The sequence below is a fragment of the Amborella trichopoda genome, chromosome 5, assembly GCF_054954075.1.
Source record: "Amborella trichopoda isolate Santa Cruz 75 chromosome 5, AtrichopodaSantaCruz75HAP2 v2.0, whole genome shotgun sequence".
Classification (NCBI taxonomy): domain Eukaryota; kingdom Viridiplantae; phylum Streptophyta; class Magnoliopsida; order Amborellales; family Amborellaceae; genus Amborella; species Amborella trichopoda.
In genome coordinates, this window is record NC_142340.1 from 2621247 (window position 1) to 2693335 (window position 72089).

The 72089-nt window shown below is 35.5% G+C and overlaps 4 protein-coding genes across 12 annotated transcripts; 3 read left to right on the forward strand and 1 right to left on the reverse strand.

Moving 5' to 3' along the window:
* Positions 1-10264: 10264 nt before the first annotated feature.
* Positions 10265-15042, reverse strand: LOC18443334 (target of rapamycin complex 2 subunit AVO2). 3 transcript variants are annotated; one of them, XM_006853527.4, is made up of 2 exons: positions 14078-15011; positions 10265-11432 (listed from the first exon to the last, which is right to left on the reverse strand). In XM_006853527.4, the coding sequence occupies exons 1-2, from the start codon at positions 14651-14653 to the stop codon at positions 10788-10790; spliced, it is 1221 nt and encodes a 406-aa protein (XP_006853589.1). In that variant the 5' UTR covers positions 14654-15011; the 3' UTR covers positions 10265-10787. The 3 variants fall into 3 exon arrangements, with proteins under 3 accessions (XP_006853589.1, XP_088722923.1, XP_088722924.1); XM_088866797.1 differs by lacking the exon at positions 10265-11432 and adding an exon at positions 12779-13368 and having other exon boundaries at positions 14078-15042; XM_088866798.1 differs by lacking the exon at positions 10265-11432 and adding an exon at positions 12779-13126 and having other exon boundaries at positions 14078-15034.
* A 2964-nt stretch (positions 15043-18006) lies between these two features.
* Positions 18007-21274, forward strand: LOC110008042 (uncharacterized). The gene is made up of 2 exons (XM_020673110.2): positions 18007-19079; positions 20827-21274. Exons 1-2 carry the CDS (start codon positions 18507-18509, stop codon positions 21181-21183), a joined length of 930 nt encoding a protein of 309 aa, XP_020528769.2. The 5' UTR covers positions 18007-18506; the 3' UTR covers positions 21184-21274.
* A 24930-nt stretch (positions 21275-46204) lies between these two features.
* On the forward strand, positions 46205-50154 carry LOC18443337 (ankyrin repeat-containing protein At2g01680). Of its 7 annotated transcripts, none has more exons than XM_020672988.2 (3): positions 46230-46794; positions 46906-46958; positions 49172-50154. In XM_020672988.2, the coding sequence occupies exons 1-3, from the start codon at positions 46380-46382 to the stop codon at positions 49883-49885; spliced, it is 1182 nt and encodes a 393-aa protein (XP_020528647.1). In that variant the 5' UTR covers positions 46230-46379; the 3' UTR covers positions 49886-50154. The 7 variants fall into 7 exon arrangements, with proteins under 7 accessions (XP_020528646.1, XP_020528647.1, XP_088722928.1 ...); XM_088866802.1 differs by having other exon boundaries at positions 46236-46794; positions 49112-50154; XM_088866803.1 differs by having other exon boundaries at positions 46236-46794; positions 49146-50154.
* A 15297-nt stretch (positions 50155-65451) lies between these two features.
* LOC18443340 (uncharacterized) lies at positions 65452-71131 on the forward strand. Its single transcript, XM_088867802.1, has 3 exons — positions 65452-65806; positions 65856-66025; positions 70123-71131. Exons 1-3 carry the CDS (start codon positions 65452-65454, stop codon positions 70876-70878), a joined length of 1281 nt encoding a protein of 426 aa, XP_088723928.1. The 3' UTR covers positions 70879-71131.
* Positions 71132-72089: the final 958 nt, after the last annotated feature.

Sequence of the window (72089 nt, forward strand, 5' to 3'; positions counted from 1 at the left end):
ATTTGGTTATTTATGGGGTTTTCCTATACGAATTTTGATATGTCATTATGCTCTATCAACTGCCATATCTCAATCACACTATAGGTCAGTCACTACATCTCTTCACTAATTCTATCTATATCTTTTTGAGCCCCAAATCACTTCTCTTAACCGTTATTATTCTAGGTTGATGTTGCATATGGCCAGCCTATCTAAATCTACTTTTTCTTATTTATTGTCTATTCGAATTACACCTAGGTTCATCAGATAATCCATATCTAATTTTATCTTTTCTTATCTTGCACTCATTCATCTCAACATTTTTCATCTCAGTTATACTAATTGTATCGATTTGTTGTTTTCTGACCATCCAACATTCAGTCTCATAAAAATAAGACTAGTCTTATAGCTATTTGATAGAATTGTCATTTCCATTTCATTGATATATGATGATCACATAAGACTTTAAAAGTATATCTCAACTTCGTCTACCAAGATTAAATTTTATGTTCGACATCTTCCTCAATCTCATCATTCACATGAATTATTGAATAAAAAAATGAACGTTACGTCCATTTTATCTTCGCATAATATATAAATATATTAAAATATATATTTAAACTAGGAAACATGGACGTTACGTCCATTATTAACAATATCAAGGAATTTCATGCGACATGCAATAAGAGATGCAAGAGAGATGAAATTAGAGAAATATTCAAATGTGGGAGAGACATCACATGAGCTTGTATACAGTTTAAAAAGTAAAAAAGTTAAAAGTTGAACAAAGAAAAAGGAAACTTTTTTGAATTTGGAAAAAGTACACATAGAGTGGTGGCTCTAAACAATCCAATTAGAGTCTACCTCAAAACTTTCCAGGTTGTCTTGATGCCCAAATATCCTCAAATTGATCGTCTTGACACCAAGATAAATGGACATCAGAAAAATATATATTTCAAGGTTTGGAAATAGTGCATCTTGTAATACATTTTTGGACCGTCAATTTTCAATATTTTTCAGAATGTCGTGGGCCTTGGCGGTAGTATTGCCGAGCCCCATGGTGAGATCTTTGACTTCACGCTCACCAAAGGGTAGGGGCCCAAATACCCACTGATGTACCACTCTTTATTCACCCAAATTTTTTTTTTTTAATAGTTTCAAGTTTTCATAGATCTGATGGATCTATACTATTTTTGAAGTTTTAAATTTTATAATAAAAGATGACAATATATTTTAAAGCTATCACAAAGATTTCCAAATAATATTAAGCAAATATTACCTAGGCAAATAATATTTGTTGATATCAAACTGAGATTTACGAGTTAGGCTAGTCAGTTGGGAAAAACTTATATTACCTAGGCATAGAAAACTATCCCATAAGGGTTTTAACAGGTACTCTCTTGATGATGTCAGAATATACCCGGATGAGTGAGTTGATGGACTGTGTGGCCCTTGTGTGTGATGGTGGCTTACAGAGATGGGGACCAAAGCCTCATATGCATGTCATCATGCGGCATGCATATATGATAGTCGTTTCGGGAAAGCAAGTCACCTTTCAGGGTGAAGGTCATGCATATGTGAGAGATACTCCTATGCGCCTATAATAATCCTATAAAAAAAAAAAAGAAGAAAAGAAACTTTTAAATAAGTGATGGTTCGTATGAACATGATGGTCCTTAGGGACCAAGGACCATCACTACTTTCAAAAGGTTTTACCTGGTTTAAGCTTTTGCTCTGGCCATGTCCTTTAGTGGACGTAGGCTTTAAGCGTTTAAGATGTAATTTAACTGTTACACCTCATGTGTGAGGTGTGACTTAATAAAAGATTATAATAAGGTATCGTAAGAATTTAAATAGAAGAAGTGATGACTCCCACCCTAGAAAATTTTGAGATCTCTCTCTCTTTAGTCGAAAAGCGATGAGCTCTTTCTCTCTCTAGCCGAATTTTTATCGGAAGCTCCCTCTCAAATATTTTAGGTAAGCGACTTCATTATCTTGAAAAATAATATGTTCTTTTTAAAAATAAAATGAAATAATTATTTCTGCTTATTGTCATGAATTTTAGGCGCGATAAATTTTATGCGCAAGCGACCTCATTATTTTGAAAAATAATCTTCTTAATAAAATTGTAATATTTTATCTATGTTAGAAATTTTAAATGCTGTAAATTCTTAGAAATAAATTTATTTATTTTTCTTGCCTATTGTTAGAAAATTTTAGATACTGTAAAATTATTAGAAATAAATGTGATATTTCTGATTTTGGTAAAATTGTGAGATTTCTTTCTACTGTTTTTGAATATTTAGACATTGTAAAATTCATGTGGAAATGACTGTCTTATTATTTGAAAACTGATATTTTTGCAATTGATTATGGCATTGTCTGTGAAATGTTTATGTGTGAATTGACATCCATAAATTATGATAATTCCATATTCTTGAATTTCTATAAGAGTTTTTCTATACATATCAGATTAGTAATTATGCTAGAATGTCTTTACGAACTGCTACCTTTTTAAATTTGAGCCCAAAATATTTGACTAGTTATTTTTGAAATCTTATTGAAAGTGACTGTTATTAATGGTGTTAGTGAAATTAAGATTAATAATTTTAGTGATATGTTGAGTACATGATATTGTTGCTTTCGAATGTTTAAAGAGATTTAAAAATACTTTAAGTATACAAGTGGACTCATCCGGTTCGCCGGTGAGGTATAAGTGGACCTATCTGGGACTCCGGTAGGGATTAAGTGGACTCATCCGGTACGTCGGTGAGGTATAAGTGGACCTGCAGGGATTAAGTGGACCTATCTGGGATGCCGATAGGGATTAAGTGGACCCATCAGAACGCTGATGGGGTATATAAGTGACCTACTTGGGACGCCAGTAGTATAATTTGCGAAATCTTTTGAATTATGCACTGCCGTTAAAATGTTATATGCATTTCAATTATTCGGATTATAGTTAATTATACATTTTTTAAAGTGAATCTGTTAATGCATTTCTGTTAATAGATCTCTTTTTGAAAATATTGATATCTTTCAATCATGATTATTTTTAGGATTATGATGATCACTTACTCAGTAGCCAAACTCATCAAATTATGGTAAACAATTTTTTCAGGATAACTGCGGTTTCATTTTGAGTGCTCGTTAGGATCAAATTTGGAAGATACTGTAGTTGTGCTTAAACTTGCTTTTGTCACTTTGTAAGAATTTGCCACTGTAAATTTGTCCTATCAAGTGATGTATATAGGTTTTGACTGTCACATCTCAAGAATATCAGTATTGTAAATTCTTGGGGCGTGATAGCGCCATATAAGCTATGGTTGCGTCAAATCTAGAAGGCCTTGATATCTCTCTAGGGGAGAACCTGAAATCTACAAACTTGAATTACAAACTCTTGCCCATTGGCTAGACTTTGGTGACCTACTAATGAGCCCATGTATGGATTGTAGATTATGAGCAACACTGGGTTGGTTTGAGAAAACAAGTATGGACCGTAGTCTAAAGTTGAACGTGAAGTGCCCTAGTGTTTACTTATTTAATTCCAAGTCCATATGGATCATTTTTCAATCTAATGAATTTAATTATATTTTTTTTAATGATATATTATTTTTAGAATTGTTATTTAAATTTTTTTAGATATCTGGATATTTTATTTATCAAATTTAGATTTATAAAGATTGATTTAAATTATTTAAATTGAGTTTTACGAATTTTTAAAAATCATATAATATTTTAATTAATTTGATTATTGCATGGGAGGCCCAATAAGCTATATGGGCCCAACTTGCAATGTGGGTGGGGCCATGAGTGTCACCTAGGGTGGCATACCCTACTCCAAGGACTTTCCTTATTTTGTTGGATCAAGCTTTGACTTGAAGAAAAAGGTTGGTAATGTTTTAGAAAGCCTTTACCTTGAAGAAGCTTTGAATAGATTTTTCAAAAGCATGAGGAGGCTTGTGTATTATTTTGGTAAGCACAATATTATGATGGAAATTATTTTATTTAATTTCTAATCATAGGAAAATGGCTTAGAAAATGGGAGATAAAGGTTCTAGCACGTTTCATATGATGTTGATAGCCCATCTATGAAATGGAGGCTCAAATCTCTCACCCTACAAGTCATTTAAGATCAATGGTGTATATTCAATATCACAAGAAGAGTCAAGCCATGAAAAACCCTAAGAAACACTAATCCTATATTTGCACTATAAATAGAGGACCCCATGCCTACAAATCTCTACACCAAAAATATCTCTCTTATCTCTCTAAATATTATCTCTCTCTTGCTCACTTTAGTAAGCCTAAGGGGTACGCCCCAACTTAGAAGGTTTCTCTCTCTAAAGTAGATCTAAAGGGCAAGCCCCACTTAGATGTTGTTATTTCTCTTATATTATGATATCTTGATCTTAAGGGTTGGGTAGAAGAAGATGTTATTTTTCTTAAACTAGGTTTTATGGATAATAAATAAGTTTGATATTTGTGATCAAGAGGAGTTCAAAAGTTCCATTAAAGGTAAACTTACTTCTTCGGTTGAGATTAAAGGTTTATCGTTGATTCCATGCCATCGGATGATGGTGACTCGGTGTGGGGTGTAATAAGCTTGATTGAAATAATCACCGGTACTCTTTTTTTGTTTCTTGTAATATTTAATTATAAGGAAAATATCTCCTTATCCCCTATTTTTTATTTCTATATGTCATGAGACCTAAGGATTGAAAATCTTACTTCTAAGTAAAAGGCCTCCATCTTTTATATTTTACAATCCCCAGGACCTCTTTGACTATGAATTTTGTACCCAAAGAAACACTAAAATGACACTCTATCCAAATTTTTTTATTTTCCGTTAACGTTCTCTCTCTCAAATCATGGTCTCTCTCAACTTTATCTCTCTTTAAAATCCAAAGTTGCAAAGAAGTTCTCTTTTCTACATCGTCTCTCTCATCTCTCTCAAAAAATTATCTCCCCTCTCTCCATCGACTCTCATTGCAAAGACATAACAAAGTATAAGACTGGCCCTACCAGTTTGGCATAACTTTCTTTGAAGAGAGGGGAATTTTTAGAGAGAGAGGAAAGAGAGACGATATAAAGTGGGGAACTTCTCTGCAACTTTAGGTTTTAGAAAGAGAGAAATTGATTTGAGAGAGAGAAAACGTTAACGGAAAATAAAAAAATTTAGGGAGGGTGTCATTTTAGTTTTGTTTTACGGTAAAAAATTCATGGTCAAACAGGTCTAGGGGTTGTAAGATAGAAAAGATGAAGACCTTTTGCTTACAAGTAATATTTTCTATCCTTGTGTCTCATGAGATATAGAAGTAAAAAATAGGGGATAAAGAGATATTTTCTCTTAATTATATTATCTTTATATTCCAAAGCATAAGAATTGTGGTTATTTTCTTTGTTTAAAGAAAATAGGTTTAGCGACATCAAGGTTTTTAAGATCTTAGGTTTAATAGTTTTATTTTTTTTGAGGCAGGAGTTTATTATAATAAGACTACTTGTAAATGATCTTTGCCAAAAGAAAAGAAAATAGGTGAAAAAAAGACTATATATATATATATATACCCCGGCAAGATCACAATAGTCTTTCTTTCAAAGACAATTTGTTACCAAAGGAAAATTGTTTCATGTGGCAGGGACCGCATTTCCACATTTTTGGTCCCCGAGGTATAAAACTAAATAGGTAGTCCATCTAAAAACAATTGAAACTAACGGTCCAAATGCTTTTATAATAGAATTATTATTTTAAATTTCCAAAATTTATTTGTTTATTCATAGTCATTATCTCCATTTTAAAGATTACATGTCTTTAAAAATTAAGTCTAAAAATCTATCTCAAATATAGATTTTAAGAGGTGACTCATTTCTACAGGAACCCATAAAAAGCCTGTCTATTACCTAATGGTATTTAATATAAAATTATGACCATCACCCCATCCCGACGCATGGCCTTTTTATCTAGGCAATTGGCATATACTATCCAGCAATAAAAACACCGGGCAATGAGGAAACTCCATAAAACATTTGTGCTTCCCCACTATCCAATGTAACCATCAATGAACAACCACATTTTTTGGTTAATACATGCGCTGGAAATTCTGGACAGCTTTTTGAAAGTGAAGCATCCGATATTTCCATTACCAAACATCCCAATTACAAAAAAATTGAGAAATTGCATGAAAACCCAGCTCTCAAACACCAGAAAAATGCGGCGAGGAAATGGACATGAGCAAAAGGAAGAGTATAAATCAATTGCAAACATATTTATGCAATACCATCAAGAGCATACCTTACCGATGAGTGAAAAAAAGGGAAAGTTAAAGAACAAAGTAATAAATTATAAACAAAGTGCATAAATCCAGTTTTGATATGAAATGCTACTCATAAAAATTTTGATTTGATGATGCCAGAGAGGGAGATTTAATATATGAAGTTCAATTGCCGAACGTCAATGTTTGTTCCAAAATCGTTGATGTAACTTTCATTGGTATAGTGGATTTGAGTTTGTCATGCCCGTGGATATAGCCCTTTTGAGGTGAACCTCGTAAATCTCTGTGTTTTTGTTTTATATGTTTCATGCTTTATTTCGCGTACTTTATTTGTCAAAAATCAAACCGTCGGGTTTAGAGCTTCCATGCACAACAAGTGGTAACAGAGCACTACAAGTGATATCAGAGCTTGGTTTTGGGTTTTCCGTATAGCAGTAAAGGTTTGGAATGTAAAGTTGAAGCTAAATAAATTTGATGGCAAATACTATTTTTCAACAAGAATGATAGAGGAATTTATTTGAAAAAAGATGAAGAATTTATGAAGATATCCAATGGATATTAGCATGGTAAGTATGTGATTTTGATATCAAGGTGGAGATTGTTGGATTAGGTGCTATCTAAAATTACCCACATTAGAAAATCTCATATTATGTGGGATTGAGATATTCCCATATTATGTGGGATTGAGATTGCTATTGAAATAGAAATCCAAAAAGGATTAGGACTTTTGGATATATCTCTTGATTTTGAGATATATGTGATATATCTCTTGGTTTTGGGATATATGTAAGATTTATAGGACGTTTTGGGATATATGTAAGATTTATAAGAGGTTTCCTATTTAATATGGATTCTTAATCTTACATATTTGAGATGAAAGTGCGAAGAATTCGTGTGCCCTATTTTTGGGTCACCATATGAGAATAATGGTTCATCTAGAGAGAGGGGGACAGAGCCTCCTATGCATAAGATGCAATTTCCTCTTTGAGAAGAAAACTTCCTATGGAGATAAATATTGTGATGGTGCCTCTTTTAGACTCTCGAAGATTAAGATGCTTGTTTCTTGTAAAAAAGTTGTTCCCATTGAAATTTTGGGTAGTTTTACTTTTAGTCAGAGAGAACGCCAGTTTCTCGTTGCTCTTGTGTCTCTATCTGGTGTCGTCAGTAATAATTGCCAGAAGTAAAGAGAATGAAAGGAGAGTAGTTTAAAAGGGTTTGCTTGACTTGAGATTTTGTTGAGGTTTGTTCTAATGATGTAACTTTCATTAATATAGTGGATTTCAGTTTGTCGTGCTCGTGGATGTAGCCTTTTTGGGGTGAACCACGTAAATCTCTGTGATCTTGTTGTATGCATTTCATGTTTTATTTCTCGTACTTTATTTGCCAAAAATTAACCCGTCGAGTTTAGAGCTTCCGCGCTATAAGAGCACTACAGGGGGAGCGACGAAAGCCGCACAAGATCAAATGGGTTGGTCTAAAGGACCAACTTTAGATTAAAAAGATTGTTAGGTGTTTTGGGTTCAGACAAGTGTTCGCAAGATCGAACCAGCCCTGACAACCGCCCATGGGCCGATTCTGGTTAGATAGGGACCCGGCCCAAAAAAACATTTCAAAACATATGGATTTCATGTAAACAATCCAAAGGTCCAAATTTGGACCGTGATATAATAAAAAACGATGAGGAAATTGATCATTAGGCATAATTTTCTAAACTCAAAATTGAGACCTTTACGTCGCAGCCCTAAATAGTAAAAATCGAGCACCAAATATGCTTATTTCAATCAAATTAGGATTGGGTTCATGTGAGGAACTTCCTGGTCTCCAAAAGGCCCAAATTTTGATTGAAAAATAATACAAATGAGCCCAAAGTCGATCGTTTGGCGGAAACTTTTCAACTCAGATCTAGAATACAGAGTTGCTAAAAGAACTAGTGTGATCTAGCCGAAGTATATAATAAATTTTTTATCTCTTTTTCAATGATTTTTCTTTTCTTCACGGTCTAGATCGCTTACAAGTAGTCATTTTAAAATATAATAACTTCAAATAAAATAAAATAAAAGAATACAATATGATCTCAAGAACTTGAAGCCATTCAAAACATTTCTTTTAATAACAAGAAAAGGCACAACCTATGCTTGGAAATAAAAGACACACTAAATAAATGTAGAAGAAACATAAAAGGGTGCCAGAGATTACCTTAACTGGGGTTAGTACACCCCACGCCGAGTCTCCTGCTTCTGATAGTACTCGGGATCTTTGATCAGTCTCTTGATTTCTCCTTCTTATGACAAAACCCAAACAATACATATCAATCTCAATCTAGAACCACCTACTTAATGCCTCAATGCTTAGGCCTAATTAAAGCCACTTGGCTTGATCCTTATGAGAGATATAAATCAATAAAGTATGGAGAAAACTACTAGCTAGGGATGATCGTTTTGCTGCCCACAAAATCACATAACCAAAACCAAGCTTGAGTTAGAACCCATGAGAGAGATTCAAGCTTAACCTGACCTAACTTGAACATAGGCCCCTTAGTATTGTTTGTGAAAAAGGGAGAGAGAGAGAGAGAGAGAGAGAGAGAGAGAGAGAGAGAGAGAGAGAGAGGTAGGCTAAGTGGGGCATGGTCCATTAGGTGTGTTGGAGAAGGAGAGTAAATTATATGGGGCGTGCCCCTTAGAGAGACTAGAGAGAGATATGCTAGTTTAGAAAGAGAAGATAAAGTAAGTAAGAGGTGTAGAGACAAAGGAGGAGAATGATCATTTTTATTGATTTTTCATGCATTAGAGTTTGCCACAAAATCATAGGAGCAAATCTTGACTGTCGATCTAAAGAGATTTGTGGGGTGAGAGATGTAAATTGTCCATTCCCTAGATCCATCGTCAAGATACTAAGGAAGGTTCTAGAACCATGTTCTCCCCTTTCTAAATCTATTCCCATCAAATAAGTTAAATAAAGAAATTATCTATTTACTTTATCTATTAGTAAATAGTCAATTCTTATTTTTCAAATCAAACCTTCTTGATTAACAAGATATTCTAAAACTCAATATTATTATTCCTTAATGCAAGTGGGTTTCTTTTCAAAATAGAAAGCCAACTAGCATGGGATGCCTCGCACCATATTTAGCAAGAAAAGACAATCTCCTATGGGTGGGGCATGCCACCCTTTGGCGGCCACTCATGTGCCCCACCCAATTGTCCCATGTGATTTAAATAGGCTTCCAATAATTATGGAGGGTCCCACATATTTTAGAAACATAAAAATTGATTTTTAGATATTTCAAACCTTTTAGTTTATTTAAAACTTTAGAAATGAATTTCTCTTTATTTATAAATTCAAATGACAAAATTAAAATATTAGAAGATTCATAAAAATTCAAATAGATATTCAAAAAATCAATAACATAAAATTAGTTAAATTTAATTAATTTTGATGAAAATCGGAACAGAATATGTATAGGATTTAATCAACATATAGGAGCACTCCACCTTCAACTGTGGACCACAATCCACATTATTTTTCTCAAACTGACCTAACAGTTCCCATGACCCACGGTCCACTGTAGAGGCACATGATTGGACTGCTAAAGATAATCAATGGATTAGGGGAATTAATCTCAGTATGTGGATTTTAAGTTCTCCCATAAAGACAAATCATGATCCGTCAGACCATGATGCAATCATGACTCTATAGTGCATAGGGGTAATCTCTCGCACAAGTACATGCTTTACATTCAAAGGTGGATTACCATCTCAGTACGGCTATTTATGTACATGCTGTGTAATGATACAACGATGATATTTTAGTCATGTCTTCATAGACTATTCATTATACACAAAGGTCACACAGTCCATCGGACCTCATCCGAACATACTCCGACCTCATTAATGGTTAACCCACTATACCTTCATCGGTTTCATTACTATGCTCAGGTACCTTGGGTTTTCCTACTCGGCTGACCTATCACGTCAAGCTTAATTCGAGTATCAGCAAATTGCATACGTCGAATATGGTCCACAATAGGACTACACTCCCGCTGAGTTTATAATTCATTTATTTACTTGTTTATACAATCTCTCTTAAAGCCTTTAAATACCACATAAATCCAACAATTGAAGCCTTAAACTCTAAAAATCGAGCACCAAAATTACTTTTTTCGACCAAATTAAAATCAGAATCTTGTGAGTAATTCTCTTCTTTACAAAATGCCCAAATTTTGACTTGAGAAATAATAGAAAACAAGTCCGAATTAAAAATTTTATTTTCTCTCTCTAAATTTGGTGCATGGATGTTTCCTGATTTGTACGTGGTATTATTCGTGTGTTTCGAATTGTGCACAAGGCACTCGTGAGTGTCAATTTTTCCACTGCGGGACTCAACAATGCCCTGGTTCATGACTTGTGGCGGTAATGGCGGAAATAACAGCCATTCCATGCTGGGGAACGTCTCTGTTTTCCTCTGGGATTCTAGCTCTGTTTTCTTCCGGGATTCTAGCACCGTTTTCCAGGGGCAATGCACTGGAATAGAAAATCTTCATCGCACGTTAACGTCGGCAACAACAGCCCATGGACGCGGGGGAATTCTAGCTCTGTTTTCCTCCGGGATCCTAGCACCGTTTTCTTGCGCGATTCTATCTCTGTTTTCCTCAGGGATTCTAGCACCGTTTTCCTGGGGCAATGCACCGGAATAGAAAATCTTCATCACGCACACTAAGACGAGTAGCAAGAGAACTGTGAGCACCCCAAGTGACCAAATGTACCACACCAGCCAACTATGTGCTCCGGTGTGTGGTATTACAACACGGGTTGCAGACATGAAAGCCACCAGCAGCATTGCCAAAGAGCCCCATAATATTCGTCTGGTCCACTTTGCTAGCTCCAAGAACGACGCGGGAACGAATGGTACGATGACAATGTCGATGACGAGAATGCTGAGTGATAGCATCAGTGCCATGGCATTGGCAATCACAAACACCTTGAATGCTGCGGTATGCACCCTGCTGGCAACGATTGCAGCTTGTCCGTCACTTTTGTCACGACTAGGAGGGCTGAGTCCTGCATTGAAGGCTGCTGTGGCTATCAGACCAGCCACCACTGAAGTGGCATTCCTAGATATCTTCAAGAAATCAATCCAATGCTTTTTCTCGTCTTCATCTTGTTGTTGGAGATACTCCGCGAGCTGCAAATATGGTGTGGTGTAAACAATTAGGATATTAGAGAAAATATAACCCTAATTCTATTTACTATATTATAATTTTAGCATTGGAAAACTTTTACATTGATTATCTTGAACATTATGGCTGTGAGAAAATAAAAAAGTATTTTAAGCTTTGAAAATAATATATATTGTAACAATCTATCTAGAGGGTCCATTCCACCCCAAAAACAAATAATTTCAAACGAAGAAACAAGTATTAAAATGAAAAATACGCAAGAGGATTCGGCATGGGTGGGTCCAGTTTATTCATGAAACAACAATGGCCGATCCGAATGAAAAATGGTCCAACTGAATTTCTCGTAAACTCAATCTTCTCTCTACAATAATTTTAGGATTGTATACATTGGGATTATTTGCCTTTGGTATAAGGATGTAACAATTACCTATAACCATCTTACGTGAAATATGATATGTGTCATAAACTTTGAGAAAGTTTTTCTATCTTTGAACTTGATCAATAAAATAAATGCCGCTACCCAATTTTACATCCAATGGTCAAAATTAATTGTAATCAGTTTGTACAAATAGTAATATTATTTGCTTTTCCAATCAATTTTCCCCCCTCTCTCTTCATTAAATATCAGCCGTATTTGGTTTTTTTCTGATATTTTATTATTTTTGCTTGGGCTGGGCAGGCTGAGTCCATCAAACTTCATTAACCTAGCGAGTCCCTGAACACTTTAAGAAACCCGTGATAGGAATATGTACTAGACCGGTGTTCAATCACACGAGCGGGTTTTGGATCCCAGACATGACATGGGCCGGTCGGAGTAAGCTGGAGTAACTTGGAAGAACCGTACATATGTTGGTCAGGCCAAAATTTATTAAAAAAATAAAAATACATAAAATAAATTAAAAAATGGAAATTATGTCTAGACTCTAGAGTAATATTAAATAAAACAACTAAATAAAGCTAAAAAAATAATAAAAAAGTGGATATTGATATAGGAAACCTGTGAACAGGGATATTTTTTAAATAATACATTAGTGCTTTGGAAATAATTTAAAAAGGAGAGAAAATGTAAAAATAAATATTCATAACCCAAAGGCTTTCCAATTTTTATCAAAATGATAGAGAACATAAAAAAAAATTACATTACAAATAAGTTTCTTATTTTTTTGAATTTTTAAGAACTCCTTAGAAACTTGACTGCAAAAAACAGGCTAAAACTTGACAGGATCAACCCGGTTGGGTTGACGAACACTGTACTAGACATCGAGTCCTATTGGTCGTCGTGTTCATTTAATATTATAACATGTAATAATAACCCCATGTAACATGCAATAAATAGGAAAAATTATAGATACGCCCATTTCAACTTTCTCAACATCCTACTTTGATTATTTTTTGTATTATACACGGCCGAAACTTCAATATTTTTTTTTTTTTTTTGTATTTACCCAATGCATTTTGAGATCAAATTACCCCTTTACTCGTTTTTACTTTTAGTCCCGAGACATTTACAGATCCTCTACCCATTTCTCTCCATCTCTTTCTCTCTCTACCCTCCTTCACTCTTTCTCTCTCTATCCTCCCTCACCGTTTGTCTCTTTCTCTCTCAACCGTCTCTCACTCTTTCTCTCTCTACCCTCCTTCACCATACACTGGTCCAATCACCAATCTCACCACCGCCGTCCGTCTTCATTCCTCCTCCCTTCCTCACAGAAACACCACAGCAAAGAAAACATTAATTAGAGAGAAACTTGGAGGGACAAAGAGAGATAACGACGAAGAGGATGAGGGTTGGGAGGTGAAAGAAAATGAGGAGGAAAAAGAGGGCAAAGAGGAGGAGGTTTGGCACATGAGAACAATTGACATGGCGGTGGTTTCCAGCAAGCTCAAGGGCCGCCGCCTCCTCCACCAACTCAACAGCGTCGCCGGAGAAAGAGATGAAACCTACGGGTTTGCCAGAAAAGGGGACGAGAACTGCTTAGTGGGGGATCTTCCCAGAAAATTGGATCAAGACTGTATTTTGGCCGGAAAACTCACATAAATTAGGGATGAGAAGTTCACCATTGTCAAAAAAGGGGAAGAGATTGGAGATTTTGCCGAAAAATTGGATGATTTATGAAGTGTTTGCTCCTCTCTAATCCATGGAAGCGAGCCTTCTATGGAGGCCAAATTTTCCATTGAAAGGAAAAAATGTATTAAAAGAATCTCTTGTGATAGTGGAAATAACAGGAAAAATGGTGGATCCACTTCCATCGAGAGTAGCAGAAGTGCTAAAAACAGTGGATTGGCCACAAATCAGAGTTACAGTGGCCATAAAAATGGTGGATTGATTGAAAATGAGATAAGAAATAGTGGAGAAATAAGCTGCGCCTCCATGTTAGAGATGAGAAGCGGTGGTGGAATTGGGGGAACTACTAATTTTAGTGGAAGAGTCCATTAATTTTGGTGGAGAAGGGAGCTGGCAGCGCAGCTAATTTTGGGTAAATAAAGAAAGAGAGAGAGAGAGAGTTCGGCGGATTGTACTAGCACGAGTAACCAGGACTAGCACGAGTTTTAGTACCACAATTTGTACAAACTTAATTACCAAAAAAAAGTTTTTTGCACAAACTCAGCGGACTCTTAACAAACTTGGCTGAGACAAGAACCAACTTACCTCAGGTCTTCTGGCAACGTTTACCAATTTCTTGACGGTGTTTCCATTGTTATCAGGTTGATTAATCAGATCAGTAAGATTTCTAAACGCCGGAGTCCTGAGAATGTCTCTCAAAGTCTCGAAGCGATGATATTTAGCACATAGAAGCAAAACCGTCTCACCCCTATCTGTCAAAGTTTCAGCAGATCTGGGAGAACGCGACAATATCAATGACAATGCGATGAAGTCCCCATTCATGGCCGCATAATGGAGAGGGGTCCTTCCATCTCTGTCCCTGAGGAAGCAAAGGTTGCTGTGATCGGCATCGAGAAGCACTCTGTACGCATCGAGGTGCCTGTTCGCTACTGCCAGATGCATGGGAGAGAGTCCTTGAAGGTTGATAGCATGAGCCATGTCCGGTCTATGCTGGAGGACCTCCCTCGCAAGGATGGGATCTCCGAATCTCGCAGCAACGTGCAAGGGAGTGTCTCCGGTGCCCCGCACAACTTCATGCAAGATGGACATGTCTTGGTTAATTAGGTCTCGGAGAGCAGCTAAATTGCCAGTTCTGCAGGCCTCATATAACCTCGGGTCCATTGCTCAAAGGAACCGCAAGGGATCTGACCTCTCACTCTTCCTCGGTCTCTGCTCTCCTAATCTCCTCAGTCAGGCTTTGGAATCATTGTTAAATTACTCATTTCCACTGAGAGCTCAACACGGATTTGAATTCTGGTTGTAAACAGATAAAGCTGTCTCTGTTTCGCTCTCTGTGTTCTCTTCTCTCTACTTGTATATAGAAGGGTCATAGGCTAAACAAGTACAGAAATAGGGAATGTAACATGATTTAAACAGCATGAAACAGTATGCTTCATGCAACCTGCAGCATATGTTTTGAACCATAGAGCTTTCGTCAAATCCACTCATGTCGTTCAGATGAAAAACCGTCTATTTCAACGGTGATATGCAATATATGTTTGTATGCTACATGCATTACAATGCCATCCCATGATACGACTCTCTCTTTTTTTTTTAAGTAAGACCTTGAAGGAGATATAAAGAGAATGCGTAGCGTTAGGTAATCACTATGTTGCACCCAACTGCATCTTCTGCAAATAAGGGATTGTATACGATGATAATGTTAAATAGGTCACAATTACTTATAACCATTTGATGTTAAATTTGATCTATTGGATGTGTCAAAAAGTTTGAAAAAAATTCTTTTGAAGTTTGAGTTTGGTCAATAAAATAATTGCAGATACCCAATCGTACATCTATGGGTCAAAATTAATGTGACCACCTTGTACAAAGATAAATGGTCTTATTCTATACTTTTCCATAATATCATAAGTAGGTTCTCTATCTTATATCATAATAAAATAAAGAAAAAGTTTATATAAAGCCGAGGCTCTAGACAATCAAATTAGAGCACACCTCAAAAATTTCACTAGAAGAGGTTATATTGATGCCCAAATATCTTCAAATTGATCATCTCGATATCATCAAGATGCATATATATAAGAAAAGAATGGATTTCAAGTTTTGGAAATCGCAGATCTTTTAATACATTTTTGGACCGTAAATTTTCAAGATTTCAAGTTTTTATAGATCCGATCGAATACACTATTTTGTAAGCTTTAAATCTTATAATTGGAAATAAAAATATAATTTAAAACTATCACAAAAATTTTCAATATTAAAACCACATTTTTAGACACTATTTGAAGGTACCACTTTGATTGTTTAGAGCCTTGGCTCTATACAAACCGCACCCATAAAATAATATCGTAGTTTCTTTCTCTCTATATCTATCTTAGAGGTATTGGGCAATGTTGTAAACAATAAGATATTGGAAACTTCGCAGGCATGGATGATCCTCATCTATTTTACTCCTGGTAACCTGATAACTCCCGCAAGACTTAGTTGTCTGGAGATTCTTTTCGTAATAGTCCTTAAACACATTATAGATTCTTTTTCATAAATATAATCTGTTTTATTTTAATAATAATAATTCAAGTGAGACCTAGTTGACTCGTGAGGCTTGTAATAATAATCAAACATATTATAGATTACTTTCATAATCAATTTTAAGGGAGACCAACCCATGATAGGAATTCATCAGTGCTCGTAAAATATTTAAAGGGAGTGGTTCACTCGTATTAGGTAAAAACCGTGTTAGACCCAACCACATCTTCTAAAATAATAAGGTAGTACAATTAAAAAATATATAAAAAATAATTTTCAAAATATAAGGTAACCGAAATACCCTTAAAAATGATGATGCAATTTAATCATTTTAAATTATTGAAAATAAATTTTTTATATGGTGCGCAATTGCGTTAGGCATATACACCCAAAATTTCAATATAATGAGATTTATAAAAAAAAGTTAAAATTAAAACAGTGCTATGTATTTTGAACCACTCGATGAAGATCTTGCAGTTGGGATTCCACCTATATTGCTATTCATTATAGCTGTTAAGTGTTCGAAAAGTTTATTTATATAGGAAAACGCTAACAAATACCGGCATCTATAATGAATAGGGATATAGGTAGAATCACAGCCGTCAGATCTTCATTACATGGTTCATAATACATATCACTATATAAATTTTAATATTTTTTTTTGAAATCGGATCACAATGAAACTTTTGATGTGCATACTAAAAAATAGTGCGAATAATTAAAAAAATATATAAAAAATATTTTTAAAAATATAAAATAACCGAAATACCCCTGAAAAATGATGGTAGTAATTTGGTCATTTTAAATTATTGAAAATAATTTTTTATATTTTTATATGGTGCGAAATAGTGTATGGTATATACATCGAAAATTTCATCTTAATCATATTTATAAAAAAGTTAAAATTAAAAATAGTGATATATATTTTGAACCACTCGATGAAGATCTGACGGCTGTGATTTCACCTATATTACTATTCATTATAGATATCAAGTATTCGAAAGGTTTATTCATATAGGAAAAAGCTAACAAATACCAGCAGCTATAATTGTGCCGGTATTATAGTATAACCCTTAATAGAGTTCTCCTTACTTGGATTTTTTTTTTTTTTTTACAGACTTTCTCCTTGCTTGATACTTTTTCAAAACATGATTGTATACAATGAGACCATTTATCTTTGGTATAAGGAGGTCTCCATTACTTATTCATTCAATGGTCAGGATTAATTGTGACCTTATTGTACGAAAGATAAATGGTCTCTTTGTATTCAATCCCATTTTTGCAAAAGTATACAATGAGACTATTTACGTTTTGTAATAGGTGGTCACGATCCCTATTGATCTTGACCGTTGGATATGAAATTGGATTGCTACATGTACTCCATTGACCAAGCTCATAGTTTAAAATAAACTTTTTCATACTTTGTGACTCACCAAGCTATCAAATGTCACATCGAATGACCTCTTTATACCAAAGATAAATAATGTCATCGTATACAACCCTGGTTTGAAAAATTATACAATGAGAGCTTAAATTTGGTACAAGATGGTCACAAATGTGAAATTGGGTTGTTGCATCTACTCCATTGGCCAAGCTTGCAATTCAAAAGAAATTTTATCAAACTTGTAACATACCCAAGCTATCATATGTCACATCGGATGGTTTTAAGCAATTGTAACCTCTTTTTACCAAAGATAAATGGTTTCATTAGATACAGTCCCTCGTTTTATTTTATAGAGAGAGAGAATACGGATGATGGTAAGTTTCTTTTAATATGTGGATATCCTCTCTACTTGTATTTTAAGAACTAAAGGGAAAAAAAATCTATATGAAATATGTTATATTCTAAAAACTAAAAGATGAGAAGATCTATATGAAACTAGGGCTTAATGACATACTTCACAACTATATTGAACTTGCACATTTCTAGGACATTGGTGCACAATAGTGAACTGTACCCCATTGGCTCCGGCGGAGACCACCAGCAGATTGGTACTTGTGTTCCATGGTGAAGTTGCGACGCATAGCACGGGACGGTTGGTCTCTTAAAATACGAAGAGACACCATGTGGCAAGCGAGCAAATATGAAAACAATAAATAATCTAAGATACAGAGAGAAATGAAATTATTAATCTAATTGGGTTTTTTCTTATTTTCTCTGGAAACAGGCGAAAACAAAAAAGAACAAAAGAAAACAAAAAGAGAAATGAAAGGGCGTCGAAAATTTTATTTGGCAGATGTCGTTGGAAGCTTTGAATGCACAAGTCGTAGAGACTCGGTTATACAAATTCGCATCGACTCCAGCTGTCTGTCTGACATGAGTCAACATGATTTTTGACATGAGTCAACATGATTTTGGTTCGACTCGTGTCAGGCGCATAGCACTGGAACGGTGTCCTTCTAGGAGTGCGGCTTACTTCAATGATTTACAGTCCATGCCTTAGCCATACCCATATACCAGAAGGGAGAGAGAGAGAGAGAGCGAGCCATGGACCACAGGTTGTTTTATGCATGCGTGCTCGATAATTATGTCGACTTCATGGAGCTAGTTAGGCAGAATGAGCGGATGCTAGACGAGCAAGTAGAAATCACTTTAGACACCCCACTTCATTTGGTGTGCAGGTTCGGGTGTGTGGAAATAGCACGGGAGATCGTTAGGCGAAGACCGTGCATGGCTTTCTCCCTGAACCGCAGACAGCAGTCTCCAATGCACATGGCTGTTGAATATAACCAAGATTACATTGTGAATGCCTTTCTAGGCAATGAACACCGATACCTGTATTGCCAACGTGATGGGCAGGGTCTAGAACCCATCCATCACATGGCCTCGAAGGGGCAAGAGAACATGTTGTTTGCAATCCTCCGGTCCTGGCCGAACTCGGCCGCGAGCCTCACCGATGAAGGCAGGAACGTTCTTCATCTGTGTGTCGTGCATGAACATGGTGACTTTATTATCGATTTGATCCGAGGTTTTGATCGTGTGCGCCAACTCATTCAGCAGCGCGATAATCACGGCGACACTGTTTTGGATCTTGCAAATAACTTGAATATGAGACCTGAGGTAAGAAATGCCATCCACATATTTTGTTAAGCTCGTACTCAGTGTTTGGATGCCATCCCCTCATCAAAGCAGATTGTTTGGATGAACCTAGTGTTTTAAAACGCAGATTGGAAACCAGTGTTTTAAAATGCAGATTGATCAGGTGGATGGTTTGGCCCACAGATCTATGTTGGATCTCTGGGTTAGGTTTTTTTTTTCCAAAAAAGAAAAAAATATATATGAAAAAACGGGTTTTAAGGTGGATACCATCCCATAGCCAGTTGGGTCTCCACCTATTCCCATCTAAACCAGCGATTTGGATTGAAAATCAGCGGGTTTTTAAAACACTGACCTAACCGACGAACTGTGGTGATTTCTCCAAAATTTCCCGGTTCAATGGGGAACTATTTTGCTGAAAATTGGAGTCAATAGAATTTTTTAAAAATTAGGATTTTCCTTTTTTTTTTTTTACAGAGAGAGGGAAAAACTAGGGGCAAATTTCAGCCACTTTTAGAGAGAGATGAAAGGGGGTGGATCTGCAACTCCTAGTCATAGAGAGATGAAAGACGGGTATGGAACTACCTCCTTGAAAAAAAGAGAGAGAGGGATGAAAGGGGGGAGGATCTGGTCCCTTTTTACTTTTAACCGACAAAGGGAAGAGATGAAAAAGGTCCATATCTGCGGTCCTTTATAGAAGGAGAGATTCAACACCCGAGTCGTATATGGGTACTGGTCTCCGCGCCTGGCTGATGCGTGTGTCCCGAGACTCGCATGCTTTTGAACACTGCTTTCATTCACCAATCTAAAATTACCTTACCCGTCACGTTTATTTTTTTAAAAACTGAACTCGGAGATTATATATTTACCTTTGGTATCCAATGAGACTATTTATCTTTGCACTGCAAAGTGGTCACATCAGATAAAATTTGATAATTTAGGTGTCTCATAAAGTTGTTAATATTTTTTCAAATTTGAATTTGGTTAATAAAATAAATGCAGCCACTTAATTTCACACTTAATGGTCAAGATTAATTACGACCACCTCGTAATAAAGTTAACTAGTCTCATTCTATACTTTTCCATAAAATTAATTTAGTTTAATAATTCTCATGGAAAATTTTAAGATTTACGTGAAACATGGGAGGAGATAAATAGCACTCAGCGTTATGAGGTGTATTAATTAATATAAATACATGGAAATTGGGCGAGAATGCCTAGTTTGTAATATCATGATTTTATTGTTTGGATTGAGTGAGTCATGACTAATTAGGCATGACTTGGGATCCAGACCCTATCTATTGTCCTTAATTTTTAGGAAAATTTTGTTTAAAGTTTCAAAACTCCTTACAAAACATCACAAGTAATATTACGAGGTTTATTTTTTCTAATTTTTATTTCACTTAGGATCCTCCTAAGAAATATCTTAAAAAACAAAAACTATGATGGTCCCTATTTTTGGTTCAGATGAATAACATTTAACCTACCCTATACAAGTAAGGGTACTCCCATCATTTGATCTGGTCCTTCAACTTGGGTTAAATTATTGGTCAGGGTTTCTAACACGGAATAAGAGCAATTTTGGTACTCTTGGGTATAAAAATTTAAAATAAATCCTTTATGATTTTGTAAGCAGTTTTGGCTTATTTCAACCTTTTTTAAAAAAAAAAAAGAAAAAAAAAAACAACAATATTTTCGAACACACGTGACCATGAAGATATCTTATTACATTGCCAATTATCAGCCATACGCCATCTTGTGAACTGTGTAGTTGCTGGAAGAACTGCAAAGGTTGGCAAATGACATGGAGGATGATATGGAGCCCGATGAGAGACTGAATGAACCTACTACCACTACGAAGGTTTTTGCATTAACATTTACGATGGTCTTGATGAAGTTCGTCGCTGAAGAAGGGATCTTCGAAATTATCATCGATGATGCCAAGTTAATAGTTGCCGTTGGCTGGGTCATCCTCATCTTTTCCTGTCTGGTTCAGACAGTCAGGGCAATGAATACACTGCTATGGATGTCGAGATATGCACTCAATTTAGGCATTATCCTCATTTTGACGGCCGTCTTTTTGGATTTCAAGAACAACCTACTGACAGATTATGGGATCAGTTCGTAATATATATGGGATGTGGTTCATCTTGCTTGTGGTTTATTGCCATCCCCAGATGGCGAGAATTATAAGGTAATTTGTCAGCATTAGCATTTCATGCATTTTTCTACAATTTCAGTTGATGATCCAGTGATATATAGATATCTAGCTTTCTGGAATTAAGACAAAAAGAAATGATTTAATTACCAAATGCTGTATCTCTTAGGTGCATTTTGATAAATTTCTTGATAACGTACGATCAAAATGGCATTACGGTATGATCAATATGGCCATTAACCAAGACGTACAATCAATTTGTTGAAGAAGATGGAAAGAAAGTTGAGGCGTAAAATTCATTGATTAAGCAGTGCGGTACGGACCCACTCTCCTCAAAGAGTACCGATAGCCTCGTGGCCTCTTGGATATAGTGATATCCAAAATCACCACCATAAAGAAATTCTATGTTATTAGGAATTTAGTATTGATACTGATATTGATATTAATGGTTCCAATCTCTTATTTTTAAGAAACCAAATTCAACAAGAAATAAATTTATTTCCTAATGGTACAAGGATTTTTATTTCTTTTTTCGGTGAAAGACAACTGATTGCAGTTCCTTCATCCCAAGAAGCAATAAATAAATAAATGAATAAATATATATATATATATATATATATATATATATTTGACGAGGCAATTGGCTAGGTAATGCAGTTGAAAATTACCGATTACCGATCACCAATAAACGGCAAAACAATAGTGTTTTAGATAGAGAAATAAAAAACTGAGAAGATATCAGCAAGAAGTAAGTATAAATGTACGTGGAAGTCCGAGTCCGCCATCACGCACCACCAAAGCATAGAAAAAAAAAACACAAAAACACAAAAGGGCTCTCTCTCTACAAAAAACTTTTATTTTATTTCACCAAATGCATCTATTAAAATTGATCATAATAAAATAAAAATAAAAACACACTCATAAAAAAAAATTTAAAACAATTAAGTCCTCAAAACTTTGAGAAGAATAAAAACAAATGAATTCATCTGATCTTTATCTGCATCATTATCCATTGGTTTGGAAAACAACTCGTCCTCGAGATTTAAATTATGCTAAAATGAAATTTCTATTAGTCCCTGCAATTTTTTTCGACCTAAATATTGTAAGCACGATCCTAGGACTTGTGGTTACTGCACTAATCAAACCACAATGTTTGTGTATTACAAATGAGAAACTCTTGAGGAATGGTCATTGTATATCCATATAACTTGTCTATGCTCAGCTCTAAAATATATTAAGGGAGCATATTCAAAATGGGTGCTTCAATGACTAAACTAACTTCACTTATCGATTCTCCTTTAAATCTATTTTTTTCTTCCTTAAGTATCTCCATAAGCTCGATCTCTTCTAGGTTTGGATTGATATCTTGCTTATCCAACCCTCCATTGATGAGAAAGTTCGATATCTGTACTGCCTCAAGGCCAATTTCTTCATTTCATTCTGTTCTTCATCAAATATAGGACTTTCATCAAATATAAGACCTTCATTAAAAATAGGGCTATCCATGACATTAATAAATGATGATTTCAATTGAAGATCCAAACTTACTGGTCTCAATGGAGAATGTTAGATATCCGTACTACCTCAAGGCCAAGTTCTCACATTTCATTTTGTTCTTTATCAAATATAGGACCTTCATCAAATATAAGACCTTCATTAAAAATAGGGTTATACATGACATTAATAAATGATGATTTCAATTGAAAATCCAAACCTATTGGTATTTACCTTCAACTGGATCTTCATCAAATTTAGGTAGATCGCTATCCTGACCATGAAGGTCCCGACGCAGAGTGTAGGCATATAATGGATTACCAAAAACAACGTCCGACTCACTAATATCATCATAGTATATTGGGGGTGGATTTTTCTTCAAGCGCTAGGTTGCTGTAATATAAACAAATGTCAAAACTTGTAACAAGATAGGAAATTATATATTGCTGTGTCCTTTTGAGAAGAGAATATAACAAGATAGGAAACTGTATATTACATGTAACAAGATAGAAAAGTGGACATTACACCATTATATTAACATTATATATATATATATATATATATCAAAGCACCACTACAAAAAATTGTGTGGGGCGCAATTACTTTCTCAAGAGGAATATTTATCAAAGCACCACTACAAACAATTGTGTGGGGCCCAATTACTTTCTCAAGAGTTCCTCTCTCTCTCTAAAGTTTTCTATAGAGTTTACATGTGGGTCATGGAGAATTGAAGGGGTGCCACCATTACTGCCACTTCTCTACTACTAATAATAAAGTTCAGGCATTGCACAACCATTCCCAGACCCTTTTAATTTTGCTTGAGTGAGATGTCAAAGATTACATGTGGGTCATGGAGATCTGAAGGGGTGCCACCATTACTGCCACTTCTCTACTACTAATAATAAAGTTCAGGCATTGCACAACCATTCCCAGACCCTTTTAATTTTGCTTGAGTGAGATGTCAAAGATCTTCCCTTGGGCAGAGAGAGAACCAATGCTCACATTCTTTTTTTCTATTTATTATTATTATTATATGAAAGAGTTGTCTAATATTTTAAACACTGGATGAAAAACATCTAAAATTAGCCCTCCCCTTATCTGGTATTTGAAATGCACAACAATTCTGTTATTTTTAAAATTAGCCTTTTCCCTATCTAGTATTTGAATTGCTGTACAAGAAGGCAACTTAAAAAAAAACGAACTTTACACCGAGGAGGGGGTGGTGCTTGTAATTTCTAGCAAATGACTGTCCATTTGGTAATTGACCCCTCACAAAAATATCATATTATTACAGTATGGGTCTAGTTTTTTCAAACATTATGCACACCCGTTACTTTGATGTTACAAACATTATGCACACCCCCTACTTCGATGTTGCATTGCCGGACAGGGGTGAACCAAACAAAAACTCATTTACCCACCATATATTATGCTCCCACTGGAGGATATTGTGCATTTACTCCCTTGATCATAACCTAGTTACATTGATTTTTTTACTCTAAAATTTTTAGAACAATATAAAAAGTACTTGATGATTATTTTAAAAGAAAATTTTGATGTTTGAGTTTTGTGACACTAATATCTAGCACTTCAAAAATTAGGTGATATCTGTTCAATCTTGAGGCTTTATTTTTTCTAGTACATAGAGAGTTTATTTTGGAAACCTTTCGTTGAAATTATTCTATGGGTCGTAGATATTACATCCCCAAATTTTGAGACCTAAAACGCATTCCTTCCATGTATTTTGCCCAAGGAAGTAAACGTATAATATATTCATGTGGTAGTAGGAAATCCTTTAGATTGATTTATGCTTCGTATAATAGCATTGATTTCCTTCCTGCTCCGCTGTTGATATGATCAGATATGGGGCAATTAAGGGGAAAAAAACGCCCACCTAAAGAATGAAAGTGTGCGTAATTTATTATTTAAAAAAAAATAAAAATATATATAAAAATTCTCAAAAATAATGAATTTGATTTGTAATGTATTTTTAAATGTTCTTTACATTATGGTAAATATTAAAAATTGATTTGATCATTAATACTTACTTTAATATTTTCTCATTTTTTTTAGAAAGTTTTTAAAATAGCCCTTAGAAAATATAAAATGGGTTAAAATTTATTTTTTTCATTAATTTTTAACTTCGTTTGAATGTGTTTTGTTTTAGTCATTTTTGGTTCATGGTGTTACAGTCAAATTATGGGATGGATAATCACAATGTCTGGCTTGGTGGTAGGAGAGGGAAGGAGATTTCTTTCAATTGGAAAGCCATTTATAATTGTAGGCCTATGATCTCAGGATATTTTAAATGGAATGTTGGAAATGGCCGACAGGTTTTGTTTTGGCACCTAAGTGGATTGGAGAGTTCCCACTAAAAATTGCATTCCCTGACCTTTTTCGTGTGGCTACTAAACCAGATTTGCTCATTGAGGATGTTGTAGAAAGAAGAGGATAAAGTTTTTCTTCGAATGTCAATCTTAGATATCGAAGGCTAAATGATGTGGTATTCTCTCAATGGTGTGCTTTGATGGAGTTGCTAAACAAGGTTTATATCTCACATGATGTGGAAGATGAGTTGGTTTGGGAGATTGAGAGTGATGGTATTTTCTAAGTTAAGTCCTGCTACAATTTGTTCTTCCATGATCACTATAGATGGTCCTTTCTTGATATTGTCCAGATATGGAAATGACCTATTCCTCATAAAGTTCAAATTTTTATTTGGTTAGCAGAACAACACAAGATTTTAACTGTAGATAATTTGATGAAGAAAGGCAAAATTCTGCCTAATATTTGTCTGCTTTGTAAACAAGATGGTGAATCTTTTGCACATCTGTTGTTGCACTGTTCATACTCTTCTCGGATTTGGCATTGGCTGTTTGGGGTAGTAGGAATTTTCATGGTAATGCCACAGAGGGTTTCTGAGTTTCTCTATTCATTTTTTACCAAAAATTGGGAGAGTTATTTGGCAGATTGCTGTAGGAATGCTCATGTAGGAAGTGTGAAAAGAGAGGAATAGAATGACCTTTGAAAGTATTACTCTACCCCCCCTCAAGGTGATTAACCTAATCAGACTATCGATATGGTCTTGTTTATCTGTATCTAAGGAAGGTTGGGGTATTACGAAGGTGGACGTCATGGCCAATCTCTCCAGTCTCTTTACTCTTGGGGTAAGGAAGTACAGGCGAACGAGTCTATGGCTTGCTCCCCCTCTTGGTTGCCTTAAGATTAATTTCGATGGTAACTCTATGGGTAATCCAGATACGGCTGGTATTGGGGGAATTATTCGAGACTGTTTTGGGAACTTCCTATGCAGGACTAATTGGGATAGCAACTTCGAACTGAGCAAAAATGTGTGCTTTACATAGAGGGCTGTTGATTTTCAAACACCATAACCTAGGTATCAATTGTATTGTTGAAGGTGACTCTTTAAATACAATTAGATGTTGTAGAAAGGAACAAACGGTTCTTTGGGATCTCCGATCATTATTGCTACAGATTTTGGATATCTCTGCTTCCTTATCTGTTACGTTCTCTCATGTCTTTCGAGAGGCCAATAGGATAGCTGATGCTCTGGCTAAAGAGGGGGTTGGGCTTTATTCTCTAACTATCTCCGATGATGTAATCTCCTTTTAACATTTCAATAAAATTTTGAATCCTGGTTAAAAAAAAAAAAGGGCTATACTCTTAGTGAGGCTCTTATCAAAAGGAGATTGATACCATTGTTCACAAAATGGCCTGATCTAACCGTTAACCGCCTGGTTAGATCGGAATCGGCCAATGGCAGGTTCCGGTTTGGAGCGGTTAAAGTGATCAACCGGTATTTAAAAAAAAATAAAAATATATATAAAAATTCTCAAAAATAATGAATTTGATTTGTAATGTATTTTTAAATGTTCTTTACATTATGGTAAATATTAAAAATTGATTTGATCATTAATACTTACTTTAATATTTTCTCATTTTTTTAGAAAGTTTTTAAAATAGCCCTTAGAAAATATAAAATGGGTTAAAATTTATTTTTTTCATTAATTTTTAACTTCATTTGAATGTGTTTTGTTTTAGTCATTTTTTATATGCTTTTCATATTTTAGTAGATTTTTTTTATATATTTTTTTAATTTTTTTTAACACTTTTTTTACCACTCGAGACTTGCTCGGTTAGAGCGGTTGAATAGGCCGATTTACTACTAGTTACGCCAGTTAGACCGCTTCGAGGCCCATTTCCGATTAACCGTTTCGGTTCGAATTTACAAACATACACTTAAAAAACTCATAGCACTTCGTAAGATATTGATGGTGGCTAATCAAATTTTTAAGAGAGAGAAAGAACCATAACTCCACAGTTGCTAGGATCACATAGCGTGACGCTTGCAAACCGGTAGAAAAAAGTTTGATGTGAAGTTACAAAAAGTATTTTCTTTTTACGAGATAAATAAATAAAAGAGAACGGAAAATATAAACGTCTTTTTTTTGGGAAAAGTTTATATAGAGCGGTGGTTTTAAACAATCAAATTTGAGCTTACTTCAAAAATTTTATTAGAAGAGGTTGTTTGATGGCAAAATATCTTCAAATCGATCATCTTGACATTAAGATGCATGGACATGAGAAAAAAATGGATTTCAAGTTTTGAAAATAATATATTTTGTTATGCGTTTTTAGGCCGTCAATATCTAAGATTTTCAAGTTTTTATAGATTTGTCGATCTACACTATTTTTAAAGCGTTAAATTTTATAAATAAACATAAAAATATATTTTAAGACTATTACAAAGATTTCCAATATTGAAACCACATTTCTCAATACTATTTGAAGGTAGGTTCTAATTCGATTGTTTAGAAACGGCACCCTTTTTTTAGTTGTTTGCCGTTTCCACCTCAAATTAGCGAAAACAGATTTTTGTCTATTTATTGTATCCATATATGACGAGAGCTGATGTTGTATTCATTTGGGAGCATACTATACATGCACTCCCTTGGGCAAAATACTAACTCGGGAGTTTTTTTTTTTTATTATCTGAAAATATCACGATCCAACTAATTATAACTAGATGATAATTATCATCTAGGGTAAAAGGACCGTTTTGCCCATCTAATGGAAAATAAACTAAGCCTCTTCCGTTTTCTTTCTTTCTTTTTTTTTTGAGTTTTTTCTAAAATTTATGAGCATCCCGGTGGCTTTTTTTTCATAAATTTCCATCCTATCTAGCAATAATAATACCGGATAGGACACGTGATAAGCCCCACACACTCCTTAAATACATTATGGTTAAATAAACAAGGAGACGTACACCTCCTGGAGTATACTATAAGTTGACTCCTTTGATAAAAAGACCACCTTAGGACAATTCTTTCAATTTAAAAGTTTTGGAACCAACTAACTATCTCTACATGATAATTTTCAAAAGTGAAATGTGAAATTAGATTCTTTTATTTTTAAAAAATAGATACCTAAAATTACAAGTGATTTGGATTTGTAAAAAAAAAACATCAAAATTTAAATGTGAAATGAGTTCGTGACCATCAAATCGATCTATATTCAATCTGGGCCGTTGGACTCATATATAGTTATGAACTAGTAGGTTAACCACAGCTTTACCTTCATTTATATATATATATATATATATATATATAGGTGGAATACTAATATAGGTGGAATCTCAACCGTTAGATCTTCATCAAGTGGTTAAAAATATAAATCAATATTTTAATTTCAATTTTTATCTATAAATCTGATTAAGATGAAATTTTTAGTGTATATAGTTAACACTATTATGCACCATATAAAAAAATTATTTTTAATAATTTAAAATGTCCAAATTACCCCCATCATTTTCAAGGGTATTTCGATCATTTGTAGTTTGGGAAATATTTTTATATATTTTTTAATTGTGAACCCTATTTTTTAGTACATAGGGCTAAAGTTTTATTATGATCCTATTTCTAAAAAAATTAATATAGTGATATGTATTTTTAACCATATGATGAATATATGACAATTGAGATTCTACTTATATTACTATTCATTATAGCGGCCGGCGTTTGCTCTCTTTTTCATATATATATATATATATATATATATATATATATATATATATATATATATATATATATATATATATATATATATATATATATATATATATATATATATATATGGGAAATTCTGATATTAGTTGACTAGCTTATATGAACATATGAGCTCAATAGCTCAGATTGGATATCGACCGATCTGACAGTCACGACTTCATTTCTTATTTAACTTTTAATTTTTTTTACAAATCCAAATAACTTGAAATTTTATATATGCGTTCTTCAAAAATAGAATAATCTAATAAAAATATCAAAAAATAATTTACAATAAATAAATTGATCAAAATACCTCTAAAACATTTTGAGGGTATTTTGGTCAATTTAATTTTTATAAATTATTTTTTAAATATTTTTATTAGGTACATCTTGATAAGAAGAATGGACACCTAAAATTTTAAGTTATTTGAATTTGTAGAAAATAAAACAAAATTCAAACATAAAATAAAGTCGTGATCGTCAGATCGGTCCAGATTCAATCTGAACTGTCAGGCTCATATGTTCATATTCATATGAGCTAGTGGGTTAATATCAGCACTTTCATATATATATATATATTCATCGCCTTGCCTTCTCTCTATTCAACGATTAATCCACTTACCTTTCTCTCTAAACAATACCTCATTCACTTTAATATTTTTGTCAGTAGAAAAATCAATTCAATTTTGATAATGGGATCTAAATGCAGCAACCATTTTGGCTGAAAATTGTATCTACCGCAGGCATTTATGTCTAGAGAATTCTTGGATTTAATTAGAACAAATTATGTCTTAAAAACCACACCATATTGGATATTTTACGTCGTGTTCTGCAGCAAAGATAACAACAGCGAAATTATATTTCAAGATCATCGAAACAAATTGTTACATATGGTGATTTTCCAAAATTTGAAAATCCTATATCATATGGGATTGAGGGATTGAGATTAGTAATATGAGATATTTCTGTTGGTTCTTGAGATATATATGTATGAATGTTTATTATTTGTTGTGTACTCCTAACATTATATATATAGATGAAAGTTCAAAGAATTTATGTGCCTTATTTCGGTTATCATATAGGAAAGATGGCTTCCTCAAAAGAGAGAGGCATTGCCTCCCCTCAACATCGGTAAGTCCTCAATGGCAAGGCCTCAAAGGATTGAGAGAAGAGACTATTATGGCCTCAAAGGATTGAGAGAATAGAGCTTTTATAGAAGAGATCTTACTATGAAGAGTCTTCCTTTGAGAGAAAAGAGCTTCCTATGAAGAGAAACACCACGAATGTGGCTCCTGTAGATTGAGAGAAGAGAGCTTTCTATGAAGAGGATATGCTTCCTATAGAATGAGAGAAGAGAGCTTCATATGGAGAGAAACACCACGGAAGTGCCAAAGCCACCCTCGGATATGCCAAGGCCTCCTTTTGAGAGAAGAGAGCTAAGTTTCTATGGAGAGAAACATCACAGATGTGCCAAGGCCTCCCTTTGAGCGAAGAGGGCATTGGCAAGGCCTCCTTTTGAGAGAATAGAGCTTCCTATGAAGAGAAAGACCTTCATTTGAAAGGCCTCCCTTTGAGAGAAGAGAGATTTTGATGAAGAAAAACACCATGGATGTTCCTTCTGTAGATTGAGAACAGAGAGAAGAGAGTTTTTTATGGAGAAACTGTAGAAACGAAAAACAATCCACGAAAACTAAAAAGAAAAAACAAACACAAATGAAAGAGACTATCAATCACAACGCAATGATATACGTGGTTCGGCAACATGCCTACGTCCACGGGAGATGAGAACTTCTTTACTGGCAATGGAGAATAGGGTTACAAAAAAGCTCTCTTCCTCACGCCTCTCTGATTACATAGCAGTCTACGTTTTTTCCTTAACCCAAGATAAACCCCCAATCGCAACAATATATATCAAGTTTCAGATAAATGGTACAAATTACCAAAATACCTTTGTACGGATATATATTAAGTCCCAGATATATCAAATCCCATGTACGGATATATCCGAATTTTTTCTCAGGCGTTGGCGCCCTCGAACCCCCACATGGGCTGAGTCTGTCGAGTCAATCTATCAAGACGACTCTTCTAGGCCTCAAGCCCTACAGGCCTTCGGGCTTTTAATGGCCCTCAAGAGTCATCGTTTTTACTCCACCTTGACAAATCTATTTCCTCAGAATACAAGACATCAATCCTCAACAAATTTGCTTTTAGAATAGGGACGTCACAATTACTTACAACCATATGATGTAAAATATGATAGCTTAAGTGTGTCACAAAGTTCGAAAACTTTTTTTTTTTTATTTGAACTTTGAGCATGGTCAATAAAATAAATGCAGCCACCCAATTTCACATCCAATGGTCAAGACTTATTGTAACCACCTTGTAGAAAAAGTAAATGGTCTCATTATATACTTTCCCTTATTTAAAATACAATTATAAATATTTGTTGATACTTTCGTTAGATTTGACTAACTTTTTAAATCATAGTGTAGTAAACTATTTCAAAATACAAGACATCAATCCTCAACAGCAACATCACAGATGTGCCTCCTGTAGATTGAGAGGCTGTTTATTTTTGTAGAGAAACGGTTCCCATATGAATTGAGAGGCTGGAGAGCAGTTTCAATATGAAGATTTTGGGTAGTTTCCCCCTGAGAGGATAGTTTTGAAGTGGTTTCCATATGAAGATTTTGGGTGATTTCCACTTTTTGGTGTAGATGTTGGGCGGTTTCCCTTTTTTGGTGTCAAGGCTCTCCTCTTAGATAGTAGTTTATCTGTGGAATAAAGATGGTCAGTGGAATAAAGATGAGAGGTCGACGATGGTGTCAATTGGGAGACTTGGTCTAAAAGGGTTTACTCGACAACGTTTTGTTGAGGGTTATAGAGATAAACATACTTCAATTATAGAGGTTACTCTATGTCCCAAAATCTTTAATGTAACTTTCGTTGGTATGGTGGATTTCAATTTGTCGAGCTCGTAGATGTAGCCTCTTAGTGTGAACCTATGGTGTGTTTTTCATGCTTTATTTATCGTATTATGTCTTTCATGCTTTGTTTCTCTCTCTTATTCCTATTTTGTTTCTAGCTGGACAAGTACACGATCATGATGGGATTCAACTTTTGAGATTCTGCATCTAAGAAGGTTCTTAAATCCTAATACATATGATTTAAATCAAGTTTAGAGCTGAAATTATTCTTGGATCATTTGATTAATCAATCAAGAAACTTATTGATCAATTTTATGACCAAATTCAAATCAAATAACTATTTGGTTTTGATATGGAAAGACAGCTGTTTATGGCCCTAACTCAGCGAGTCTCAAGGATCACTTTTGGGAGGAACTTGAACTGCACTTGGTGCATCGTGGGTTCCTAATACATATGCCAAAAAGGTTTTTATATTGGTTACAACCCTATACTGGAGCCTGTAAGCTACACCTATAAATTCAGTATAAAAGAGTGATTCGAAGTTGGAAAATCTTTCAATTGACCATCTCGACTTTAAAATGTATGGATATTAAGTCCTCAAAACTTTGAAAAGAATAAAAACAAATGAATTCATCTGATCTTTATCTGCATCATTATCCATTGGTTTGGAAAACAACTCGTCCTCGAGATTTAAATTATGCTAAGATGAAATTTCTATTAGTCCCTGCAATTTTTTTCGACCTAAATATTGTAAGCACGATCCTAGGACTTGTGGGTTACTGCACTAATCAAACCACAATGTTTGTGTATTACAAATGAGAAACTCTTGAGGAATGGTCATTGTATATCAGCTCTAAAATATATTAAGGGAGCATATTCAAAATGGGTGCTTCAATGACTAAACTAACTTCACTTATCGATTCTCCTTTAAATCTATTTTTTTCTTCCTTAAGTATCTCCATAAGCTCGATCTCTTCTAGGTTTGGATTGATATCTTGCTTATCCAACTCTCCATTGATGAGAAAGTTCGATATCTGTACTGCCTCAAGGCCAATTTCTTCATTTCATTCTGTTCTTCATCAAATATAGGACTTTCATCAAATATAAGACCTTCATTAAAAATAGGGCTATCCATGACATTAATAAATGATGATTTCAATTGAAGATCCAAACTTACTGGTCTCAGTGGAGAATGTTAGATATCCGTACTAGCTCAAGGCCAAGTTCTCTCATTTCATTTTGTTCTTTATCAAATATAGGACCTTCATCAAATACAAGACTTCATTAAAAATAGGGTTATACATGACATTAATAAATGATGATTTCAATTGAAAATCCAAACCTACTGGTATTTACCTTCAACTGGATCTTCATCAAATTTAGGTAGATCGCTATCCTGACCATGAAGGTCCCGACGCAGAGTGTAGGCATATAATGGATTACCAAAAACAACGTCCGACTCACTAATATCATCATAGTATATTGGGGGTGGATTTTTCTTCAAGCGCTAGGTTGCTGTAATATAAAAAAATGTCAAAACTTGTAACAAGATAGGAAATTATATATTGCTATGTCCTTTTGAGAAGAGAATATAACAAGATAGGAAACTGTATATTACATGTAACAAGATAGAAAAGTGGACATTACACCATTATATTAACATTATATATATATATATATATATATATATATATCAAAGCACCACTACAAAAAATTGTGTGGGGCGCAATTACTTTCTCAAGAGGAATATGTATCAAAGCACCACTACAAAAAATTGTGTGGGGCCCAATTACTTTCTCAAGAGTTCCTCTCTCTCTCTAAAGTTTTCTATAGAGTTTACATGTGGGTCATGGAGAATTGAAGGGGTGCCACCATTACTGCCACTTCTCTACTACTAATAATAAAGTTCAGGCATTGCACAACCATTCCCAGACCCTTTTAATTTTGCTTGAGTGAGATGTCAAAGATTACATGTGGGTCATGGAGATCTGAAGGGGTGCCACCATTACTGCCACTTCTCTACTACTAATAATAAAGTTCAGGCATTGCACAACCATTCCCAGACCCTTTTAATTTTGCTTGAGTGAGATGTCAAAGATCTTCCCTTGGGCAGAGAGAGAACTAATGCTCACATTCTTTTTTTCTATTTATTATTATTATTATATGAAAGAGTTGTCTAATATTTTAAACACTGGATGAAAAACATCTAAAATTAGCCCTCCTCTTATCTGGTACTTGAAATGCACAACAATTCTGTTATTTTTAAAATTAGCCTTTTCCCTATCTAGTATTTGAATTGCTGTACAAGAAGGCAACTTAAAAAAAAACGAACTTTACACGGAGGAGGGGGTGGTGCTTGTAATTTCGAGCAAATGACTGTCCATTTGGTAATTGACCCCTCACAAAAATAGCATATTATTACAGTATGGGTCTAGTTTTTTCAAACATTATGCACACCCGTTACTTTGATGTTACAAACATTATGCACACCCCCTACTTCGATGTTACATTGCGGGACAGGGGTGAACCAAACAAAAACTCATTTATCCACCATATATTATGCTCCCACTGGAGGATATTGTGCATTTACTCCCTTGATCATAACCTAGGTACATTGATTTTTTTACTCTAAAATTTTTAGAACAATATAAAAAGTACTTGATGATTATTTTAAAAGAAAATTTTGATGTTTGAGTTTTGTGAAACTAATATCTAGCACTTCAAAAATTAGGTGATCTCTGTTCAATCTTGAGGCATTATTTTTTCTAGTACATAGAGAGTTTATTTTGGAAACCTTTTGTTGAGATTATTCTATGGGTCGTAGATATTACATCCCCAAATTTTGAGACCTAAAACGCATTCCTTCCATGTATTTTGCCCAAGGAAGTAAATGTATAATATATTCATGTGGTAGTAGGAAATCCTTTAGATTGATTTATGCTTCGTATAATAGCATTGATTTCCTTCCTGCTCTGCTGTTGATATGATCAGATATGGGGCAATTAAGGGGAAAAAAACGCCCACCTAAAGAACGAAAGTGTGCGTAATTTATGGAAAAAATGGACTCAAAAAAGAGTGTACATATATAGAGAAAAAAAAAAAAAAGAAAAAACCTAAAAAGTAATTTTTCAGTATCTTTCGCCCCCCTCTCTCACTCGGGTTTCATCCAACCACTTCTTTATCCTATGCATGATTAAACCAATTGACTTCGTCTCTTCTAATTCTTTTGTGGGAAGCTTCTCCCATAATATAAAAATAGGGTAGCTTATCAGACCCTCTTTCTCTCACAGGTATTGGGCCATGTTGCAAATAATAAGATATTTGAAACCTGCAAGACTTGGATGACTCTCATCTACTTTATTCCAAACTTGCAGCCTGCCACAATTGATAATTCATTCCAAAGTTGACTTGAAGTCTTTTAATATTCGTTCCTAAACATATCCTAGATTCCTTTTAAGAATCTTTTCAATTATTTTTGGTAGATATAATCTTTTAAAATTAACAGTTCAATTGTGGAGAAAGTTTATATAAGGTTGCTACCTTCCATTATTGAAGTATCATATTCTTTAAAAATCCTCTAAAAGAGTGTTTTGTGATGCTATAGAACCCTCCAATGCATCATCTCAACTTCTAAATATGTGGATATAAAGAAAGAAAGATTTTTAAGTAAGAAAAATAATGTATCTTGTAACAAGTTATCTTGACCGTCTATTTTAAGATCCCCAAATATTTACAGATTGAGCATATATATTGTGCTTCTATAGGAGCATACTGTGTATCTAGTCCCCAAGTCAAAACATATAACTAGGTTGATTTTTTTAGTATAAAACTTTGGGAACCATGTAACACTTACTAGATGATCATTTTTTAAATTAAAAATTTGAAACTTTTAGTTTTGTGACATTTAGATCTAACCCCTTGGAAATTGGACGGTCTCCATTCAATCTCAAGGCATTAGTTTTTTCCTATTGTGCAGAGTGTATTTATGAAATTGTTGTCTATATTATTCCATGAATCATAGAGATTACATCCCAATATTTAAGATCTAAAATGTATCCCTAGTACCTATTTTACCCTAGGTGTTCCATTTAAAAACAGTGGAAACTAACGGTTCAAATATTTTCTTACTAGAATTATTATTTCTAATTTTTAAAGTTTATTTATTTATTCATATTCATGATCTCCATGTTAGAGATTACATGTCCTTAAAATTAAGTCCAAAAACCCATCTAAAATATAAATCTATTAATAGACCTATATTTCTACATATGCAAGCTTGATCGCATAGAGACCATGTCCTAAATAAAATATGCTAAATTGTAGTTTACGTTTCCTCCAAAATAAATATTGAGGATGTTGCTTTCACATATGTTACTACCCAAGATGATATCAAAAGGAGACTTATCATGATTTCAAAAAAAAAAAGAAAAAAAAGATTTTAAAATAAATGAGACTTATAATTGTCATCATTATTGTTGATACCAATAACTAAGATAGGCTACATAAATTCTTATCCACAATTTAATTTATCGAGGGCTATACTTTCAATATTGTTTTTATACCATTTATGCAGAGTGTTTTAAGCTCATGTTGAGTAAAGTGGAAAGGAGTGGGGCTTTCTCAGGATTAAAAATTACAAATTCAGATATCACAGTGTCTCATCTTCAGTATGTGTATGATACACTTGTGTTTCGTGATGCGCAGGCCACGCAGTTGGAAAATATTACCAGATTTTTAGAAATTTGCGAAGTTGTAATGGGGATCAAAGTAAACCTGCACAAGTATTCTTTGGTAACCATTAATTGTGGAGTAAATGTGGCTGAGCCTGGCATGCGTGGCGGATTGTAAAGTGGGATCCTTTCCTATATCTTACTTGGGCCTACCTATTTTTTACTCTAATTTTCCTATTGTGGTTTGGGATAAGGTCATTGAGAGAGTGCAAGTGTAACTTGATTTATGAAAACATAAATACCTATCTCTTAAGGGTAGGGTTATATTATTGTGGTCTTGCCTGACAAATCTCCCAGTATACCAAATGTCTTTGGTCCTGCCTCTGTTGGGAGAAGATTAGAGAAGATGAAGAGAGATATCCTTTGGGGGTCGAGTGAAGAGCATATAAAGTTTCACTTGGTTAGATGAGATCAGGTGTGTACTCCCAAACGAGAAGGGGGCCTCAGGATTCGAAATATTAGAAAATTTAATGAGGCTCTTCTGTGCAAATGGTGGTGGCGCAGTGCACAACTCAAAGATCATCTTTGGTTTATGGTGTTACAGTCAAATTATGGGATGGATAATCACAATGTCTGGCTTGGTGGTAGGAGAGGGAAGGAGATTTCTTTCAATTGGAAAGCCATTTATAATTGTAGGCCTATGATCTCAGGATATTTTAAATGGAATGTTGGAAATGGCCGACAGGTTTTGTTTTGGCACCTAAGTGGATTGGAGAGTTCCCACTAAAAATTGCATTCCCTGACCTTTTTCGTGTGGCTACTAAACCAGATTTGCTCATTGAGGATGTTGTAGAAAGAAGAGGATAAAGTTTTTCTTCGAATGTCAATCTTAGATATCGAAGGCTAAATGATGTGGTATTCTCTCAATGGTGTGCTTTGATGGAGTTGCTAAACAAGGTTTATATCTCACATGATGTGGAAGATGAGTTGGTTTGGGAGATTGAGAGTGATGGTATTTTCTAAGTTAAGTCCTGCTACAATTTGTTCTTCCATGATCACTACAGATGGTCCTTTCCTGATATTGTCCAGATATGGAAATGACCTATTCCTCATAAAGTTCAAATTTTTATTTGGTTAGCGGAACAACACAATATTTTAACTGTAGATAATTTGATGAAGAAAGGTAAAATTCTGCCTAATATTTGTCTGCTTTGTATACAAGATGGTGAATCTTTTGCACATCTGTTGTTGCACTGTTCATACTCTTCTCGGATTTGGCATTGGCTGTTTGGGGTAGTAGGAATTTTCATGGTAATGCCACAGAGGGTTTCTGAGTTTCTCTATTCATTTTTTACCAAAAATTGGGAGAGTTATTTGGCAGATTGCGGTAGGAATGCTCATGTGGGAAGTGTGGAAAGAGAGGAATAGAATGACCTTTGAAATTATTACTCTACCCCCCCTCAAGGTGATTAACCTAATCAGACTATCGATATGGTCTTGTTTATCTGTATCTAAGGAAGGTTGGGGTATTACGAAGGTGGATGTCATGGCCAATCTCTCCAGTCTCTTTACTCTTGGGGTAAGGAAGTACAGGCGAACGAGTCTATGGCTTGCTCCCCCTCTTGGTTGCCTTAAGATTAATTTCGATGGTAACTCTATGGGTAATCCAGATACGGCTGGTATTGGGAGAATTATTTGAGACTGTTTTGGGAACTTCCTATGCAGGACTAATTGGGATAGCAATTTCGAACTGAGCAAAAATGTGTGATTTACTTAGAGGGCTGTTGATTTTCAAACACCATAACCTAGGTATCAATTGTATTGTTGAAGGTGACTCTTTAAATACAATTAGATGTTGTAGAAAGGAACAAACGATTCCTTGGGATCTTCGATCATTATGGCTACAGATTTTGGATATCTCTGCTTCCTTATCTGTTACGTTCTCTTATGTCTTTCGAGAGGCCAATAGGATAGCTGATGCTCTGGCTAAAGAGGGGGTTGGGCTTTATTCTCTAACTATCTCCGATGATGTAATCTCCTTTTAACATTTCAATAAAATTTTGAATCCTGGTTAAAAAAAAAAAGGGCTGTACTCTTAGTGAGGCTCATATCAAAAGGAGAATGATACCATTGTTCACAAAATGGCCTGATCTAACCGTTAACCGCCTGATTAGATCGAAATCGGCCAATGGCCGGTTCCGGTTTGGAGCGGTTAAGGTGATCAACCGGTATTTAAAAAAAAATTAAAAATATATATAAAAATTCTCAAAAACAATGAATTTGATTTGTAATGTATTTTTAAATATTCTTTACATTATGGTAAATATTAAAAATTGATTTGATCATTAATACTTACTTTTATATTTTCTCAATTTTTTTAGAAAGTTTTTAAAATAGCCCTTAGAAAATATAAAATGGGTTAAAATTTATTTTTTTCATTAATTTTTAACTTCGTTTGAATGTGTTTTGTTTTAGTCATTTTTTATATGCTTTTCATATTTTAGTAGATTTTTTTTATATATTTTTTTAATTTGTTTTAACACTTTTTTTACCACTCGAGACTTGCTCGATTAGAGCGGTTGAATAGGCCGATTTACTACTGGTTATGCCAATTAGACCGCTTCGAGGCCCATTTCCGATTAACCGTTTCGGTTCGAATTTACAAACATACACTTAAAAAACTCATAGCACTTCGTAAGATATTGATGGTGGCTAATCAAATTTTTAAGAGAGAGAAAGAACCATAACTCCACAGTTGCTAGGATCACATAGCGTGACGCTTGCAAACCGGTAGAAAAAAGTTTGATGTGAAGTTACAAAGAGTATTTTCTTTTTACGAGATAAATAAATAAAAGAGAACGGAAAATATAAACGTCTTTTTTTTGGGAAAAGTTTATATAGAGCGGTGGTTTTAAACAATCAAATTTGAGCTTACTTCAAAAAATTTTTTAGAAGAGGTTATTTTGATGGCAAAATATCTTCAAATCGATCATCTTGACATTAAGATGCATGGACATGAGAAAAAAATGGATTTCAAGTCTTGAAAATAATATATTTTGTTACGCGTTTTTAGGCCGTCAACATCTAAGATTTTCAAGTTTTTATAGATTTGTCGATCTACACTATTTTTAAAGCGTTAAATTTTATAAATAAACATAAAAATATATTTTAAGACTATTACAAAGATTTCCAATATTGAAACCACATTTCTCAATACTATTTAAAGTTAGGTTCTAATTCAATTGTTTGGAAACCGCACCCTTTTTTTAGTTGTTTGCCGTTTCCACCTCAAATTAGCGAAAACAGATTTTTGTCTATTTATTGTATCCATATATGACGAGAGCTGATGTTGTATTCATTTGGGAGCATACTATACATGCACTCCCTTGGGCAAAATACTAACTCGGGAGTTTTTTTTTTTTATTATCTGAAAATATCACGATCCAACTAATTATAACTAGATGATAATTAGGGTAAATGGACCGTTTTTCCCATCTAATGGAAAATAAACTAAGCCTCTTCCATTTTCTTTCTTTCTTTTTTTTTTAGAGTTTTTTCTAAAATTTATAAGCACCCCGGTGGCTTTTTTTTCATAAATTTCCATCCTATCTACCAATAATAATACCGGATAGGACACGTGATAATCCCCACACACTCCTTAAATACATTATGGTTAAATAAACAAGGAGACGTACACCTCCTGGAGTATACTATAAGTTGACTCCTTTGATAAAAAGACCACCTTAGGACAATTCTTTCAATTTAAAAGTTTTGGAACCAACTAACTATCTCTACATGATAATTTTCATAAGTGAAATGTGAAATTAGATTCTTTTATTTTTAAAAAATAGATGCCTAAAATTACAAGTGATTTGGATTTGTGAAAAAAAAACATCAAAATTTAAATGTGAAATGAGTTCGTGACCATCAAGTCGATCTATATTCAATCTGGGCCGTTGGACTCATATATAGTTATGAACTAGTAGGTTAACCACAGCTTTAGCTTCATTTATATATATATATATATATATATATATATATATATATATATATATATATATATAGGTGGAATACTAATATAGGTGGAATCTCAACCGTTAGATCTTCATCAAGTGGTTAAAAATATAAACCAATATTTTAATTTCAATTTTTATCTATAAATCTGATTAAGATGAAATTTTTAGTGTATATAGTTAACACTATTATGCACCATATAAAAAAATTATTTTTAATAATTTAAAATGTCCAAATTACCCCCATCATTTTCAAGGGTATTTCGGTCATTTGTAGTTTGGGAAATATTTTTATATATTTTTTAATTGTGAACCCTATTTTTTAGTACATATTGCTAAATTTTTATTATGATCCTATTTCTAAAAAAATTAATATAGTGATATGTATTTTTAACCATATGATGAATATATGACAGTTGAGATTCCACTTATATTACTATTCATTATAGCGGCCGACGTTTGCTCTTTTTTACATATATATATATATATATATATATATATATATATATATATATATATATATATATATATATATATATATATATATATATATATATATATATATCTATATATATATATATATATATATATGGGAAATTCTGATATTAGTTGACTAGCTTATATGAACATATGAGCTCAATAGCTCAGATTGGATCTCGACCGATCTGACAGTCACGACTTCATTTCTTATTTAACTTTTAATTTTTTTTATAAATCCTAAGAACTTGAAATTTTATATATGCGTTCTTCAAAAATAGAATAATCTAATAAAAATATCAAAAAATATGTTACAATAAATAAATTGATCAAAATACCTCTAAAACATTTTGAGGGTATTTTGGTCAATTTAATTTTTATAAATTATTTTTTAAATATTTTTATTAGGTACGTCTTGATAAGAAGAATGGACACCTAAAATTTTAAGTTATTTGGATTTGTAGAAAATAAAACAAATATCAAACATAAAATAAAGTCGTGATCGTCAGATCGGTCCAGATTCAATCTGAACTGTCAGGCTCATATGTTCATATTCATATGAGCTAGTGGGTTAATATCAGCACTTTCATATATATATATATATTCATCGCCTTGCCTTCTCTCTATTCAACGATTAATCCACTTACCTTTCTCTCTAAACAATACCTCATTCACTTTAATATTTTTGTCAGTAGAAAAATCAGTTCAATTTTGATAATGGGATCTAAATGCAGCAACCATTTTGGCTGAAAATTGTATCTACCGCAGGCATTTATGTCTAGAGAATTCTTGGATTTAATTAGAACAAATTATGTCTTAAAAACCACACCATATTGGATATTTTACGTCGAGTTCTGCAGCAAAGATAACAACAGCAAAATTATATTTCTAGATCATCGAAACATATTGCTACATATGGTGATTTTCCAAAATTTGAAAATCCTATATTATATGGGATTAAGGGATTGAGATTAGTAATATGGGATATTTCTGTTGGTTCTTGAGATATATATGTATGAATGTTTATTATTTGTTGTGTACTCCTAACATTATATATATAGATGAAAGTTCAAAGAATTTATGTGCCTTATTTCGGTTATCATATAGGAAAGATGGCTTCCTCAAAAGAGAGAGGCATTGCCTCCCCTCAACATCGGTAAGTCCTCAATGGCAAGGCCTCAAAGGATTGAGAGAAGAGACTATTATGGCCTCAAAGGATTGAGAGAATAGAGCTTTTTATAGAAGAGATCTTACTATGAAGAGTCTTCCTTTGAGAGAAAAGAGCTTCCTATGAATAGAAACACCACGAATGTGGCTCCTGTAGATTGAGAGAAGAGAGCTTTCTATGAAGAGGATATGCTTCCTATAGAATGAGAGAAGAGAGCTTCATATGAAGAGAAACACCACGGAAGTGCCAAAGCCACCCTCGGATGTGCCAAGGCCTCCTTTTGAGAGAAGAGAGCTAAGTTTCTATGGAGAGAAACATCACAGATGTGCCAAGGCCTCCCTTTGAGCGAAGAGGGCATTGGCAAGGCCTCCTTTTGAGAGAATAGAGCTTCCTATGAAGAGAAAGACCTTCATTTGAAAGGCCTCCCTTTGAGAGAAGAGAGATTTTGATGAAGAAAAACACCATGGATGTTCCTTCTGTAGATTGAGAACAGAGAGAAGAGAGTTTTTTATGGAGAAACTGTAGAAACGAAAAACAATCCACGAAAACTAAAAAGAAAAAACAAACACAAAAGAAAGAGACCATCAATCACAATGCAATGATATACGTGGTTCGGCAACATGCCTACGTCCACGGGAGATGAGAACTTCTTTACTGGCAATGGAGAATAGGGTTACAAAAAAAGCTCTCTTCCTCACGCCTCTCTGATTACATAGCAGTCTACGTTTTTCCCTTAACCCAAGATAAACCCCCAATCGCAACAATATATATCAAGTTTCAGATAAATGGTACAAATTACCAAAATACCTTTGTACGGATATATATTAAGTCCCAGATATATCAAATCCCATGTACGGATATATCCGAATTTTTTCTCAGGCGCTGCCGCCCTCGAACCCCCACATGGGCTGAGTCTGTCGAGTCAACCTATCAAGACGACTCTTCTAGGCCTCAAGCCCTACGGGCTTTTAATGGCCCTCAAGAGTCATCGTTTTTACTCCACCTTGACAAATCTATTTCCTCAGAATACAAGACATCAATCCTCAACAAATTTGCTTTTAGAATAGGGACGTCACAATTACTTACAACCATATGATGTAAAATATGATAGCTTAAGTGTGTCACAAAGTTCGAAAACTTTTTTTTTTTTATTTGAACTTTGAGCATGGTCAATAAAATAAATGCAGCCACCCAATTTCACATCCAATGGTCAAGACTTATTGTAACCACCTTGTAGAAAAAGTAAATGGTCTCATTATATACTTTCCCTTATTTAAAATACAATTATAAATATTTGTTGATACTTTAGTTAGATTTGACTAACTTTTTCAATCATAGTGTAGTAAACTATTTCAAAATACAAGACATCAATCCTCAACAGCAACATCACAGATGTGCCTCCTGTAGATTGAGAGGCTGTTTATTTTTGTAGAGAAACGGTTCCCATATGAATTGAGAGGCTGGAGAGCAGTTTCAATATGAAGATTTTGGGTAGTTTCCCCCTGAGAGGATAGTTTTGAAGTGGTTTCTATATGAAGATTTTGGGTGATTTCCACTTTTTGGTGTAGATGTTGGGCGGTTTCCCTTTTTTGGTGTCAAGGCTCTCCTCTTAGACAGTGGAATAAAGATGGTCAGTGGAATAGAGATGAGAGGTCGACGATGGTGTCAATTGGGAGACTCGGTCTAAAAGGGTTTACTCGACAACGTTTTGTTGAGGGTTATAGAGGTAAACATACTTCAATTATAGAGGTTACTCTATGTCTCAAAATCTTTAACGTAACTTTCGTTGGTATGGTGGATTTCAATTTGTCAAGCTCGTAGATGTAGCCCTCTTAGGGTGAACCTATGGTGTGTTTTTCATGCTTTATTTATCGTATTATGTCTTCCATGCTTTGTTTCTCTCTCTTATTCCTATTTTGTTTCTAGCTGGACAAGTACACGATCATGATGGGATTCAACTTTTGAGATTCTGCATCTAAGAAGGTTCTTAAATCCTAATACATATGATTTAAATCAAGTTTAGAGCTGAAATTATTCTTGGATCATTTGATTAATCAATCAAGAAACTTATTGATCAATTTTATGACCAAATTCAAATCAAATAACTATTTGGTTTTGATATGGAAAGACAGCTGTTTATGGCCCTAACTCAGCGAGTCTCAAGGATCACTTTTGGGAGGAACTTGAACTGCACTTGGTGCATCGTGGGTTCCTAATACATATGCCGAAAAGGTTTTTATATTGGTCACAACCCTATACTGGAGCCTGTAAGCTACACCTCAAAATTCAGTATAAAAGAGTGATTCGAAGTTGGAAAATCTTTCAATTGACCATCTCGACTTTAAAATGTATGGATATAAAGAAAAAAATTGAAGTCCTAAAAATAGTGCTCTTCTAAATAGTTATTTGGACAGTCTATTTTTAATATTTTCGAGTGTTTATAGAATTGCTCCATCTCTACCATTTTTGAATTTTAAATTTTAGGATAAAATATAACTTTTTAAGCCACCATAAGATTTCTAACACTATAATTATATATTCTTACAAATTTAGAGGTGTGCCTTACTTTTGTAGTATAAGTTAGGCACCTTATGCAAACCTGACCTTCACTTTTATATATATAACATTTGGACCATTAGTTTCTATTGTTTTTAGATGGAACACCTACTTGCATCTATCTTTAAGATGGATGCTTTACACTTTTTGAACCGCATATTTAGAAGTGCGGTCCAGCCCGCATAAAACAATTTTCCTCATAAATATAGCTAAAAAGTATCCTAGGGGTAGAAGGAAAAAATAAAATAAAATTGGGTAATAGGTGATGGACACTTTTCAATAGGGGGTACTAGGAGAAAAACATCCAAACTTGAGGGATTTAGTAATGTTCTTGGTTTTATGCTGCTACATATGCAGGCCTCTTAATAAATCTAGTTTTTAGATGGATTTTAAAACTTAAGTTTTAAGTACATATAATCTGTAACATGGAGATCATGAATATGAAAAAATAAATCAATTGTAAAAACTAGAAATAATAATTCCAATAAGAAAACATTTGAACCGTTGGTTTTCATTGTTTTTAGATGGAGCACCTACTTGCATCCATCTTTTTTAAATGGAGGCTTTACACTTTCTTGGCCGCATATGTAGAAATGCGGTCCATCCCGTATGAAACAATTTTCTTTTAGTAATTCTCCCCAATTGCATTATGCAAGCTGATCAAAAGACACTTCTTTAGTCTAGTTGGCCACAATGAGAGCTATGCGTACGACACTTCAATAGGAGTGAATATAAAAAGAAAAGCTCTTAGTGTGGGCAGATCAAAAAGTCAACTTTTGAATCGCTCAAAGACATCAATTTTATATTTAGGTAGTTTGAAAGTTTACATGTTTCGAATAATCCGAATATTACAATAATTATTTGTTTTGAAAAGATCAGAATTTCTAACAGGGGTAAAATGAGAATAGGAAAACTCAAGGAAGTAGGTTCTCAATAACATAACCTAAATATAGACTATGTAGCAATACTGCATCTTTTCTAAAGTCAGTATGTAATATTTTTTACTTTTTGGAGTACCAGGGGTAAAAGGGTTCAGTAGTTCAACAATAGGCATCGAACTTAAAAATGTAGCACTGCTTTACATCAAGTACTAACATCTCAAGCTCAAATCGGAGTGCTATCATTCATCATTGGAAGATTGTGCGGCAGTGTCGCATGGGGACGAGACCATTTCCCATTTGTGCATAAAATAAAAGCAATTGGTAAACCTGGTGGAACTTGTTCGAGTTTCACAATGTGCCAAATGAACTCATTTTATAGAAGGGGCTGAGGTCATGGTGGTAGGAGCTACACCGTAGTCACTGCATTGTGGTTCTCATTTCCATCAATAACACCACCCTATTAACAAGTTTAAAAAGTTAACTTCTAGTCTATTTGAAAAAATGTGTAGGTCCGTCTTCTCCACTGAATTACCCAAACACCTGCCTGATTATTTTGGGGGCAATGGCTTTGCACCTTTCCACCATTTATCATTTCCACCATTTATCAAGACACTGAAGATGGGACTTGTTCCTCATTTGCTTTTATCCAGTTTAGCTTTTTTTTATTCTCAATTTGCTTTTTTTTATTCTCAATTTGCTTTTCCTTTCTTTCTCTCTCTCTTTCCCTTTTTCTTTTTCTTTTTTGAGACTTCATGGTGGCTCTTTGCTTCTGCTTCACAGTGGCTCTTCTTCTCCTCTCCATCTTTAGATATCTGCCAATATTAACGTGTATATATATACATAGAGAGAGGTCCTTTCAATTCGTATTAACAGGTAGAGATAGAGAGAGATCCCTTGCAATTCTTCCTTGGAACAATGGACCTGAGGTTATATGAGGTCTGTGAGACCGGCAATTTCACGGCCTTCCAAGGATTGATTGAGGAAGACAAGTTCATCTTACGCGAAGTTATGCCTTTGTCTGGTGACACCTGCCTCCATGTAACCGCAAGGTTTGGGCATGCTACGATCGCTGGAGAGATCCTCAATCTCAGGCCAGATATGGCACACGCAGTAAACCACGAAGGTCTCACCCCCATGCACCTAGCTGCAGCCAATGGGTGCAGAGAAGTTTACGAATTGCTTCTTAGGACCAATCCCGGCAAGCTTTGCTTCCTTAGGGACAGAGATGGAAGGACCCCCGTCCATTATGTAGCCATGAATGGGGACTACTCAATGTTCTCAAGCGCAATGGTTCTTTGTCCCCAATCTACCACAAGTTTAACTGATAAGGGTGAGACAGTTTTGCTTCTATGTGCAAAATACAATAAATTTGAGTTCCTGAACGTCTTGATCTCATTCCCCCAAGATAAGGAGTCTGTGATTGATCTAATTCATGTACCAGATAACCATGGGAACACTCTCATTCACTTGGCCAAAGTGGCCGGACAACATGCGGTGAGTGGTCACTTCCTCTACTTAGTTTTATGAGAGAAAATTTCTATAATGGGAGTAATTACATTCTTCACTTGCATTACTTGTCTGGTATTAGAAAATTGCCTGTATTGTTTTTTTTTCCCATTGTGAAGCTTATGTATATACCCCTCGAGCCGTATTTTTTAGGCGTGGCCGCCCTCAGCACTTCTTAGAACATATGATTAAATTACTATTTATTTTTGCAGCCATCCCTACAAAAAAATAGTTAACTTTATTGTGGATGAAAATAGCCCCAATGTATAAAACAACAGTGGTTTCGACTCCTTCACTTTCTCCCTTAAGGCTTTCAAAGTTCTAGAGAGATTCTCTCTAAAACTTAAAATAAAACTTGAAATTTTAGATAGTTTATTTATTGACAATTTTTCAAATAGTTTCTCTATTTAAAACCTTGAAATTTCGAATTCTTAAAGAGAGAATCATTGGTACACGGGGGATTTTTTTTTGCAGTAAAAGGTACTCAATTGCTGGGGGGTGGCTACAAAAATAACTAATTATTGGGTTATTTGTTGTGATTTAAAAAGTGATGAGGAAATGCCAAGAAATTACTGCCAAGGGGGAATACATAGTTTTCTCTTTATCTTTCATATTGGAAGTTGGATTCAAGCGTTGGTCCTTGTATTGCAGCCCTGGACACTAAAACCCACTTGAACAACAATTCCAATATCTAGCTATTCTCACAAGGAAAATCTAGGGGTGTCAAAGAGCTCAACCAAGTTGAGCTTGCGAATGTTCAATCTTGACTTGGATGGGTAGAGGTCCTGATTGACATTAGACATGAGTATGAACTATTTGGCTTGAGCAATACTTGATTATCTTATTTTTTTTGGTAAGTAAGTGGGGAGAAGGTCCCTACATGTTTTTCATTAAATAATAATAAAAAGAGATAGCATCTCATAAATTTACAACTCTTGAGGCAATTGTGCAATATCATGGAGTAAAGAAAAGGAAATACAATTAGGCGGTTTGGTACACCATATGGTAGCGTCTCAAAAAAACTATGGCCTTTTTAACGAGTGTGTCGCAGTCTTACTTGATGGCAAGATCCACTCCAACATGCAAAGCATGAAATTCAACATAATTATTTGATGCAACTCCAAGAAGTTATGTAAATGTAGCAACAAAGGAACCATCTTCACCTCTAATGATCCCACCTCCACCTGCCCTTCTTGGGTTCTGCAGAGAAGCTCTATCAAAGTTATATATATACATTGAGATGGATAGTTATGTAGGGATAAGGAACCTATGGTAGAAATAAAATTCAAGACACTATATTGTGACAATCTACCACGTTGACCACCTAGCCGTGGGCCCAGTCATAGGTAAACTTGTATTGGGCTTGGCTTGACCTCTTTGATTAGACAAGAACTTAAATGAGTCGAGCCAAAGCAAGGTAAGCTCAAACCCATTCATTAGGCGCGCCGACCACAATGCCATGAAAAAAAAGGGTATTCTCAGTCAAAGCAAATAACTTGTAAGAGTTTGAATTACATTAAACATTTTTACATCGTGTGTATGCTACCACATCGTGTAAATGTGCTCAAAGCTCATGACGCATCAAGCTCAATTTGTACAACGTGTAGGGACCCATCCCTACTGAACTTGCCAAAAAACAAAAAGAAAATAAAGACAAAGTTTTAGTGTTGAAAGGCAATATTGTGCTCAAGTGATTTGAAATTTGAGTTCTAATTTTTGGAGGGGCAATTGAGTCCATTACCTCTATAAAACGCCCATGCAAAGGACTTGTTCGCTGGCTCAGAATTAAAAAAAACAAGGGCCTGGGCCACAACATACATCATGTAATCCGAGGGCAACCAAAGGCTAGCACTAGGCAAGGCTTGTGCCAAGCCATGACTAGTTCGGCCCGGTCCAGCTAGCCCTTCTTTCTTCAGTTTTTCTTTTATTTTTATTTGATTCTATTTGGCCAGGGCCCTTTTGGCTGGGTGCCGAGCCTGTACAGGGCCTCTTTGCCCAGGTCTGGGTCGGGCCTAAGCCAGCCCTATGTGGACAAGGGGAGGCTAGAGCCAGGACCCAGACCCAGACCCAGCCTGCTGCTGGCCCTAAGGTGGAGGTAGGGATAAATGGGGGGCTAAGATCTCAATGTCCATGGTCTGCAGAAAAAAATCACACACAATAATTGTTTGTGAGCAGCCCTAATCCCCACACCAAATTTGCAGCTCGTAACGTATATGGAAAGCCGAGCAAATACAGAGGACCAAACGCGACCTCCGAACGACCGGTCAGTAGAGGATCTACAAAGCCAATCTCAGAGAAACCAAAATCAGCCTGAAAATAGAGACAAAGCAGAAAAAGATGGCCATTTTCAAGAACAATGGCTTGAAGGCATAAAGAGCTCTAGGGGTACAACTTCAGTGGTTGCTGCGCTAATAGCCACTGCATCCTTCGCTGCGGGAATTAGCCCTCCTGGTGGCGTTAACAGTGACGGAGCAGCCGCAGGCACAGCTACTAGGGCACACACCGCAGCTTTTAAGGTGTTTGCAGTCGTTAATGGCCTAGCACTTCTTCTCTCTCTCACCATTCTCATACTTGACATTGTCGTCATACCATACCGCCCTGGACCACTTACGAAGCTAGCAGTCATGACGAGACGTATATTGTGGGCAGCGGTCGCTATGTTATTGGTCGCCTTCATGGCCGCAGCATGGATTGTCATGCCGCATGTGGGAGCCCATGGCTGGGTGGCGTGGTGCCTCATGTCATTGGGGTTGCTCGTATTTTTCTTGCTAGTGTTCTGTTTGATCGCGATGACGCGCTTCCTTTCCGACACAACCATTCCTTCTTGCTCTTCTGACACAAGCGAGCCTTCTGGTTTTGCAGTGGTGGCTGAGCTTAACAGACGGAAAGAGTACAGCGCTACGCAGCTGGCATGATGACATGAAGAACATAGTCGTTGTTGTTGTTTCTTTAATTCTATTTGCAGTTACTACAATTTTATATAAGTTCTTGCGAGGCACTCGTATTGTGCAAACTTCTGTGTTCTGCTCAAGTTTAATTTTTACTCAAATTCCAGACTGTAACATGTTTAGAAGTTTTGTTGAGGTTTCCAAGCCTGATACCTTTTCTTGCCCTCACTCTCAATGGCATTCTTCCGTGGATGTAAGTCACGTTTGTGGCTGAACCGCATTAAATCTTTGTGCTATATGTATTGCTGTGTTGCTTTTCATTCCATGTTATATATATATATATATATGAAAAACCAATTACATTCTTTTTCTTTTAATCAAAACAATCGTACAGAGAGAAAAAGAGAATGAAAAAGTGGGAAAAATAAGACGTCAATACATGCCTGATTCAGAGGGCAGAACAAAAAGGATGTCAATGCGTCTACTTCTCTTCTTCCTTGTGGAGAGACATACATATCTCTCTCTTTGGCGATGGGAGATTACAGAGTAAAGCAGCCGAGAGAGAGGGGAATATAAATAATAAAGATAGTGAGAAGAAGAGAAAAAAGAAGTCCATAAAAGCCTCAATTATACCGGTAGAAGAAAATAAAGTCGCACTAATCCAATGTAAAAAAAACAAAAATTGCTTGGAAAGGCAATATTTTACTTGATATTTCGTTCCTGAACCCGCCACTAGTACAATAACGTGTCGTTCTTGGTTTAAGAGCTAAAAATAAATTTATTTTGTTTTAAATAAAAAATTTCAAGTCATATCAAGCCCACTAACAAGGTGTTCTCCGTTCTGTAAGTTTGGTCCCATGTGCGCAGATCTCCACAACCATGATCACAGACGCATACCCATAGAGAGAGAGGGGAAACTCTATGCAGCCAGTCGAGAGAGAGAGATAAGCCTATGTAAGTCTAGAGAGAAGATAGAGAAAGAGAGAGAAATCTATGCACCTATCCTAACCCTAAAGAGAGAGAGGTCTATGCAGTCAAGAAATAGTCTATATATTCATATGGTACGAAGTTGATATTGAGAGAGAGAAGAGAGAGATGGATCGGAGGTTTTATGAGGCCTGCGGAGCAGGAAACCTTGATGCCTTCCAAGAACTAGTGAGAGAAGACGAACTCATACTCAATGGATACAGAAAAATTATAATTGTCGTGAGTGTTTTGTGATTGGAAGGTTCATTTTTTCTCTGATACCACATATACTATTGTTTATTAGAAACAGAAACATGATTATTCAAATAAGAAAAGAAAGAGGCATCACGACTTGGGTTCTTAAACTTCAAGGCAAACAGATGACCAATTCTATGCCCCTTTCCTTTCACTATCCTATTGCATTGGTTATGTATTATACAACCATCACAAGAAAATTGAACATTGTGACCATCATTAAAAAGTTGGCCCACATAAATTAGATTAGCAGTTAATTTAGGAACTAAGAAAAGATTAGGTAAAAACAAAGGTGCACTAGGGAAGACATAGAATGAGAGATAATCAATATCAATAATATCCAATTTCTCCCCATTAGCTGTGAAAATTTGATTAGTATCATAGTATGGTTTAGTAGATGATGGACTTATATGCACTACAGTCATATGATTAGAAGCACCTTAGTCAATAAACCAAATGGGATTCACAGTAGGGGATATGAGAGAGTCCTTACCAGATAAGCTCACAGTAGAGAAAGTAGAAGAGATAGCTGTGGATATTGAGTTTTGTACCAATTACCAAATATCATTTGACATAGATGTTGTCAAGGACCCTATCATTTGGGATTTGAATAGTATTTGTTGGATAGATCTCTCACTTTGAATCTACCATTAATCCCTTTGAAATATACCCAAAAAATTTGCAATAAATACAAAAAAAAAAAAAAAAATCTTCTTATAATAGGATGCTATATGACCATACGTTTTAGATGCATAACGTTGCAGTGAAGATGCAACCTTTTATGTTGTCGTTCCTCTGGCCCGTTGGGCCACAAAGATAGACTCTATGTCATTTCCCTCAATAGTGGTCTATGTTCTAATTCTTGTCTCATCACGAAGTAACTCACCTAGAATAGCATCTATGTTAGGTAATGTTTCGCGATTCAAAATATTGGCTCGAATGACCTCATATTCTAACAACCTTGACTATTATGGTTATGAATAAATAAGGATTTCAAGCCCTAAAACATTGTATATTGTGACTGATTATCAAGATCATCCATTTTTAAGTGTTTACAGATCTACAAGATCTATATCAATTTTTGAGCTGCAAACTTCCCATTAGCTGTGACGTTTCTTCAGTTTCTATAACTGATCATTGTGAAGTTTCTCCATTTTTGTGACTGATTATCCAGTTTCCTCCCATTAGCTGTGAAAATTTATTATAGTATGGGATTCACAGTAGGGGATAGGAGAGAGTCCTTACCAGATAAGCTCACAGTAGAGAAAGTGGAAGAGATAGCTGTGGACATTGAGTTTTGTACCAACTGCCAAATATCATTTAACATAGATGTTGTCTAGGACCCTATCGTTAGGGATGTGAATAGTAGTTGTTAGATGGATCTCTCACTTTGTATCTACCATTAATCCCTTTGAAACATCATTAACAGCTTAGTATGCCATGTAAAAAGGTTTTTTTTGGTTGTCTCAGCATTCCAATAAAATATGCTCAGAACATTTGCAATAATTACAAAAAAAATAAATAAAAAATAAAAAATCTTCTTATAATAGGATGATATATGACCATAGGTTTTAGATGCATAACATTTAAGTGAAGATGAAAACTTTTATGATGTCGTTCCTCTGGCCAGTTGGCCACAAAGATAGACTCTATATCATTTTCCTCAAAGGTGGTCTGTGTTCTAATTCTTGTCTCCTCACGAAGTAACTCACCTAGAATAGCATCTATCTTAGGTAATGTTTCGCGATTCAAAATATTGGCTCAAATGACCTCATATTCTAGCAACCTTGATTATTATGGTTGTGAATAAATAATGATTTCAAGCCCTAAACCATTGTATATTGCGACTGATTATCAAGATCTTCCATTTCAGGTCTACAAGATCTATATCAATTTTTGAGCTGCAAACTTCACGGCCAGTGTTGGAAATTGATTTTAGGGGCATCTAATAACCAAAGTACTTTTGAAACGAGGATTCAAGGTGAGTATTGTTTTGTATTTTTTTCTCATAAAGCCAGGGTATAGAGACTGAATCCCAGTGAAAATCAAAAGAATTGAGCTTCACTAGTTCCCATCCAAACTACAAAATTTGGAAATGCCCAAACCCCATCTACTAAGCATACAAAGATGGCCTCATTAGCAAACCTCTAACTTCCATTTTTATTTTTGATTGCTATATAAGTTATGTTTGTTTCTAATCTATGGAGAAGTACCATGTGGAGCTCACATGCCTCTCATTTTGACACGCCCTGAAAAAGCCGTAGGGGCCCATCTTCCATACCGAATTACCCAAAACAAAAAAAAAGAAAAAGAAAATTGCTAGCCAATGAACCTTTCTTAAGTCGAACTGAATATTAAAAAAGGAAGATGATTTTCGAATAAAGATATATTTAAAAGCTCTTTTAAGAGAAAATACGATAACAAAATTAAAAATGGACAAGAATGAGCAACAGTAATTAAAACATGATCAATAAATCGAACAAGATAACAACAGTAGTGCACAAAGACCAAGAAAATGTAAAATACTCAAAAGTCACCATGAACACAAGCGATAAGTGGAAGAGGCATTTCACTGAGTCCTATACCTGTACATTGATCGGTGGTCCAAATCACACTATTGATAAAATTTAATGATGATAGATCGAGTATAGGTCCTCCTACTACAGCGATCTACTTGATCATGATGGTGGCCATGGCTATGATGTGATTATCACTGTCTTATTCATGGTGTGACGGTGATGGAGGAGAGTAGGTTCCTCTCAGCAGCAATCGTAAAAAACATTACTTATTTTTTTGAAGTTAAAACATAGGAGAATAAATACGGTCCAGAATTCTGTCCGTCCATTCTGATCTTATGTGTTCCATGTACAGAGATTTGAGTGCTCGCCACCGCATTATCTGGTGTAGTAAGCACAAGTACCACGAAAGCCGTAAACGAAAACAACCACAAGATCAACAGGCCCGTCCCATGCACAAGAGTTTGCCCGAATAAGAAGCCCAACAACATGGTGAAAATGGCCCCGGAAAGTATGATCCTCGCCTGTTCTAGCAGTTTTATTGCATGCCCTGGATCAACGGGCATCAAGCCGATGATGATGAGCTTAACGAACACAGAGAATGCGAGAGCCAAAGAGTTGCACAGACTCGACCAGGATGGGGGTGGGGTGCCAACTAAGTTGTCGTCTGTGTAGGAACCTCCAGGAGGTCTGAGCCCCACTTTTAAGGCCACCGTGGCTATCAATGCGGCAACCACTGCAATGGTATTCCTAGAAGCCTTCTCAGACTCGACAGTTTCACTTGCGGGCCTACTTCTCTCAGTTCCACCAACAACTGCACATTTAAGAGCATGCTCTATGGCTTAAGATCTTTTGAACTATAAGCATTTAATATTTTGTGGAGAGCGAAGAAGCCGGTTTCTTGAATGAAGAGCAAATCAGCAATGCTGTTAAATTGGTGACCTAAGTACCGAGGGGTTGGGCTGGCCGAATGCGACCGGTTCCTTGGTCATCTAAGAAAGTTAAATAATTAATAAAAATTGTAAAATAATAAGGAATTTGGTTAAAATAGTGGAAATTAGGGAAAAAAAAAGAAGAAAAAGGTATTAGAAACAAATAAAACTCTTCAAGCCATTAACAATACAATAACTCAAATTTGTAAACAAGACACAAGACAAAAAACTCATTACAAAACTTTTAAAAGCATTAGGTATGGACCTCAATAAAAAATAATTTTTCATTCTCTTATTTTTAGGAAAAATGCAAAAAATAAAAATCAAATTAAAAAAGTTAAAATAAAATTTAATAACAAAAAGTATATTTCTATTCTCTTTCTATATCGATGCTTTTTTTTATTATTATCTATTTCTTAATGGAAGTAGTTTCTATAAAGCTTAGGTTTTATGAAAACAAAATAAAACGTCATCTTCAATCCTCATCCGGGAAGCTCATTAGGCAAATCTTTCGACAATGGCACTAAAATCAATTTCAGGGAGAATCAATTTCAGGGAGCACTGACTATGAAATTTTAAGCTAAAAAAATGTATAGACCTTGCATATACGTAACCCTCATTTTTTAGGGAAAAATAAATGGTCTAGATATTGCTTTACAATATACACTATTTTTAGGGCTTGAAATCCTAATTCATTTTCACAATCATATTGATAAAAGCCGAGATGGCCGACTGGAAGGTTTTCCCAACTCAAAAACTACAATTCTCAGTACGTTTTGAGGTGAGGCTTTACTTATTAGAAAATTGTTTCATGCGGGCTGGTCTGCATTTCACACATGCCGTCGAAAAAGTGTAAAGCAATCATCTTAAAGATGGATGAAACTAGGTGCTCCATCTAAAAACAATGGAAACTAACGATCCAAATGTTTTCTTGCTAGAATTATTATTTTTAGTTTTAAAAATTTATTTTATTATTCATATTAATGATCTTCATGTTAGAGATTACATGCCCTAAAAAATTAAGTCTTAAAATCCGTCTCAAAAATAGATTTATTAAGAGGCCTGCATTTCTACATATGCGGGCTTGGCCGCATAAAAAACGGGTCCTTACTTATTTTGATATGTCTACAGTCCTACTAAACCATTCTCCATTTTTAATATATAAACTTTCCAAGTGAAATTGAAAATAAAAAGTGGAAAAGAACAAATATATCCACACACACAGGTATTTACTACTTCATTTCTTTTTTGCTACAAAATCCGCTGCAAGTTAATTAGATTTTTAAATTCTATATTATTTTATTTTTAATATTTCTAAATTTAGAATAGAATACTACATAAGTATAAAATGATAGAATGTATATACATTCTGTTTTTTAGAAATATTCTAGTTTTAAATATTTTCAATTTCGAACTGAAATTGTGATGTAGCCACGGCCCTAGTAACTGGGCCAAAGAAGGCTCGCAGAACCCAAGAGGGAAAAAAAGGGTAATGTCGTAACAAAAAAAATTTATTAGGGTTATTTATTAAGATTATTTTAATTATTCTTTTTTTTAGGGAGTGCGCAGGGATAATTAGCAGGGTGACTTTACAGTTTATATTGTGCTTATCTTGTATCTATTGAGTTAGTTTGAGGGATATAATTAGGATAAGGGTAAATTTAGAAGAGAGTTTATCTTTATCAACAATAACCAACTTGGGAGGTCTTTTTTTCGGTAAAATATCAGAAGGAAAACGTGCCTATCTAGAAGCCCATGGATATGAGAGAGAGAAAATAGGGAGAGAGAAGCTTTTTATTAGTTATCTTATTTTAGTCTTTTTAAAGGGACATCTCCTTTCATTGTAAATCAGTCTATGAATTGAATAAAAATTGGTCTCTTGAAATATATTGTTTTGGGGGTGGATTCCCTTGTAGACCTCTGAGAGAGGGTATTTTTCTCTTAACCTTCCTTCTTTATATTATCAATTTTCTGGTTTTATTCTCTCCCTGCATCAATTGGTATCAGAACCAGGTTCTGATGGCTTCACAAGAGACATCCATCGATAGATTAAAGGTATTGACTAAGATTAGTTCAAACCCTAGCAGAGAGAGTAGACCAATTCATGTTTGTAGCTGCAAAATTCGATGAGCTTGCATAAAGGTTCACTCAGCTTCTAGATGGAAGGAATCCGGAGACTGGCGTTGGAACTCAAGGCAACAGAGATGAAAGAAGTAGGCATCTTGTTCCTAACCAACCTCGGGTGGATCCAGTTAATAACGAATTCAATGACCGAATTCTTCAGTTGTTGGAAAGAGAAAGAGAACCTAGAATAAAAATTGATATTTCAAAGTTCCATGGTCGATTGCATGCAGATGATTTTCTTGATTGGCTAAATAAAGTAGAGAAAGTATATGAGTACAAAGATATAGTAGATCACAAAAAAGTAAAATTAGTAGCCACAAAATTTTCTGGCCATGCATTAGTTTGGTGGGATGATTTGCAACAGGATCATCTTCGACAAGGCAAGGAAAAGATTAATTCGTGGGAAAAGATGAAGACGAAGATGCGTCCAGAATTTTTACCAGTAAATTATGCCCGAACTTTGTACCAAATGTGTCAAAACCTCAAGCAAGGTAAAAAGTCTGTAAGTGACTATACTGAAGAGCTCTATATTTTGTTATCTAGGGAAAATTTACAAGAGTATGAAGATCAAAAAATAAGTCGTTACTTAAATGGGCTAAATCAAGGCATTCAGAATGAATTGGCCTTCAAAGATGTCTATAAGATATCTGATGCCCATACTTTGGCCCTCAAAGTAAAGGAAATAATCAATCTGGGCCTTAGGAGAAATAGCTCAGTGACAAGAGACTTTACTTCAATACAGGGGGCAGCAAGCTTTAACCTTTAGAAGACCACTTATAGGGCGTGGAAACCAAACTTCTCAGAATTTTCCAACGAAGCCAAACCCTAATATGGGGAGAGGTGGTGTTGGGAGAGGGTTGGGAGCACTTAAAACACTTCGAGATAATACACAAATAGTGTGTTTCAAGTGCCAACAGCCTGGACATATGGCATTCAATTGCCCCTCACGTCAACCCCTTATCAAAGTTAATTTGGCTAAAGAAAATTATGAAGAAGAAGTTGATGAAGGATACACCTGTGAAGGCCAAGGTGATATTGAGACGAGCCATTCTTATGAAGAGGCTGGGCCTTTCAAAGGTGAAGTTGAGGAATAGTATGGAGATGAAGAGGGTGAAGTAGTCTTAGATGTCCAGCGAACTATGTTATCAACCTCAACACTTAATGAGGATGAGAAGTGGCTACGACATAATAATTTTCGAACAATTTGCACATCGGGAGGCAAGTTATGCACAATACTAATTGATGGTAGGAGCAGTGAAAACATTGTATCTAAAGAGATGGTGGCTAAACTTCAATTAAAGGAATATAAACACCCACGCTCATAATACATCCAGTGGTTTAAGAAAAGAGGTGAGGTACCAGTTCTTACTCATTGTTTAATCTCTTTTTCCATTGGTGCTAATTACAAAGATAAAGTGTGGTGTGATGTAACACCTATGGATGCATGCCACATATTACTTGGTAGACCATGGCTTTATAATCATGATATGGTGCATAAAATTAAGCCAAACACTTATTCTTTTGTTAAAGATGGTATTAATATAATACTCCACCCTATGAAGCAACTTCCTACACCCAAATTCACTAAAGAGGAGGATTCAAAATTGCTTAATGTTCAAAAATTAAAACGGGACAGCAAGGATATGGATGTGATTTATGTATTGGTTGTAAAATAAAATTATACACTGACTGCAATTCTTAGGTCTCTTGAACCTCTACTTGATAAGTATAAAGATTTGATGCTTGAAGAATTACCTGATGGTCTTCCTCCAATGAGAAATATTCAGCATCACATTGACTTGGTGCCCGGATCTAGCCTTCCAAATTTGGCCCATTATCGAATGAGCCCCATAGAACATGAGGAGTTGCACAGATAAGTTGTTGCGTTGCTTAAGAAGGGATTGCTTCGAGAAAGCATATCACCATGTGTCGTCATTGCATTACTGACTCCAAAAAGAGATGGGTCATGGAGGATGTACGTGGACAGTCAGGCAATCAATAAAATCACAATCAAGTACCGATTTTCCATACCTAGGCTCGATGATATGTTAGATATGCTTAATGGAGCCAAGGTTTTCCCAAAGATTGATTTAAGGAGTGGGTGCCATCAAATCCGGATTCGACCTGAAGATAAATGGAAACCGCATTCAAAACTCGAGATGGACTATATGAGTGGTTTGTGTTGCCATTCAGCTTTTCTAATGCACCAAGTACATTCATGCGTCTAATGACTGAGGTATTTCGTCCTTTTATTGGTAAATTTGTTGTGGTTTATTTTGATGATATATTGGTTTTTAGCACTAACTCACATGATCATCTTATCCAATTGGAACAAGTTTTTGATGTGCTAAGAAAAAAATCATCTATTGTGAATTTGAAAAAATGCTCATTTATGACAAATAATGTCATCTTTATGGGATATGTTGTTTCATCTGAGGGAATTAAGGTGGATCAAGAAAAAGTAAAAGTCATAGCTAAGTGGCCGATGCCAAAGTCACTCACTAAGGTGCGTTCTTTTCATGGCCTAGCGACCTTTTATCATCGATTTAACAGAAATTTCAGCACTTTAATAGCATTAGTGACTGATTGTATGAGGGCTGGAAAGTTTTCATGGAATCCCGTTGCTGAAAAGAGCTTCACTCTAATTAACCAATAGATGATGCAAGCATCAGTATTTGCCTTACCAGATTTTTCTAAGGTGTTTGAGATTGAAACTGATGCATCAAATGTTGGCATATAGAGGCAGTTCTAAGTCAAGAGGGAACACCAATGGCCTTCTTTAGTGAGAAATTGAATGATGCAAGTAAGAAGTATTCAGTTTATGACCTCAAGTTTTATGCAGTGGTGCAAGCCTTATGCTACTGGAGGCACAACCTGATTCATAGAGAGTTTGTTCTATACTCAGATCATGAAGCACTCCGGTATTTGAGTTCCCATAAAAAGTTGAATGTGCGACATGCTAAGTGGGTGGCCATCTTTCAAGAATACACATTCCTATTAAAGCACAAGGTTGAAACCAAAAATAAGGCAGCTAATACTTTAAGTAGAAGGGTAGTGTTGCTTAGAACTTTATTTATGGAAGTGTTGGGGTTTGAGTGATAAAAGATCAATATCAAGTTGATCCAATTTTCAACAAGGTCCTTGAAAGATGTGTTGATGGGCAAGACCCTATGGGTGAGTATCTCGTGCATGATGGTTATTTATTTAAAGATGTGCGGTTATGTGTACCTGATTGCTCCCTAAGAGAGAAGATAATGATGGAGCTTTATGGTGAGGGCTTGGGTGGACACTTTGGGAATGATAAAACTATGGCTATGGTTGGAGAAGAATATTTTTGGCCACATATACGATGAGATGTTGATCGATTTGTGACCCATTGTCGAACTTGCCAAGTATCTAAAGGTCACACACAAAATACAGGTCTTTATACTCCTCTTCATGTTCCAAATGCCCCATGGGTTGATATTTCTATAGGTTTCGTAATTGGACTTCGACGTACCACATGAGGTATGGACTCTATTTTTGTTGTGGTTGATCGATTTTCCAAAATGGCACATTTTACTCCTTGTAGAAGAACTATGGATGCTACACATATCGCGAATCTCTTTTTCAAAGATATTGTAAGGCTACATGGTGCTCCTAAGTCTATTATATCTAACAGGGATACAAATTTTTTTAAGTCATTTTTTGGTGCTCCTAAGTCTATCAATGGAGCAACCACCGCAACGGTATTCCTAGAAGCCTGCTCAGATTCGCTCAGTTCAGTTCATCTTGCGGAGCTACTTCTCTCAGTTTCACCAACAACTGCACATTCAATACCTTTTGTCGAGAGAGAAGTAGCTGGGTTTCTTGAATAAGCAATGCTGATAAATTGGTGACCCAAGTAGTGAGTGGTTAGACTTACTGAATGGGACCGGTTCATTGGTCACACTAGTCTAAAAAATTATATAATTAATAGAAATTGTAAAATAATGAGGAATTTGGAATAAATAATAAAAATTACAAATAAATAAAATAGAAACAAATATAACTCTTCAAGCCATTAATAATACAATAACTTGAATTTGTAGACAAGAAACATGACAAAAACTCACGACTTCATAACTATAATGTACAGTGAGTTTTAAGGTGGGGCTTTACTTATTATGATAGGTCTACAGACCTACTAGATTATTTTCCATATTTAATGTTTGAACTTTCCAAGTGAAATTCAAAATAGAAAGTAAAAAAAAATATTTCCCACACACACAAAAATATTTCTCACACACACATATATCTATTACTTTGTTTATTTTTAGCAACAAAAACCCTAGCAAGTAAATTATAGATTTTCACTTCTATATTATTTTATTTTTTGTTTTTCTAAATTTAGAATAGAATGGAATACCAAACTATGTAAGTATAAAATGAAATAATGATATATATATATATATATATATATATATATATATATATATATATATATATCTATATATATATATATATATATATATATTCTGCCTTTTAGAAATATTCTATTTTTAAAATTTTTCAGTTTTGAACTGAAATTGATTCACCTGAAAGTCAACAAAAAAATGGAAAATTTATTATTGGAAACCTCAAATCAAGAAAAAATCAACAGGTCTAATCTCAAAATCACAATTCCTTGGTTTAAGACCTAAAATCTTTCCAAATTCGAGTGGTCTGAGCTCAAAGTACTGATTTCTTAGATTAAAGCCTTAATACCTGTGGAATCCAAGCCTAAGATCAGAAAGAGAAACGAAAACAAAAATTTGAACTTTCGATTTCATTTAATTGGGGCTTCACTCCAAAAACCTATACTATAGATCTTCTAGAGTACTTGAAAACGATAAAAAATGTGTGTTTTAGAAAAAGCGATAGGAAACAAGGAAGAATAGATGAAAATGGGGGCATCGGGCATAAAATGGAAAAGGGGAAAGATAAAGAAGAAGTGGTTTAAGTTATTGCACAAAAATAAAAATAAAAATAACCAACTTCTCAAAAATTGGGCAAATACCATTTTTGAGCAAAATATTTCTTTCTCACTGAACTGGGCGATCTACGACAAATCCGCAAGCCGCTGATTTGAGCCATCAATGGACGACTGACATGGTGATTCCGATAAGCATGTCTCATATTTTGCCTGAAAAGAATTGGTAAACACTGCCCCTACACATTACTGGCTTAACAAGAGATGCCGATGGCGATGTTTACCTCATTGTCAAAGTAGCTCTTGCAAGGCTCAAGACACTGCTGCCATGGTTATCGCTGTGCTGACCGACTTCGCGTACAAAATCAAATTCCCGGATCAAGTTAACTGTCATTTCTTGGTGGCCATACTTGAGACACAGATGAAGGAAGTTCTCGCCTCGATCGGTGAGGCTCTTGGCTGCGTTGCGACATGACCAGAGGACGAAACAACATGCCCTCATGGCCATGCAATGGACCGGGTTCTGTCCGTCTCGATCTCTTTGGAAGCACGAGTTTTGTGTTTCATTGCTAAGAAGCTCCATCACAATTCCTTGTTGGTTGTTTTCAAACAGCTATGTGCATTGGGCAAAGCTCTTGGTGGTTACTGCAAAAGCCATGTGCGGTCTCAGCTCAACCATCTTCCTTGCTATGTCCACAAGCCCATACCTGGAAACCAAATGAAGTGGTGTCTCAAAAGTAACTGCTACTCGCGTGTCTAGTATCCATTGATTCTGCTAAACCAGTTCGATGAAGGAACCATTCACTCCAGTTTCGCATACATTAATCAACCTTTGGTCCATCTCTCTCTCTCTCTCTGCATTGCGGAGGTGGAGTGTCAATACATAGGATGCAAGATATAATCTTCCTCAAAGTTCCACTCAGCTACTAAATTCATGAAAATTGACGTTTCAACATATCTAAGAAGTAGAATTGACATTAATTCACTGTGTCTTATATTTTAAGATGAAGACTTAGTCAACTATCGTATTTAAAGAGACTAAGACAAACATCATGGAAGGTTTTATCCTTTATGCGCTTCTCTTGAATCCATCATCCAAAACCAAGCCTTGTTGTAGCTAATGTAAATGCAGTTTATACCCATAAACGTCGGCTTCAACTTGCATATTAGCAAGCGGAGTCAAGCTATAAAAAATTCATAGCCCGTATCCCAAAGCAATGTATGATATGAGCTTTACATTATTCAATGCGACTTATGAATGGAGTTTCTTATTTAAGGTGAGATCAATTATATATGCCCACATCATACTTTATAAGTAAGTGTACCTTTAACTTTTTAAATTAAAATTTTAAAAATTATACAAATGGAGCAGAGATATAAACATCTCAAAATCTTGACTAGATTGTCCAAATAATTTGTTATATAATCAATTATTTTTAGAACTTGAAATTTTTTTTTTTTTTTTTTTTTTTTTGTTTTTATATATCATACATCTCGTGGTTAAGATGATCAATTGGAACATTATTTTCAACTCCAAAATATACTTTTGTGCTAGGTATTTTAACTACACTTTACTCCGAGGATATAAGGTTGTAAACTTATATAAACTTTTTCCTTGCAAAAATTATATTCAATACCAAATACAACGGAGTGAGAAATAAAGTGCAAGGCAAGATGAAGTTGGGCTTTGCTTTTTCATTATATGAGCTAGAAATCTTGGCTAAGATAGTAAAGATGAAAATTATGCTTAACCTTGGCCCATTGCGAACCAAGCGGAGCCAACCACACGTAGACTGTCCGTCTCACAAAGTTTGCTCATCTCCTCTACTAAAACGTAAGCTGCAATTCAAAAACTCTTTTTTTTTTTTTTTTGGTTATTCCGTAGGTAAGACAAGGCCCTACCCGTTTTTCTAGGTAGTTTAGCAATTAGATTTTTTAAAATATTAGTAAAGTGGGGTTAGCGGTACCATTTTTCTCGATAGAGTATGAGTTAGATTTTTTAAAGTGATAATAAAATAAGGTTAGCGGTAGGAACAGAAACGTGGTGACTAGGTGTGAGGATGCTACCACCACGAATTCATTCCCTTTCCTAACAATTTAAAAACTTGATACAACATATGTATTTCATTTATCGATCCTACTTGTTTCGTGTTCCTCTATGCATTAACTTGAGAAAGACCTTTGGACACTTTTGGCATTAATTAAAGGGTTCGTCTTGCATAAGGCGTGCTCTTTATACTGTACAAGCAACGAGCACCTCTAAAAATTTATTTGAGGATGTAGTTTTAGTATCAATTATTTTTTGTCTTTTATTACAACAACAATAATGTCATTAATATGAGAATATTAGCATTAATTAGCTCCTACTATTCAAATACATATTATTTTAAAAAACATTTCTCGAACATTATCACAAATCCAAGATATCAAATTTTACATCTTATAGTTATAAGTAATTGTGACTACCTTGTATAAATGGTAAATGTTCATTGTATACAATCCCTTCTTCAAAACTATAAAAGGTGTAATTTGAATAGAAAAAAAAAATATTTATATTCTATCAAAAAAAGAATATCGATGTTAGTCTACGAGGAGAAAAGATTATATTGGCAAATTTTGGGGTCTTAAGTACACTGTTCGATTGGATTTCACCCAAAAAAGTAAATGAGCAGCGTACTCCTACAAGACCATGAAAACGTTTGGTCTCTAACATTGCCCAGATTCGAGGTTACCTTATCATTTATACGGTAGAAGTGGATCGGTGCAACGTGGTGAATTACCAACCACAAGAAGTGGGATGGTGCGACGTGGTGGATTACAAACCACATGAATATAACCCGATCTCGTGCAAGGTGCTAAATTTTTTGAAAGGAAAATTTTGCTCATGGGAACGAATAGTGATACTTGTAGCATACGAACATATGTCGCATATCACCTCGAAATCGACAATGGTAATGCTTTCGTAGGACTAAAACGCTAGATTTTAGTGGGATTTAAGTCGGGTCTAGGTCCAAGTCAATTTGGTTTAGACACCACCTATATATATATATATATATAACTTTTTAATACATATATAAGCAAAGTAAATAGCATTTTTGCCCCATTAACGAACGGAATAGGTCCATTACAGTTTAACGTGATAAATCGACCACCATAGCCTTACCAAGTTTATATATATAAGCAAAGTAAGTAGCATTTTTGCCCTATTAACGAACGTAATAGGTCCATTACAGTTTAACGTGATAAATCGACCACCATGGCCTACAAAGTTTATGGTGGTACCATAATGGACATACTACATCCATGGCAATTGACTTTTCTCCACTCTCTAAAAAAAAATTGGATGGTTGCATATTTTTGCCTTTTATTTATTTATATATATATATATATATATATATATATATTCAAAACAACTTTTTGAATATTTTTCATAAAAAATTTCATTAGATCTTAGACCTAGACCTGACCCGTAACCGAATCTAATCGGGTCCTAGCCTAAGTCAACCCGCACATGACCCAACCAATTGCCACCTCTCCTTTGAACGATATCAATGGACATGACCAAAGCTCTGGTTCGAAAACATACAGTTGAGGTAACATGAAACATACTATTTGCATTGAATAAAAATAAATAAATACTATTTGAATGTTGGCTATATCATGTTGCATTCCAAGTGCAGCCCGTGACCTTTTCCTGTCCGCGACCCTTTTCCACACAAGCAGAGAGAGACCTTCCGCACACAAGGAGAGAGAGAGGGAGAGAGAGAGAGAGAGAGAGGTTTACCTGTTTGAGCCAGATTTCAAATTTTATGTTGATGCCGCACGCGAACAGGAAGGAGAGAGATTTAATGCGTGCAGTTCCTTTGAGCAATGAACCTGAGGCTATACGAGGCCTGCGAAACTGGTAATTTGCCTGCTTTCCGAGAACTAATCAATGAAGATAGGTTCATCTTGCGTGAAGTTATGCCCTGCTCCGGCGACACTCCCTTGCACACAGTTGCGAGATTTGGGCATGCGACCCTCACAAGCGAAATCCTCAAGCTTCGGCCGGACTTGGCTCACTCTATGAACCACCGAGGTCTCCCTCCCATGCATCTGGTCGCAGCGAACATGAGCTTCGAAGTGTTCGATGTGCTTCTCGAGGCCGATCCCGACAAGCTTTTCTTCCTCAGGGACAAAGATGGAAGGACCCCTGTCCACTATGCAGCCATGAGTGGGGACCGCAGTATGTTAACATGCATAATGCGACATTCTCCCACATCTGCTAAAAGTTTGACAGAGGGATGAAACAATTCTTCTTCTATGTGCTAAATATAATCACTTCGACACATTGATATGCCTTCTCAAGGCCCCGGGCACTGAAGACCTTCTCGATCTCATTAACCTACCAGATAACAATGGGAACACTGTTGTGAATTTCGTAGAACGTCACAGAAGGCCTGAGGTAAGTACTCTTGCATAGTCACATAGTACCAAGGCTAGGAAGCAGTCCGAGTCGGCGTGCAAACTCAGCCGAGTCTTTCGATGACTCGGACAAGTCTGTATAAATTATTTTGCTAAAATATAGGATTAGGCGGAGTTTGGCATGGTCCTACTCGGACTTGGCACCTTGCTGAGTCCTAGTAACTCATGTGAGTCCATGTGGAGTCACCCGAGTTTTCGAAGACCTTTTAGTACATATTTATTACATAATACATTGCGCAAAATAATCAATGGATTTGACTCATTTTCTAGTAAATCACCCTGACATGCAATGTTTCAAAACCCAGATTGGGGGTGGGGGGTTTTCCAGTAAATGACCCTGTCATGCAATGTTTCAAAACCTAGATTGAGGTGGGGTGGGGATTTTCTTTTAACAACTTGTTTCTCTGTTTCAACTTTGAAGTGATTTATTTTGAAGAGAAGCTTAAAACGGCGCTGTTCTTGTCCTTGCAGTCCCGGCCATGACACAAAGGTAGCAAGCACTCCATTTCATAGAAACAAATCTCTCTTGTGTCTGCTTCTTTGTCAAATTGCTGACCAAGACAGTCCATCACCAAAGTTTGTCTATCTCGTCTACTTATTTGCTTATATCCAAAGTGGGATGCGAAGAATTGGGCTTAGGCTTGAGTAGTTGGCAGTTAACATTAACAACATTGCATTCTATTCTTGCAAACCCAAAGTGAAGAAAAAAAAAAAAAGGTCAGGGTACTCTCTAGGGTCCCATCCCAAGTCCTACTGTTGCATTTGGGCTAGTCTAAGTTAGACAAGTTGTGTTTAATGAGAAAAAGAGAAAAAGTTATGAAAAAGTTGTGAGACTCAGCCAATTCCAAGTCTTTTCTATTAAAAAATAGCCTTGCTCCTTCACAAGTTTGACACAGGCGAGTCCCAAGTCCGAATGGCTGCCTTTTAAACATTGGAACTGAAACATTTCCTGTCTCGACTCTTTAACATTGCACGAGTTTGAAGTTTTTTCTATCTCAGCTCTTTAACATCGCACGAGTTTGACGTTTTTCCTGTCTTAACTCTTTGTCGTCGTATGAGTTTGACATTTTTCCTATCTCGGCTATTTAACGTCGCACAAGTTTGATTGTTTTCCTGTCTCAAATCTTTAACATTACACGAGCTTGACGTTTTTCTATTGAAACAGGGTGGTTGTGCTTTGGGTCGGACTTTAGTTGGCAGTTTAGGCTCATGTCACCGAGGAGTGTTCTCTCTTTTTTATTTATTTTTTTTGAAATTTTGGAAACTTGGTTGGCGCTTTAGGCTCATGCCACCATTGAACGTTTTTATGTTTTTTAATTGTTTTTGAAATTTTCTGAAAAATTGGTTGGCAGTTCAGGCTCATGCCCTCGATTTTTATTTTATTTTTAAAATTGGTTGGCAGTCTAGGCTTGTGCCACCAAGGAGCGAATTATTCTTTTTTTTTGTTGAAGTTTTTTTTGAAATTTTTATTTTTTTGAAAATTGGTTGACAGACTCATGCCACCAAGGAGCGTTTTATTTTAAAAGTTAATAAAAATGTTTGAAAATGATCATAAAAAACCTTGACAAACCATGTTTGAACCTTGGAAGTCTTCAAAAATTGGGTGGTGAAAGTTTCAGGGAAACGTTTTGCGCAACACTGGCCGTACCGCCCCGGTTTGGGCGATACGGCTGGTGTCGCCTAGGTTTGGGTGACATGGATGGTGTCGCCCACCTAAAAAAAACTCTTTTTTTTTATTACGTGTATTTTGCTGGAAAACGTAAAAATAAAACTTCTGGCAAAAATGTATGGGCGACATTGGTTAGGTCTGGATGATCGGGCGGCACGCGTTTCGGGTTTGGAGGGAAGACTTGGGATGTTTTTTAGATTGCTCTCTTGGGAACCTTGTTAAAAAACGGGGGCAGGTGTTACCAACCGATGATAAAGGAATTTAAGGTGGGTTCGAGACTTACTCAGGCTGACTCACGTGGCCGCCCTCTTAGATCACGAAAAAAGCCCCCCAATAATAAAATTGGTTCGGACTCGTCTCCCTTGGCTTGTATTCTTCTTGTTTTCTACAATCACAATCACACACATATGACAAAGGTTATAAGACAGCTGGGTCAGACCTCACCATTTTTCCTCTTTGATAAACGTACACAACCATGAGCATTCAAAAAGAAAAATAAGAGAAGAAATACGGGGGAGAGAAGAATTCTACTGAGCGAGAGGATTAGAGCGATGACAAGCTAGTGAATAATTGGTCTGATGTGGTAGCAAAATGGGCTCGGTAATTAAGACATGCTCATAGGATTACTAATAAACGTCATTACCAATACCGACTAGCTAGGCACAAAGGTTAGTCTGCAATGGCAATAAAGCGGGCCAAGTAATTCTGGCACAACAACATTACAACTAGATGACCGGACTACCATGAGAGGCTAGCCTCAATCCCTCTTAGTCGAATAGTAGACTGAAGATTATGAAGAAACAATAAAAAGAGAAGGGAACATAAAGAAGGAGGGAGAAGAAAGGAAGAGGAGCATGAAAGACGAGAGAATGAAAGGGATAAGGAAAAAAGATGCAGTCCGCACTAAGTATTGCCGACTGTGTTAAAAAGGAAAAGGGAGAAAACGTAGTCGGCTCTAGGCTTCGCCGACTGTGTTGTATAGAGGAGAAGAGAGAGGAGACACAGTTGATGCTAAGCTTCACCGACTATGACAAAAGAGGGATGAAAAATCTAGTTGGTGCTAAGCTTCGCCAATTGACACAAGAGGAGAGAGAAAATCAACCGATAATGGGCTTCGCCGATTGATAGAAGGGGAGAGATAAAACCAACTGGCGCTAGGTTTCACCGTTTGATAGAGAAGAAAGAGAAAACCAACCGAAGCTAGGCTTTGTAGGTTGTGATAGAAGAGAGAGAGAACCAACCAATTCTAGGCTTCATTAGTCTTGACAGAAGAGAGAGAAAACCACTCGGTGATAGGCTTTGCCAGTTGTGATAAGAGAGAGAACTAACTGGCGCTAGGCTTCACCGGTTGTGAAAGAAGAGAGTGAACCAACTGGCACAAGGCTTCATCGGTTATGATAGAAGAGAGAGAACCAACTGGCGCTAGGCTTCGTCGGTTGTGACAAAAGAGAGAGAACCAACCAGTGCTAGGCTTCAACGGTTGTGATAGAAGAGAGAGAACCAATCAGCGTTAGGCTTCATCGGTTGTGACAAAAGAGAGAGAAAATCAATCGACACTAGGTTTCACCGACTGACAAAAGAGGAGAGAGAGGAGGGAGACAGATGAGAAGAGACAAGGAAAGAGAGAGATAAAAACGAGAAGAGAGGAGGACAAAGAAAGAAGAGATGATGAGAGAAAAAGAGATAGAGATGAAAAAATGGGAGGAGAGAGAAAGTTACCTACACGAAGGGTATTGGCTCTTTTTTTATCTCTCCTCTCTCTCTCTCCGAGACATACCCACAAGCTCAAGCAAAAATCAGAATTTTATTGATTGATCCAAGAAGAATGAATTTGTTCTATGTACAATGAGGCATTGCCTATTTATATATAATTGGGTTAAAACGTTGGTGTACACCAAAAACCTAGTTAGAATTGAAAATAATTACAATTTAATTGAATTTAAAGAAATTCTAAAAATAGGTACAAAAGGACTGTTTTGCACCTGCCTAACAATGTGTAGAATTTCAGAACAGTTCCTACTTCTAATCGAGAACTTGTATGATCTTCCATGGCTGACCTAGGGATGTTCTGATGCCCGTTTGATCGAAAGATTATTGTTTTCTTGTAGGGCTCGGCATGGCAATCATTTTGATACCAACTTCGAGCCATGAATCATGCTTTTGAGTCATGATCATGAGACTTGAATCTTAGATGAATCTTGAAAAATTTTGATAGATTGTATGCTTGTTCATTGATGTTTCTTCTTGAATTCTTCATTGAATCACACTGAGCATGTCATCACGATCACGTTGTAACAAACTTAACTTGATTTCGTATCCGGATGAAGATTTTGTCGTTGTCTAGTATCCTAATAGCAGAGTTTCTCTCATCTAAAATAATTGAGCAAAGCCAACTGCCAACTATGCAGCCACGACTACAGGAGATTCCTGTGCTGCTGCCAAGTAGGCCCCAAAGGCAATCTCAGAGTAGAGGGCAACGCCAAAAGAAACAGAAAGGGGAGGGTTCGAAAATTTATGAAGAGCAAGAGTTCTGGATTGATGCCTTGAAGAGCTTCAGGGGTTCCATTTCGGTGGTGGCTGCTTTGATAGCCACATCAGCCTTCACTGCAGGTCTCAGCCCCCCCGGCGGGGTCAACAGTGATGGACAAGACGCAAGTGTTGCAGTCAAGGCCCACACGGCAGCATTCAAGGTGTTCGCAGTGGCCAATGCCTTGGCATTGATGCTATCAATCAGCATTCTCATCAATGATATTACTATCATACCGCTCCTCCCAGGGTCACTCAAGAAGTTAGCAATTCACACGAGACATATGCTATGGGCATCGGTGGCAATGCTACTGGTGGCTTTCATGTCTGCAGCCCATATCGTATTACCCCACTTAGGAGCACATGGTTGGGTGGAGTGGTGCATCTGGTCACTTGTGGTGCTCACAGTTCTCTCACATGTTGTCTTACTGCGGGTTATGGAGCATTTCCCTACTGATGGATTCAGTAATGAAATTGGAGCCAGTGGATCTTATAATGTAACCATTACTGATTGCAAGCCTGAATTCATTGTTTGCACGGAGCCCTCAACTCTTGTCACTGAGCCGGAAGCACGTGCTCTCAAGGACGAAGTCCTCTTTTCAATGGAGGAAGAAACTAGAGAGCAAGTGTCTTCTTGATAATCAGAAGTCATGAACCATTGCAGAGTAGGTGTTGTGTATGAGTAGTTTATATATATATATATATTGTAATGTCTATTTAAAGACAGCAAGTGTAGGAAGGTAGTGAGAACCCACAAAAAAATAAAAATAAAATAAAAAGTGAGAGAGAAAGGAAAGCAAGTAGGCAGCAGGAGACAGTATGATAGAAAACATTGAAGTAGTTCATGTGAGGTAACTTTCTATCTTTTTCCTCTGTCTTGCTTATACTGAATTACTTCTTGTGTTTGCTTAAAGTCCATTCAAAAAACTTTTAAAAACAGTGTGTTTATATTTGTAGCAGCATCCATAACCCAATACAAAAGTGGACCAGATCAAACCACTTGGTTAGGAGCAAGTGGAGAACTGAAGTTTCCATAGATTATACTTTCTGAAACACATTTTAAGTCACTCTTGATGCATTTTGGTTTCAGATTCATGATTGCGTAGCTCAAAAAAGAGGTGCAAATCTCATCATATGAGAAAAACAAAATAAATGAACGATGATGAATGGTCCAAAAGCAAAATTTGGTCCTGAAAAGGACTAGTAGTTGAATGAACTAAGAATTCAAAGTTCTAATATTTTTATCTAGGGAACCCAGTTTTAGATGTATAAATAGAGAAAGCTTGTGCAATAAAAATATAAGCATGGTTTAGGGAGAGATCCTTTTTTCTTATTCAAAGAGTGAGATTATCTACTCCATCGGACTAATTTCGGATTTGGTTCCTGGGCATCACATTCTTTCCACAAGAAGTATCTGCTCTTGGGTTCAAAAATTAATTCTTTTTCAGATCAATAATAGCAATACTTGAGATTGTGGACTTGAAAACTTTAGGCCCAAAATCCATCGAGTTTTGAAAGAGGCCCCATTTATTTAGTGTCGGATAAAACACCAAACCACATCCATTTTGTTCTTATTTATCAGAACCTTGATCAATGATTGGACATTACTGAGAGATTACATGTCTATTTCGGATTCTCTTGCTTTGTTTTGATATTACCCTAATCTTCTCCGTCTGAGCTTTGGATAATTAAGAGGACTAATTGATCCAAGACTGTTTAAAAAGATGAAATCGGTTGCTGACGCGATCATCGAACTGCTGATTTGGGTTCTTTGGCTCAAAAAAATCTCAATATCTTTGAATCAGTGTTTCATGTTGAACAATAAAACTGATTCAAAAAATAATTTCAA

Coding starts and splice junctions, on each gene's coding strand:
- LOC18443334 (XM_006853527.4), bottom strand. CDS start 14,653: ATGGACCCGAGGTTATATGAGGCCTGCAGAACTGGCAATTTAGCTGCT. Junction 11,433..14,077: donor ACGTTGCCAGAAGACCTGAG/GTAAGTTGGTTC, acceptor CCATATTTGCAG/CTCGCGGAGTATCTCCAACA.
- LOC110008042 (XM_020673110.2), top strand. CDS start 18,507: ATGGACCACAGGTTGTTTTATGCATGCGTGCTCGATAATTATGTCGAC. Junction 19,080..20,826: donor ACTTGAATATGAGACCTGAG/GTAAGAAATGCC, acceptor TGAACTGTGTAG/TTGCTGGAAGAACTGCAAAG.
- LOC18443337 (XM_020672987.2), top strand. CDS start 46,380: ATGGACCTGAGGTTATATGAGGTCTGTGAGACCGGCAATTTCACGGCC. Junction 46,959..49,171: donor AAGTGGCCGGACAACATGCG/GTGAGTGGTCAC, acceptor CCAAATTTGCAG/CTCGTAACGTATATGGAAAG.
- LOC18443340 (XM_088867802.1), top strand. CDS start 65,452: ATGAACCTGAGGCTATACGAGGCCTGCGAAACTGGTAATTTGCCTGCT. Junction 65,807..65,855: donor AGCCATGAGTGGGGACCGCA/GTATGTTAACAT, acceptor TGCTAAAAGTTT/GACAGAGGGATGAAACAATT. Junction 66,026..70,122: donor AACGTCACAGAAGGCCTGAG/GTAAGTACTCTT, acceptor CCAACTATGCAG/CCACGACTACAGGAGATTCC.